Below are 72089 nucleotides of genomic sequence, written 5' to 3'. Positions count from 1 at the left end.
GACCATGGCATGCAACATAAAATAAAATAATCTTTTTGATCACCAAATTGTCAGATAATTTTAAGCTGTGACTTTAGCAGTCAATGCTGGTAAGCCTTTAATGCAAATGGTGATGACATACTCTGCTAAGGGAAGTGTAAGCTAGAGCAAATGTCCTGGAAAGCAATTTGTAATATGTAATCAATACCAAGATGTTAAAATGTCCATGCCAACGTTCTATATCTGGCAAATATACATACCTGTATGTATTCATTGATCTGTACAAGAGTTGTGTGCTTTCCTATAAATAAATTATAACCTCAATTTAAACGAAGGGGGAAAGAATATTTATATTCTGCCTACAATCATTAAAAATTTCATATTCTTTAGCCCAGTAATTCCACTGCCATGGATTATCCTAAAGAAATAATAAATATATAGTTAAAATGTGTGTATAAAGATGTTTACTACAGGGTAACTTACAAGAGTGAAACTTGGAAAAAAATACAAATATACTGCAAAATAGGAACAGATTATTTTTAATATGGTAATTTTCTTAAATGGAATTACAAGAACATTTTGTTAAACTGAGATAATTATCATAATATGATGATCAATAGTAATTCAGAATAAAAAACTTTATAGGATATAACTTGGTCCCATTTTAAAATATATTCCTATGGAAACATATGCCTAGAAATGAAAATGTATAAAAATGTTAAAACAATAATAGTAGTTATCTCTGAGTGATTTTTTATTTTCCTTTTCCTTCTCAGTATTACCCAATTTTAAATAATTAACAACATAATAATTAATAATTGATGTTAGTAAAATAAATAGAAAAATAATTAAGTGTAGTCCCAGGAGGGTCTCCTACTCTCCAAAAATGGCCCTCAGGCTTTTGGAGGAAATTCAGCTTTTGCCAAACTCACAAAATCATTAGTAGCCCAGTTCAGTCCCCAAAACCAAATCCATCATTTAGGCGTTGGTGCAGTGCTGTGCAGAGGAAAGCATGTTGGGTTGTAAGTCACAGGTTAACTTTCGATGTGGTTGTTACCATGACTGCTCACCAAGGAGATTTACAACAAGGAGATCCTGAAACTCAACACACCCTTTGAAACACTATAGGTGAAGAGAGAACAGAAAAGCTGGCTGGATTTTGTTTATCTTACAGGAGAAAATTTGTCACTTTAGTCAGGTAGAACTCACCCGTCATCATGGGCAGTTAACTTGGGAGAATATCTTTTTCTGCCTCTGTCTGTACCACTCCGATGTCCCCTAGGCTTCGTCTGACCAGAGGAGGTAAGAGAAGACCAGGAAGATAAGGATGGTGGACTCCTACACATCTTCGCTTTCTTCTTGACAACACCCTGATTTTGTTTGTGGTACAGCTCTAGGGAATGAAACATGATTATTCTTTACGGCCATCCCATGTCTTCTGGGCAAATATTCTCTTTCACATCCTTCCTTGAAGCTGGATGTGGACCAATAGAAGGATGAGTCTAGCTTTTCAGGGAAAGCTTTTCTTCTAGGATAACAAGACAGAAGCTTATGAGGAAACAGCCTTTTGCCTTTGCCTCACTGTCCCACTGGAAGGCGATCATGATGCCTGGAGCCACTGCAGCCATCTTAGGACCATAAGAAAAAGCTTAGGAGAATTCCATAGAAGCCAACCCAATGCTCCGACATGGTTTAGCTGCAGAACCAGCTCTGGAGAGTCTGTAAGTTTCCTGAGCGATTAAGCTGTTGGTGTCTAGGTTTTGTTATTTGCAGCTAAATGCTTCTTAATTAGATATAATGACACTTTACAGATGGCCTTGATTTGCTCATGATCTTGTTCCTAACTTCCCAAATACGGGATTTGTGGCTATCTGGGACACCTCTAATGGGGTTTTCTAAACATGACTATACTCTGGCAAACTAACTTGGGAAGTGCAGAAGGCCTTGACAACAGTTAAATCAGATGGGGCCCGTCCCAGTTAAACCTTTCAAATTCAAGGATGCTTGAGACCTCCATTATTCCTCCTGCCCTGGTGTTTACCATCTTCAGTTAACTTGCCTGGTGGCCAATGTTCTAATTCTGTTCCCTGGATCCACTCTTTGGGAGATGTGCCATATTTAGAAACATCTACGCCTGTTGCTTACAAATATTTTTTTTTAAATTCCTTGGTTTGTATGGGCATAGCTAGCAGAGTTGACAAACAAACTCATGGAAAATGTATTTTTATCTAAATATGTCTATCAGTATCTTGTCATGAGCTTCTTAGTAAGAGTCTACCTTAACCCATAAGAGTCCGTCTAATAGCAGAACTTCGGGCCAGAGTTTTTAAAATAAGCAAACTCTTTGATATCCATGCAAAGGACTGCCTGTCTGTGTGTAAGTCCAGATTGAATTACACCCACAGAGTTACAGACAGACACACATCCTGACAAACTCCTACATAATCTGAACTCAAGTGCGTAAACAAAAGAACTTTTAAAACAATGACCCATCTAAAGATTTTAGAAAAATACGCAATGTTAGCACTCACCCCAGTTACTAGCGAGAACGACTTAGACTCAATGTCCCCACTCTCTGACAACATGTGACAATACGTATTCCATACCCAAACACTGCCAGGGATGTGAGCAAGGAATATTGCCCTGGATATCAGGGCTTTGAACCTAGTCCTTTTTCTGCCATGAATTCACTCTGATTTTGAGCAAGTCCCTTCCTCTCTCTGGGCCTTAGTTTTTTGCTTTTTGCTTTCTGTGTGTGTGTGTATATGTGCGTGTGTGTGTGTGTGTGTGTGGTATAAAGAGATAAATTGGACCAGATAATCTGAAAGGCTCCAATCTGCTTTCAGATCCTCCTGCCTAGGAATGTAGACAAACAGAAAGTTTGCCCTCCTTCTATTAGAAGATGCCCCGGCGACCTGACAAATGATAATATTTGGAATGCCAGAGTTTACTGAGAACTTACTGTAGGCCAGGCACTAGACTGTGACAGCTTTTTGTATATTACCTCTCTCTTATTCCTTAAGATAACGAACCATTATCATCTCCACTTTGCCAATAAGGAAGAAGGTCTGAAGGGCCTCCATGATTGGATCCCACAAATGAGAGGAAAGAGCTTAGGTTCCAAAATCCATCCTCTTCTCCATCACATCACCCTACATCCAGAAGGAATTTAGCAAGGGTCCAGCAGTATTTACAACAGCACCTGAGCTTAATTGTAGCAAAGAACAAGACGCAAGATTCTCTTCATTTCTGTCTAAAATTAAGCATGCGTACCAGTAAAATGTTGTAGTTCATATTCTTTTGGAGGCTGTGTTTTGGCTCCCATGGGTAGATGGCATCTTCTTGCTAAAGGCTCTGATAGGCAAAGAACAATCTGTTACATTCCATCGTGGAAGTCCCGTCACCAAGGCTTTTTGTGTCCTGTTACGATTTGGGTTTTCGTGCATCGTGCATCGCTGTCGCTGAATCCCATAAACATCCCCGGAGTTCAGGATATCGTAACACTTACTCTAAAGGTATTGTGAATATGCTGAGTAAAAACACACTTGCCCTCTGTAAGCTGTGGTTTTGCTTTGAAATCTCTGTAATTAACACATTCGCATTTCAGGCACTGGGTATTATTGAGTTCAAAGAAACAAAGATGTATTTCATCTTTTTTTTTTTCCCCTCTAGATGATTCATCAATTCCACTCCTCCCGCCCACAGACGTCTAAATTTCAGTTTTCTGCGAAGCGACAAAGCGTGAACTGGCATCTACGCATTGAGTCAGAGGACACCAAGTGTTAAACTGCAATACCGCCAAGAGTTTGGTGTCAACCCTCTTAACCTGTTTTCCGGTGGAGGCGTCATTAACAATGCTCTTTGCCCTTGGGCTCTAAAAGGAAAAGACTCCAGTAACCTTACACCAGCAGTTCCACTTAAGTAACTACCTGATGCATGGTTATCTTTCCAGGCTATCCGGTGAAGGGGGTGGAAACATTTGCTTCTGTGTCCCTGGCAAGCTGGTTAATGCTTGTCAAAGCAACGGCTCTCTGTTCGCTGAGGCTTCATCTCTGATCTGTATTTGAATTTGCACACTTGTGATAACCAGATAATGCTCAGGTTTGTGTGTTTACTGGACTATGAGGCAGCACAAACTTCAGCGTGTCCACTTAAAACACACACACACACAGTTAGACAAGTAAGAGGAAATATTTCACACGGAAACGCCCTAGTTAACTTCCTAGGTGTATCTGCGCTAATTTGAAATATCATCTCTAGCAGTCCCTAGACAATGAGTTTGGAAAATTCCTCTTCGATATATTTTTTTATGTTGCTATTTTATTTTTTTTTTATTTCTTCAAGTAAATATATTCATCAGTATTTTCTTTATTTGCACAAGTAAATATATGAAGTCTCCAAATATTCACTAAGGATTTGGTTCAAAGAGCTCTAAGCACTATTTTTAATGTATTAAGACTGCCCCTGGCTATCTTCTTCAGTCTTGACCAGTAGACGCAGCTAATTAGGTTGAATATTCCAGAGAAATGGAAGTCCCTGCCGAGAGAGATAATTCAAGCCATTCCCTATTTTATAATGAACATTGTAAAAAATGATTTCTTCATTATGAGAGGAAGGGGCCGCTCCGAGGGGGTGGAAATCAGCAGAAAGAACGCCCCTCGGGTTTTGCCAAGGGAACATTTTGCACAGGTACAGATCCTTAGCATTTAAAAATGTTCTTTGACGATCAAGCAGTCCCACTCTTCCAAGCCAATCATTTTTCAACCTAAGATCAAAAGTGACATTTTAAAAGAGGCACATAAAGAAAGAGAAGGAATTGCTGCTGTTGAGTAATTCCAAGGGCTCGTCGCCTTGTATATAAATGAGTTCTGTGTATAATCTCGTGCTCCTGTGTAACTCGGACCTGAGCTCTCTGCCAGGAAATATCTGCGGCCACTGTTCAACAGGATATGGCCCATCTTGCCTGTGGCTCTACTGGCTCTGAGCAGTACACAGTGCATTTTTGTCCCGGGGTGGAGACGGTAAAGGGCACCTTTATTTGCTGGCTGCAAGTTGACTTTGGATGCCCGGTCACACTCGAAGCTCACCACTTTTGGATGTGGGATGTTCCCAGGACTTTTCACTGAACCGGCCACCCTGAGCTTCTCCCCAGAACTGCATGTATTTTGCTGCAGACAGCAACTCTGTTTCCTCGACATGTGTACCCTTCTGGAGACATGGTGAAGTAGAGTGATCTCCCCCGAGCAGCCAGGAACATCCCAAGAGGCTCCAACCAGATTGTCCAAGTTTCAAGCTACTTTCCCATCCTGCTGCATACAAAAGCCTGTTCGCAGTCAGTCCATAGATCTAGAATAACTGATGTCTCAGCCTAAGAAGCCAAGAGGCAGCACCACCACCTTTCCATTTCCCATTTTAAGTCTTTCTTTATGTCCACCCCAAGTCATGCCTCATTAAGTATAGAGACAGGAAAGCTGGTTGCCCACTGGTCATCTTCTGCACACTGGGAACCCCCTCTAAGTCTGAGCACATGCTCAGTATAATCACTTCTGACCTTCACTGCCTACTGCACAAGTCCTGACTCTTTTGCTTGAATTTGAAGGATCTGTATCACCTTGCCTCAAACTATCTAATCCGTGCTGTATCCCCACTGGTCACTTACATTAAACCTGCTGCCTCCAACTCTCTGCTCTTCTTAGGATCCTAAATTTGTCATACTTGTCCCTGCCTCCCTGCCTTTGTTCACATTCTGAGCCTTGACTTCAAATAACTCCATGCTTGTATTGATGGATAATATTTGATGGAGTGCTGGATATGAGTCAAGTCCTGTGCCAGGTCACTTAACATCTGGTATATTATCTTCCCTGCACAACAGCCAAGGAAGGTAAGTATATTTAATCCTGTGACACCAAACAGGAAACGGAGGCTTGGAGATCAAAGCAGATGCTAAGATGCCTCCCCAAGAGCTGCTTCCCTTTTCGAGACCAAGGCAACACATTCTTCTTCCTGCTGAGGGAGTTGCATGCTGACAGCTCACACTGTCGGCCTCCCAGGAATTAGAGGGGAGCTGCTTTTCTCTCCTTGGAGGCAGCCCACATCCTGTGACTTCTTGGTGCAAGAATATAAAGGTCTGGACCCCTTGACTTAATCTGGGACATTTCTAGAGGCCCATCCCTAGTCCAGAGCTCCCTTTGGGGTCAGTGGAGGCCTCTGGTGTTACAGCGTCAAGTCTTAATTTCTTCTCTCCCCAGCCTGCTTCCCCCACCCCTCACCAGCTTTGCTCCTGAGATCACTGCCTGCTAAACCTCCCGCATACAAATCTCAGAATCCCAGAGTCTGTTTCCTGGGGGATCCAACTTGAGGAGGAAGGCGGCTTTATGGGCCCCAAATCAAGACCAAGTAAGTGGTAGATCTGGGATTCAATCATGATTCTGTGTTCTTTTCTTTTGATGCTCCTTCCCCTATTGAAAGACCACCCGTCCTTCCCTTCTCAGATGGACGCAAGCTCTTTTTTGAGCCTCTCCAACTCCAGACACTGCAGCAGAGGAAAGTGTGGGAAAATGTGGCGGGGGTGGGGGCAGGAGGAAGTGTGTGAGCTCATGAGTCCAGGGCCTCGATGTGTTTTATTTGTCCTGTGTTGGCCTTTAAAAGATTAGTCAGCATTTTTTAAATCCACAGATTTCACTCCAATATACAGATTTCCAACTTCTCTTAAAAAATAAGAATAGCCGGGGGTTACTAGGTGGTCCCATGGTTGCTTGAGCACAACACCGGCTGTTGGGTCGTGGTGGCCCCTGTAGACACTGCCACTGGCTGCCATCTGCACCATCCCCAAGCAATCCCTGACACGGGGCCGGGGGACAGCTGTCATTTATCATGTTGCTGGTCAATGTTTACTCTTTTAATAGGGAAATGGGTCTCTATATGTGTGTCCCTACCAAAAAATTAGAAAAATTAAAAATAGGCCAGAAGATTGCATATTTAAAGGGGAAAAAATGGGGGAAAGCTCTGTGGGAGGGGAATGAGAGGGAAGCTTAATTTTATCTGTTTAATGTGTAAACAGAATGGGTGAATTCCAAAAATATATGTCACATTGGCCAATACATGGTCTCCCCAACACCTATGGAAATTAAAATTTGGTCTGCCAACAAGACCAAGGAATGACATGATGAGTCAGGTGTTGGTGGTGGTTTAGCAGAAATAGCCCCAGATTTGGAGCCCAGGGAGAGGATGGTGAGGGAGGAGAGGGGTCTGTTCCTGCTTCTGCTATGATACCGTCCTGTGGACAAACCCCACAACCTGCCCAAATTCAGACCCTACATTAGATAATCTCAAAAGTTCTGCCCGACTGTAAAATCCTAAGATCTGTGATTTTTTTATTACTTTGTATGATGAAGTTTGCCCAAGTCATAGACGTATGAGCACCCAGATTATGCCTGGTATTTCTTCGTATCTCTCACAGCGTGAAGTGGGAGATAAGCACTGTTGTATACATCTTGATTGATTAAATGACTGCTCTCCAGAGCTCAAAGTTAGGATCTTTTTCACAAGGAGAAGGTAATAAAGACAGCAGAATTCCAGCTAAAGAAAAAGAAGAAAGCCAACAAACAGAGATGCGTTATAGATAGTGAGAGCTGCACACAGCATGGAAGAAAAGTAACCACAGTTCACAAATGGAAAATGTCGTAACAATTCTGGGGAAAAAAAAAAAAGAGTCAAAAATGAGTTTCCTCTAGCACTACAATTTCTCATGAACAGAAAGGGCCCTTTGGACGTAGTCTGGAGGGAATTGAAACTCGCTACTCTGGAAAATCGATTCATCAGGATGAGAGAAAGTCACAGCTTTCTATCTGAGATCTCCCTCTCCTGGCACCCCCTTTTGTTTCAGAGGCATGTTTCAGAAAGGGTGGGTGGTGTTGATATGAGATTGATTGAATCACCCAGAGTTTGGCTAAGCCTCTACTCCCTCTTTGATTCTCTGCCATTATTCTAGGCATCATTGTTTTAAGAGGATTTTGCCTCTATTATTTCTTCAATCCAGCTGCCTTCTTCGTTTAGACCGATGCCACACTGCAGCTTCTGTGTCATTTTCCTTAAAAAGCCAATCCCTTGATATGTATTGAAGGTAACTTCCCTAAACCCTGAGGAAGTACAGAGGGGTTCCATGTTGTACCATGATGCCTTCCGCCATCTTGCTGTCCCCTCACTCCTTTCTGGCTTCCATGCCTTCCAAAAGGCCATGTTCCCACCCATTTCTTTCCCCAGCACACATCTGAGAAGAGTAGCCTGGACCCCATCCTTCAGCTGCTTCTCTTTTGAGAAAAAGACCCTACAAGCTGACCTACTTAGAATTCCCAGGTCCCTAGTGTTCTTGTGAACAAAGATGTCTCCATCTTGCTACCTGTAAGTATGTACCCTGGGCATAGCATCTATATATATTTTCTCTGCCTGGCACCTACATTTGATTCTTTGTCTAGAGGACTGAATGCAATTTTTGATGATTATTTAGTTTAACCCCTCATTTCGCAGCTAGGAAAACTGAGGCCCAACAAAATTCAATTCTTCTAGAATTCCTAAATTTAAGTCAACTACTTCAACCAATGACCAACAGAAGAAATAGCTCTTTGCTCCACGTGGAGAACTACCGATCACCTTTGTTCCAAAACCATATATAACTTATGTTATGGGTGATACCAAAAAGAAAAAAAATTCAAAACACTTCTTTAAAAAATACTTAATGTTTGCCTCACACTCTGATATTAGAACTTAATGTTCACATCAGTGGAATGTGTATAACAAGTGCTGTGGGAGAACAGCTTGATGGGGTGACAAACAGACCCAGAACCATCAAGTAGACAGCAAAGAGGTTTGATGCATTGTGGGAAATTCCTAGAGCTAAGGGATTTGGACCTGGAGGAATCATGGGCTAGGGGATCTAGTGGCATGGGAGGTGGGGAGCTTGGGGGCCAGATGGGAGAGGGTACAGCCCTGCATGATAGTTAGGATTTTATTTATTTTGTTTGGTGGGTAGTGGAGTCACTGAGGAGGTCCAAAGAGAGAGGAATTTGGTATATTTCTGCTTTTTGCATCTACAAGAAGGTAGAAGATTGCCCACAGAGGGATAACGCTGAAAGCCAAGAAGACATTTAAGAGGCTCTTGCAATGATCCAGATGAGAAAGGATGCCAGAGAAATGGCCAGAGAGGGAAGATAAGGGAAGATAAGGGAGGGAGACATTTTAGGGAACAGAATCAACAGGGCCTGAGGAGCAGCTGAACATGGCCAGCAATCAACAAAAACTAGACAATTGAAGCATCTTTGTCCAAAAAGCCACTTACTTGGTAATTATCATACTAGCTGGAGTATCATTTTTATATTTAGACTGCAAATCCAACTAATTATCCCATGCTTTCAGCTCCAAATGCTACAAAATACCTTGGCCAAATTTAAACATACATTTAGTAGATGGCATTCCTATTAATTTTCTAGTCCTCAACTTAATCACACATAAAATTTTCCAGTAGTTTCAAAATCCAAAAGTCGTTAAGTTCTGAACCTTTTAGAGTTCATTTTATTGCTGTTTCCTCTTCTTCATAAGGCTAATTTCAAATGTGGCCTCTTGCTAGGTCGTAAGTTGATAATAATGCCACAAAAGACCCTAGACAGATAGCTTGAGGATAAAAGAGACAACAAAGGAACAATATTCTAGTTTCTGATTTGGGTAAAAATCAGTCAGTGCTATTGACAAGCCAAACAGTGGATCAGAGTTGCAAATGCAAATGCCTACACAGTGCAGGCCAGTAGCCAACAAAGTAGAAAGGTTTGGGTGTGTGCACATTGTATGTGTGATGAGGGCTGCAGGAAAATGGAGAACATACATCTAAAGAGGCAGCTCCTACCCCTTTTTAGCCTTTGGTTAGCCTGCAAAAATGCTGGTTCAGTGTTACCAGATGTTCTGGGTTTGTTCACCGATAGGTGAAAATTTGGCTAATATTTTGAAAACTCTGGAGCCAGACAAACCACAGCTGCTGGACACATTCAGCCCATGACCTATGAGTTTGTAGACTTGTTATTCAAAGTATGGCCCGGGGACCAGTAACATCAGCATTCCCTGGGAGCTTGCTAGAAATGCAGAATCTCAAGCTCTATTCTAGGCTTGCTCAAGCAGGATCTGCATTTTTAACAGAGTCGCTGGTGACTGCTTTCCAATTCAGGGGTGAGAAGTGCAGGCTTCCATAACCTCATGCACAGAGCCTATATGGTTAGTTTCTCCCTCCAGATGCAGAGCAGACATGCAGAAGAACACATTTCTGTTACCGAAGAAGAGCATGGGCTGTTTTTTGGAGCCAAGGGAGGCAACATCCCACTCCACCAGGGCCCCCTTTGAGTCGACTCCAGAGGAGTGACACAAGATGTCTTCTGAAGCCCGCATATCCCTGGTTGGGTGGTAGGTGTGTCTTATGCAGGACTGGGACTAGGTTGAGGCCAGAGGCAGTTGCTTCAGGTGTAAAATTTAATGGGGGCCCCAAACCACTCTGCAATTAAGATAATAATGCAATAATCCTTTCATGCAGTATCATGCTAATAATTATTAATAAAACGATCATTTGATGCATCATTGTGTTTATTATCAATTCATATTAATAAAATAATGCTTTAATGCCATTTGAAAATTTGAAATTAATGCCAAATAAACCCCTTTTGAACAAAACATTAAAATTTTCATCTCACCTCCACCTAGTTTCAGCTCTGCTTCTGTATATGCCATTTTTGAATATCTTAATAACTTATTATTTCCTGTTATGCAGACTGGTCTCTTAAAAGCCATTGGACAAGATGTATCATTTGAAACTTATACAAATAAATTTAATAAAAAAAGTTCCAATTAGAAAAACGCTTCATTCTAACCCTGGAGAATCTAAGATGCTTCAGTCCAACAGGCTGTATCGTCTCTGGCTTAGCCTGGAGCCATCCAGCCTTCATCCCTCGCCCGCATCATCTGAGCGCCAAACCAAGAGCTAAAGCCACTGTTAAGGAGGAAAACATTGCTTTGTTCTTCTCCTTTGGAAGTCCAGTAACCTTAGAAGAGGAGATAGGCTGGAAATGGGGCCTTGGAGGGCTGGCAGGGATGAAAATAACCGTGAAGCTGCCTTTGTGTGTCTATTTCACACGTCGACTTCCGCTTCAGGGCCAGAACCTGGAAGTGTCCCACGGTCCAGAAGAGATGAAACTCGAGGTGGGAATGAATGAGTGACCACTAGGCGTGTTTCAGTTCCTGTCTGGGGACTAGCAGCTGTAGATAGCAAGAATATATGAGCTTTTCTTACCGACTAGGCAGGCTGGAACCTGGAAGGAAAAGCTGACCGAGTGCACCCTGAACAGCAGCCCTGGGGAGGCTATTTCTCAGTTTTTCTCGTGGTGTTGGTGTCTGTATCCATTCGGGCACAGTGGGTTCTTCCACGGATAACTGGCTTTGTGAGTAAGCAAGGGAGGTATGGAATGAGCCAGATGGGCTTTGAATGTAGTGTCAGAGCGCAGTCCAACTGTTACTATGCTAGCACGCAGCAGTAGCACTTAGCCTGTGATCTTAACTGAGTGCATCGTCCCAAGCCTCAGTTTCCTCATCCTCACAGGACAGACATGAGTTCATGCCCATGAAATTCTTTAATATGTGACCTAGCATGGAACCTCCTGAGAGGAGGCAACAACCATCCTTGCCAACCAAGTATAAGATTCCAAAGACAGAGGTTCTCTATTTCATCCCTGGCACTTAGCAGTAATTTACATTCGCATAGTCGATTTAAAGTTTCAAAGTACGTTCCCTTAAAACCATTCTATTGTGTCCTCCCAACATTCTAGTAAGTTTGGCAAGGCAAGAATTATTATCATTATTTTTAAATGGAGAAACCAGAACAGTTGGTAGAAGATGTGTCTTCTGGCTTTGAGTCCAATAATATTTCCATTGCTCTGCCCTTTCTGTTTTGCAAATAACAGGGACTCAATACATATTTGTTGAATATACAATTTCAGGGAGCCAAAGGAAAAGTTCAAAATACACATGCTCTCATCCTACACCAGAAAAATGCAGTGTTGGGTTTTTCCCTGATGATACATTAGGAAGTTGCTCAAGGTGAAACAATTCATCTTTAAATAGCTTCGAATCCCCCACAGCATCAAGAATTATGCGAACATAGTAACTGGGATTAATTTTTCTGGCTGATTGATTTATATATGATCATTGATATATGGATATTAGATGTTTGCTTACATTAGATGTTTGCCCATGTTTTCATAAATAGACGAAACAGAGACCGGTGTTGATGTCAATTATAGTAAAGTGTTAACTGACCCTCAGCCATAATCTGCTACGGCCACCACCACCACCGCAGTCCCACCGGGAGGAATTTTGTACTGACTTAGCCAGAGCCACCTTCCTTCTGCCTGGGCAGTCAGAGCTCTTTGGGAGTTCATCTTTCACAAACACATTAGAAATACTGGAGCCATTCTATGGGTCAGTGCTGAATTTAAGGAGCTACATATCAACTTGAATCAGACTGATTACAACTCCTCTGAACCTAATTGGCACACCCTAACTGCATTCATGTTTTATTAAAAGCAACTTTCATTACACAGACGGTGCTGTCAGAAAAATAAATTACATCTGCAAGTACTTAGGTATAAAATTTTGCAGATAACTTCCAGTCGTTGGTAATTTTATATTAGAAACTGCTTTTCCAATACATGCTGAAACTTTGTTCATCAGTATTAAACACACTTTACCTACCACTCTTGGAATATTTATAGGATTTGTAATATAACCATTTTTTTTCTTCTTTAGAGATTTAGTAAACTGTTTTCTGCCAATTTTACTTTTGGCAGCCTCCATAGGCCCTTTGGAAACTATAAATTGGTTTGCATTTTATATTCCACTGTTTACCACCCCCTCCCAAATAGATTCCAATTCATTTTTTAAAAAAAATTAGTGGTAGGTGTTGGCGGCAAAACAAATGGGTTCTGCTTGAAACTACAACAAATGACTCATATAACCTTATAGACGGGAACATAAAAATGACCTATTTCATGCTTTAACTCTGAATACCATATTTGAATTCCCACTGATGGGGAGTTTTTGTTGACTACAGGATTCCCCACAAGTTCCCTCTTCTGAAATGTATCCTTAATTTGCAACAATGTGATTTGCATATATGTGTCACCACCACCGATGTTCCAAGTTAGATCCTTGTATTACTTCAGAATGATTTTTCAAGTGATGAACATTGACTAACAGTAGTTTAAGAAAACAAAACTCTTTATTTTGTGATCATTTTAGACTGAGAGCAGCATTGCAAGGATAGTACAGAGAGTTCCCATACACCCTTCACCCCACATCCTCTAACATCTTACATAACCGTAATACATTTGTCAAATGTAAGAAATTAACATGGGTGCAATACTTAAGTAATCGACAGACTTCTTTTGGGCTTGCCAAGTTTTCCCACTAATGTCTTTTGCTGTTCCAAGATTCAGTGCAGGATCCCACATTGCATTTAGTTTTTATGTCTTCTTAATCTCCTCAAATCTGTGACAGCTACTTAGCTTTTCCTTGTCTTTTATGACCTGGAACGTTTTTGAAGAACACTGGGCAGCTCTTTTCTATAATGGCTCCCAGTTTGGGTTGGTATGATGTTTTTCCATGATTAAGTTAGAGTTGTACTTCGCTGGGAAGAGTACCTTAAAGGTGAGTGTCCTCGACACTGAGGGCACGTGACGATGCTTTATCTTAATGGTGCTGTTAACCTTAATCACGTGGATAAGGCGGTGACCACCAACTTCCTCCACTGCCAAGTTACTATTTTTCCCTTTGCAATTAATGCATATTTATTAGGGGAGAGGGGAGGTAGTTCAAGACTAGGCAAATATCCTATTTCTCCTTAAAATTTGCTAACTAATTTTTAACATCCATCCGTAGATCTTACCCGCAACAATGGTTACTGTGGTGTTCTGATGATGATTGTTTATTTTCTTCTTCCTCATCTATTAACTGGAATTCCTCTGTAGGGAAGAGCTGTCTTTTCTAACCCACATTTTTATTTATTCGTATATCTATTCATCAGTATGCAGTCAAGGATATTTATTTAATCTTTAGGTTACAGTAATCATATTATTCACTTTTGTTGCTTCCATTTTTCCCAATGCCTTGGTCATTGGGAGCTTTTTCAGGTTGGCTCTTGTGACCTTGTAACAGGCACCTCTTCCTTTTTTTCTAAAACCACTTCTTTGGTTTCTGGCACTGCAATATGTTCCAGGCTCATCTCAGATTTTCCCTGCCCCAGCCCAGTCAGCCACTTTTCCAAAGAGTCTTTGTTCCTTTTACTGGAGAATGATATTTAGGTACTAGGAGTCCTTGCTGATACTGAGATGTTACTGTTTTTGTGTCTTCTCAGGAGACAGAGCTAGGAAATGGGTATCTGTGTATGTATCCTAATCCATGCTTACACACTTACCTGTATTTATTCTTGTATCTACCTCTCTGCAGATACATTTTTAAAAGCAAGGAATTTTTATTGATACTGCTGACTCTTCACCAGGCTGCAGGGTTTTCTCTAGCCCTCTTCACTTCCTCATATGTAACTTCTTCCTCTGACAAAGAGAAACCCAGTTTCTCACTCTCTACAATGCATTTACTTATGTCTCCAACCCTGGTGTACATAGAAAGTAGTTTCAGAATTGCTAACCCTGCTCCTGGGAAAAACTAATTTACCAACTGGAGAACAGTGTCTGCCCGCAGTGCTTTTTGCCTTCAGCCTTAAGGTCAGAACACTGTTTTCCAGTTACCTAAGTTAGTTCCTTTCTTCCCCCCTCCCTTCAGTGTGGTTATTACTCATTTGCAACCAAGTTTTCATTCATTTATCATAGGCTGTGTTCCATCTCAGGTTCTCCCTGCATCCTGGTTGTTTTTTTCTTAAATTTACACCAAGGAATGTTCCTCTTTGTGGTGTACAGTGCTATAGGCATTGACAAATGCATGGAATTGTGCATCCAACATTTCAGAACAATTCCATCACCTCTAAGTTTGCTGGAGCTATGTCCTTGTATCCAACCCACCTCCCCAATGCCCACTCCCCACTCCTGCCAATCACTGATCTGTTTTCAGTTTCTATCAAAGCTTTGCTTTTTCCAGACTGTCGTGAAATGGAATCATAGAATATGTAGTCTTTGGGGTCTAGCTTCTTTCTCTTAGCAACATGCATTTAAGACATATCTTTGTTTTTTGTGTCAATCCAGAGTTTGTTCTTTTCTTTATTCCTCAGTAATATTCCATTGAGGGGATCCGTCACATTCTCTTTACTCATTCACTTGTCAAAGCACACTGGGTTAGTTCACTCATTCATCATGTGTTCAGTATCATATCTTAAAAATTCTTTAACCCTGAATGACACAACTTTCTCCTATGTTGTCTTCCAGAAGTTGTATAGTTTTATGTTTTATATTTAAATTATTGTATGATTGTATCCCCCCAAAAATGTCCAGGTGTTGTGTTGTAGTTCTCAGCAGTGAATGAGGAAGGTAATTTGCTGGCCATCTCAGCAGCAGAAGCAGGAGCAGCAGGCCTGGTGCAGAAGCTGGAGATGCTTTGGCTCATCCTCCTCCCTCTGAGAGCTTCCTGGGGGACCTGACAACCACAAGGTAACTCACTGAGTCTTTTTTTTTTTTGTATGTCTTAGTCTTTTTTTTTTTTTTTGTATGTCTTAGTTTTTTTTTTTTTAACATTTTTTATTGATTTATAATCATTTTACAATGTTGTGTAACTCACTGAGTCTTTAAAAGGCCATTTCATCATTGCATCAAACCATCTGCTTCAGGATGGGAAAAAACATAGTAAGACCAGTGAATTCCACGAGCATGGTCCATTGCTACATTTCTCTCACTGTGAACTGAGTTCTCTGATCAGGAATAATGCCATGTGGAATACCATGATGGTGGGTAGGCATTCTATTAGTCCATGGATGGTAGTTTAAGCAGAAGCATTGTGTTCAGGGAAGGCAAATCCATATCCTGTAAGAACACAATGCTGTCCTTTCCATGATGGAAGTGGTCTGTGTAATCAGCCTGTCACCAAGTAGCAGGTAGCTGCTGGTCAACCTGGAGAACAATGCCACATCAGGGACTTTGTGTTGGTCTCTGCGGATGGCAGGTTGGACACTCCGCAGTGGCTGGAGCCAGGTTGGCCTTGGTGAGTAGAAGCCCATGTTGCTGAGCCCAGAAATAACCTCCATATCTGTCACCATGGTCACTTTGTTCATGGGTGATGACATGGGTGGCTTGGAAAAAGGCTGACTGGTATTCACAGAATGAGTCACCCTGGCCACTTGATTATTAAAATCCTCATCTGCTAAGGGCATCCTTTGGTAAGTATGTACATGGGACACAAGCGTCTTCATGTTTTTGCCCATTCAGAGCCCCATCCGCATACCTCCTCCCCAAATGTCCTTGTCACCAATTCTCCAATCATTTTTCTTCCAAATCCTGAGCATCCAGCCGAACGAACCATTGCTCCACAGGCTGTGAATCAGTCTAAAATTGCACCTCTGGCCATTTTTTCTTCCAAGAAAAGTGAGCAGCCAGGCGCACTGCTCACGGTTCTACCCACTGGGAGGGTTTCCTTCCCCACCCTGAGGTGGGTCTGAGAAAGTGGCCGCAGTGCTTTAGCTGTTCACAGTCAGGAGTTGCCTGCATATCATGCAGGACCATGTACTGGCCAAGCCTGAGTCTTCTCTTCCTCTGTCTACCGATCAGTGATTGTAGGGACCTCCCCGCAGGGCCACTGGTGCAGGCTGGGAGAGAGCAGGCGATGCAGCAGGAGCAGAGGCCAGGGGCATCTGGGGCGTCTGGACCACTTCTTCATGTGACTTACTTGTGCCTCAGGGTCTTCTCACGCCGGATCACTATACAGCATTCCCACTCGGTGATGCAGTGTCCTGTGCATACCCAACTGATGGCTTGGTGGGGCGGGTGACACCCAGTTCATAATGGGTGGCTTAGGTCATGTGGCAATCTGGTGGCACATGGTTAAGGATTTAGTCTCTACTAAGGCCCAGTACTAGGCCAAGAGCTGTTTCTCGAAAGGGGGCTCAGCTAGTTAGCCACAAAGGATGGAGGGCTTTGCTCTCCAAACCCTAAGGGCCTGCACTGTGATTCACCTGTAGGGACCAACCACAGGCTCCAGACATCATCCCTACGTGCCACTCCTGCTCCAAGTCCCATCAGATCTGCTAGATCACAGGGTCCAAGTGGCAGAACAGCCGCACTGCAGCCCGGACCTTTGCAGAACCTTCCCTTGTTCCGGGCCCCACTCAAAACTGGCATCCTTCTGGATGATTTGGTAAATGGGCCAGAGTAACACACCCAAAAGAGGAATACATTGCCTCCAAAATCCCAAGAGGCCCAACCCGCCTCTTCCTTGGTCTTGGGGGGAGCCGGGTGCAGCAACTTATCCTTTACCATAGAAGAGATATCTTGATGCCCCCCGCACTGAACCCCCCAGACATCTCACTGAAATAGAAGGCACCTGAATTTTAACCTACCACACAAACGTCTGACCAGTAAGTCTTGAGTAGTTGCTACTTCTTGCTCAGTAGACCCAGTTGGCGTCATGCCATCAGTGTAATGGACCAGGGTGACCTCTCACAGAAGGGACAGGCCATCCCGATCTCTGAGAACTGAGTCACGACATAGGTAGGTCTGAAGAGTTGATAGAATCCCAAGATAAGACGGCTGAAAGCAGAGTGCTTTTGGTGGGTCTTTACATACAGGGGTGGAGAAAAGGGCACTTGCCAGGTTAATCGCTACACGTCAGGTACCAGGTTACATGTTAATTCGCTCAAGTGATTAAACCACATCTGGCACAACCCCTGCAACTGGCACCACCAGCTGGTTCACCTTAAAACCATCCACTTCAAGATCCAGTTGTCTTCTGCGCAGGCCAAATGGACAAGTTGAACGGGGATGTGTTGGGGATCACCACCAATGCCACCACCATCTTTCAGTCTGTGACGGTGGCCCTAATCTCTGCAGTCCCTGCAGAAATGTGTCATGGCTTTTGGTTTACTATCTTCCTAGGTTGAAGCAGGTCTAGTGCCTTCCACTTGGCCTTTTCCACCATAATCGACCTCACTCCACAGGTCAGGGAACAAGGTGGGAACGCCGCCTGCTGCTGCTGGTGAGTTTGTCTGTTCTAATTATGGATTCTGGAACTGGGGAAGCGACCACAGGATGCATCCAGGGACCCAGTGGGCCCACTGTGAGATGGGCCTGAGCTAAAACTTTATTGATCATCTGACCTCCATGAGCTCCTACTCTCGTGAGGGACCACAGTGACGTTTCGGGTCTCCTGGAATCAGTGTCAGTTCAGAGCCAGTGTCCAGCAGTCTCCAAAAGGTCTGATCATTTCCTTTTCCCCACTACACACTTAGCCTGGTAAGGGGCCACGGGTCCTTTTGGAGAAGGATGGGAGAAAGGATAGCAGATAATTTTTGTTAGGATACTGGGGTCCTTCCTCCAGGAGACTCAGCCTCCCCTTCATTTGAGTGGTTCTAGGTCTATAAACTGGCTCAAGCCTAGGGACTGACGGAGGAGCCGTGACTCTGTTATTATAGTTCAGGTTAGACTTTTGTTCCCTTGACCTAGAACTCTTCTGCTTAGACAGCTCAATTAAGAATTTGGTAGGCTTCCTATTTCACATCTTGAAATACCATGATTGACTAGCTAACATCATAGTTCTGCGGGAGTGGGGCTATTCTGACAGCTGCTCTGACTCTGGTGTCCATTATGGTAAGCGTGCCCACCTTGCCTTTGGCAGCTGAGTGTCACCAGTTGGCCCCTCTACTGGAGGAGCCAATTACTCCCACGACATGTAGCTTTTCCAGTTCAGCAACTGTAGTACATACGGTTCAGGTCTGGCCTCCAGAGAAAAATGACCACAGAGCTCTCCATGGATGGTGGGGTCCCCCCGACAAATGCATCTCTCAGAGTCGTGGTGAACAGCAGGTCTGTTGTAGTCTGAGCTCCTCAAGCTGATCCCTTGCCAGGCTCAGTCTCACCCCCAGGCCTTCGCTTGCCATTCCTTCAGGAATCTCTGCCCTCTGCTTCTCTGCTTAGCTAAATCCTCTTCATCCACGGTGCCAGTTTGACCGAGGAACTAACAGGAGACGCTAATGCCTCTGTCTCTCATCCTCTGTTTGTGTCTCCCTAACGCACTTGGGTGCTCTTGTCTGGTCTCCCCTACTCCTTGAAGGTAGCGATCCTGCCTTTGGGTTTACTATATTGCTGCACCTGGAGGTCACAAGATGCCATAACCTGCCATATAGGAAGACTAAAGTTTGAGAGCAGAGGGCAGATCAGCCCCGGCCTCGCTCCTGACCCCCTCCCAGAAGCGGAAACAGGCAGGTCTTGGGGTGCCCCCTCCACTGCGCTCCCCCCAGGGAAGCAGAGCTGACTGTGGGCTCCCTTGGTCTCCTTCCATCCTATGAAACATGCATTTTCTGTTCCTGGCTTAATAGTGCAGCTCTGATACAGCAGGATTACACATGTGCTGCTGTGAAATGTGAAATCAGAGCCAGGCGGGACCTCCCCTGAGAAAGGCTGCCTATAAATCGTAAAAGCCTTAAATGAATAGCTTAGAGGCACAGGTTGCCTTGGGTTAGGGTACAAAGAGTTTTATGTTCATAACTTACTGTCCATCCAGCCTTTTCCTGGTTTTCTGAAAGTTATTTTGCTCGAGGACCAATTTGGGTTTGCTTTGCTGACAATGATCGGTTTGAAGCTGAACTCTTTTCAGCTGCTGGGAACTTGTAACGTGCTCAGTATCTGCTAGGTTTTCTCTCTCTGATGCTGCCATTTCAGATGCATTGAAATGGAGTTTGAGGTTTTCGGGGTTTGTTTAAATCCTTCTTCTCAATGCAGAGTATTGCCTCTAACTTACTGTTTTCGCTCTGCTCTTTATAAGCCTTCAGAACAGCTTTTTTTTTTTTTTTTTTTTTTTTTTTGGTCTTTTCTGACTATCTATTCTCTTGCACATCCTCTGCTAAGACTCCCAGTGTTTGGATGTCAAGGTTAAGCTTGAAGCTGAAGTCCAAGCTCTAAGAGCCCAGACTCCATGTTCACCGAGACTCGAGGGCAAAGGCCAGCTCTGTCACGACTATTTCTGTGGCTTCAGACCAACCATTTCACTGTGCTGAGCCTCAGCTTCCTCTCTGGCTGGATGGTTCTGACAACCAGTCATGGCTTTTGTGAAAATGCAATGAGGTGACACATACAAAGCGCATGTTTATGTGGCTCCGTGTTCGAAAGCATTGGAAGTACCCTGCCAGGGTTCAAATCCCAGCCTCAGCTGGAGCAGAAGTTCTCTGTGCCTTGGTTTCCTGAGTTGTGAAGGGGAACCCATAATCGCCTTTCCATGCTGTATTATCATCAGGATTAAAAGAGCCAATATGTAGGGAATTCTCACAGCCATGCCTGGCACATCACAAGCAATCAAAACAGGGTTAGCGATTAAGATTATAGAAAAGCAGTCAAAGGAGTTCTCCCAGCTGCAAAGCTGTCACTTTCTAAATAACCTGCTCATCATAAAATCCACTTTTCTCTGGAAATAAAACATCCACCTGTTGTTCTAATCTCTCCAGTTTTCCGTCCTGCTTGCCCGGGCATCCAGAAAGAACAGTGGGAGGCAGTGCAGAATGAAACCCTATGAAATGTCAAAATGGAGCTGTAGGTTTACCCCATCCACTGCTTTACATTCAGACAGACCCGCATATAATCACAGCCTGGACTGGATGAAGAAAAAAAAAAAAAAAAAGAAAGAAAGAAAGAAAAGAAAAGAAAGACAGGACCATAGTGCCCTCTCGATACAGCTAAAAAGTCTCTTACTTGCAACTGAGACTACTGGCTGCTATAAAGAGCAAAGAACGAGGAAATGTCGCAAAGAGAAAGAAAAATTAGACATCCCAGCACCCTGGAAGGAAAGACTGAAGCATTTCTTCTCTGACCTGCCAAGCCCTGATACCTGTGCATTTCCTGTTCTCTTCTCTGACCTGCCAAGCCCTGATACCTGTGCATTTCCTGTTCTGGGAGATACCCTGGTTCCTTTCAGTCCTATCTACATTGTGCTTGAGCCGGTCTAAGTAGAGTTCTTGAAAGCAAAGAGTCTTGATGAAACCAGTGTCCAACATAAATGTGTTGGGTAAGATGGAATGGCATCTCTTAAATCCCTATAAGACATTAGAGCTACTCATTCATTGATCAATACTTGGTCAGTGAATGGTGGACACCAGCACCATCACACACGGGTGTATCCACAAAGACAGAATAAGGCCAAACTCACAGGTACGAGGATGTGTCGAGAATTCTCCACACCAAAAATCCTATGGCAAGACAGAGTCTTTTTCTTGCTTACGCTGACAGACTTAATCATTCCCATTAGTTCTAGCTCAGCTACATGTTTAAATGGAGTTGGTGAGTGAGGGGTTAAGCTAGGAGACAACACAAAGTGCCCGAGTCTATAAACATTTAATTTCTTGGAATTCGTCCCTCATTCCTCCAAACTGGAAGTGATATTTGTTGGAGAGAAGCCCTGGGAGGGCAGAGTCCCAGGATTAGCCCCCAGCATGAGTCACACCCTAGAAATGACTCAGGGAGAGGACAGCAGGACACAGGGGAAAGATCACTGCCCCCGGTGGGGGGCCTCCTGGCTTCCGTGAAGCGGTCCTTCAACACTCTCACCGTGGAGCGTGGAGCGCATCACTCGTTCTCTCTGATTTTGCGTCTCCATCTCTCACATGAGGGCTGGCTCTTTTCACGTGTCTGAGCCTCAGACCCCGTCAAAGCCTGGGATGTGCCTGAACTGAACGGGGTCAGATGCAACCAGTTGAGTGTGTAGTAGCTGGGAGAGTCCTCTGATTTCTTAAGGCCTCCTCCAACTTGTTGCCATGTCCTAAAACAAGCGGCTCAGATGAGACTTTGCTCAGGCCCGATGTCTGGGAGACCATCAGCTGGAGCTGAAGTGGGAGAAAGCTCGGCCGGGTGCAGCTTCACAGGCTGACGATAGTCTTACCATCTGCAGAGATTCTGCCACTTTCTGTCTTCTTCCTTAGAGACAGAGGATTGAGACGGCCGTTTTCAGGATTCAAAAGTCCCATTTCTCGGTGTGTAATTGCTCATGATAGCTTTAAATTTAGATGAGCATGGATTCTAATCCTGAACCGTAACTAGCCCTTTGAGCCATCTGACTTTGGACGGTGATTTCTTCTCCCCAAGCCTCAATTTCCTAGTGCCACGGGGATATTGGTGACACTTGCCTCAGAGGGCTGTAAAGGGAGACAATTTATGCAATTTACTCCCCTGACTGGCTCAGCATTAAAGCTCAGTGCATGCCAACCGACACAACACCTCCTTCTGATGCTAACAGGGTCTCCTGCTGAACCCACCGCAGCCTCAGAATAAGACAGCCAGGGGCTGCTTGGCCTGGGACCTTGGCTTTTGCTGGAAAGGGAACACCTTCTCCTGACTCAGAAACAACCAACACACACTCCTAAGACCCGTGATCTGAGTCATGGGAAGAGACACCGAAACTACTGCATTGTTTATCTCCAAGCCCTTATGCAATATTTTTCCCACTATTTTTAAGCCTTCTGTCCCCTTCCCCTCCCACCCTTCCCTTTCCCCTACTTCAACCCTCTACAGCCCAGCTCCTGGTTCAATTCAGCTATTTCAGTTTGGGGTCAAACGGTCTAGACAGGAACCAAAAAATGCATAGTCTGCATGCTGGTCTCACAATTATTCCCAGCAGAGCCGAGGGACACGGGACTGATGGAGAGAGGAACTTAGGTTCAGTGACAACCCAGCACAGTGCTCAATCAATTGTGAGAATGCAGTATTATGATGACATTTAGCTGCTCACACCCTTGGCTTTTCCCCTTCTTGGCTTTTATCCATTCTTAAGAGAGCATTCTGGAAACCACAGCCAATCTCTTGGCTACCCCAGAACAAAATAGGAAAGACAGTCTGGCGGATTCCGGGGGGGGGGTGGGGGGGGGGCTTCTCCAGCCCTTGACATAGTTTTGTCACACACTGGCCCGTCCGTTAGCCTCAGCTGTGTAACCCATGACCACCAGATCTTGGTGGCATAGAGCAAGAAGGTCTTCTTCGGCTCCCGTGCCTGTGGGTTGGCCAATCTCAACCACTTCCTGCCACAAGGGAGGTCATCTGTGCATGACCTTCTTACATGATGGTGGATGTGCAAGGTTACCTACCCGACCATACAAACCCATCCTGTTCCTGCCACATGTCCCGTCTGGTCGGATCTCATGGGCTGAAACAAGTCAGGTGACCATGTCCGAGGTCAAAGGTGAACGAGTATATTCCTCCCATGAAAGCGTGGGAGAGACGGTGGCAAATTCTGAAAAGAAATGATTTAATCCACCAACACACTTCAAATTCCGTCCTAAAAGATGGAACCCTTACACGCATGTCTGAAACGCTCATAGGTGCCACCCTTGTGGGGTAGATACAGAAAGGGGGAAATGGCCCTTATCCCTCCGTCAGCTGGAGGAAGACTCTCTCTACACCTCAGCGCTGACATTTTGTTTTCTGTCTCCCACCAGCTGCTTAATAATCTCCTGCTGTTGCGTAAATGGGCATTTCCCATCTCTTGCTAAACTGAGAATGTTACATGATGGCAACCCAGCCTCCTACGACTTTTGCATTTTGGCGAGAGCTCCTCGTGCCTTTCAAGACATGGCTCATTTTCTCTCTTCTTGGACGGTTCCCCCAACAACTCCATGCTGCCACCGCCCCACTTCCGTGCCTCTGCTCCACCCTTTGCAGATGCTACCGTGGTGTTTGTCATGCAGCTAGGATCCCTGTTGGCTCATCAGCCCAGGAGATTAGTGTTTCTGAAGGCGTAGCTAGTGTGTCTGCTGGGTCAGAAGTTCCGGGGTGCATGTTCCTAGGCTCCACCATCAACAGTCAAATACAAAACCTTTGATGGTGGGAATGGTGCCAATCAGACAGACCACTACCCGCAGCACTAGCGAGGGACGCCAGAACCCCCAGCTCTGCGAGGCAGCGTTCATATGTTTGCTGACTTGGGGGGAGACCCGACGGATCCTGGGTGAGAGGCCAGAGCAGCTAGAATTAGGAGGAAGAGTTCCCAGAAGGATTGGGAAATTTGGTATTTATCCACAAAGTTTTTATTATTCTGACAGTCAGCTCAGCTGTCCTGATGTGTTTCACTTGAGCCGGCCATGATCGCACGAGTCTTATTAATCATGTTTCCCAGGGTTAAGGAAATATGGGGATTCTCAGGAATCCACATTTTCAATAAGCTTCCTGAGTGCTGTAGATGCACATTAAAATTCCAGAGCCACTGAACTTGTGCGTCAGCTCCTTGGAGATGGACGTTACCCTTTTCACATCTGAAGTCCCATCCACAGTTTAACACATAGCTGTTCTATCTAGGACATGAGCTCTCACAGAACAGCCCATCATGGCTGGTTCGTCCTGTCAGGACACTCAATTTTAGGTTCTGTTCAACAATTTAACTGGCTACGTTCCCCATTTTCTCAGTGCTAATTTCCAGTGGAGACTCCAGCTCATCTTTTAGAATTAGGTAACACATGTCAAGATGGTTGACCTATTGAATGAGATTTCTTGGCGGTCAGGCAAATGGAAGGAGGAGGCAGAAAGAATAAAGAAGAAATTCCATTTGTTTTCTGTAAGGATGTTGCTGAAGATTTTTTTTTTTTCATCCCATGGCATCTTCTTTATGAGAAAAAAAAATTAAAATAATACGTTTTCTTCTTTGGCCTTTTACCCCAGGAATTGTACTTATTGTGAGCAGTGGGATTTTGTTTTCAATTTCGACAGACACCAAAAGTCATGCAGGTATCTTAATATACATAAACCTTTTTGCATTCACTGCTGGAAACCTAGGAGTAACAATTATGACCTGCCTTTAGAAAGTGCCCACCTAGTTGTAGTTTGATGGGGACATGATTATTGTTCTAGCTGACGAATTGTGAGGTTTTTGTTTTGTGTTGTTTTGTTTTTAAGTGTTCCATCTTTATCAGAAAAGCAACCCAAAAAAGGACTCTCTGCCACAGGGCCACCTCTGGACCCACCCAGGCAGAGCCCGTCCCACAGAACCTGGTCACGGCCACCTTGTGCTGGGGACCAGCACATTTACAAAGTCAACACTTCAGAATAAAGGATGGGGGCCTGCTGAGCTCACAGGACCCGCCACCTGTGCATGGCCCATGGGCCTGTGGTGGGGATGCCCCGCCGTGTGGGCAGGAGGGCCCCTGGCAGGAGGGCGCTGGGTGGGGTGCATGGGGAGCAGCCCCTCAGATGTCCATGTAGTCATCATCCTTGTCTGTCTGGCTTTCCAGTGAGGACTCCTGGCTCGACATCTCCAGGACCTCCAGGGCCGGCTGGCACAGGCTCTCCTTCCTCATGTTGGTAGCCGACTGGGCAGATAGGAGGGCCGACTTCAGCTTGGTCTCCTCCGAGATAGTGCCTTTGGGTGAGTGACCTCGGGGGAATACTTGGTGGCAGCCAAGGGGATGACCAGCTTAGGCATGTTGGGCCGGAAGTGCAACTTGGCCTGGCCGGGCTCTGCCTTGCCCAGGTGGCACATGGGTGGCTGGGCACTCCCATCTCTGGGTACCTTGGAGCTGGCGCCCTGGCTGCAGGTGGGCTCGGCGCCTGTATGGGGAATGGCTTTTGCTGGCCAGCAGTGTGGCTCTGCCGGCGGGGGGAGCCTCAGGGGCCGTCTTCCCCTGCTCGCTGCACCATGGCTTCTGGGGCTGGAAGCCTGTACCCTCTGCCCGTCCTCCCAGCTCTTCTCCTTCTGGGCCCAGAGAGGCCGTGCTGTGGGTGGCCTCAGGCCTGTGTGGCCATTGGGGCCCTGGGTCCTTGGATGGGTCTGGGGTGGCGGCTGATGCCGAGTGAGGACCGGTGATGACAGCCGAGGCAGGAGCCGGCTCAGGACGAGGCTTGGTGTGGGCGTCACTGGGCCACTGGAGAGCTGCTGGCTGGCACAGGATCAGAGGCCGTGAGGGTCACTGCTGCAGGAAAGAAGTTCTTCCAACTGTCCTTGGGGTGCTTTGGGGTGGTGGGTGTGTCCCCTGCAGCCTGCCTCCTTGTCCACCTGCTTGATGGGCATGTATGTCTGGGACATGATCCTCCCGATGCAGCCCAGGTGGTAGCCATGCCCTTCTGGCCCTGCTGCCGCACCAGGCAGTTCTGAGCTGAAGCAACCAGTTGTCGGTTTGAGACCCTTCAGAGCTCTCTTTCCCTCTGTTAAAACAACATTTGAGAAGGCAGTTGCTCCGTCATTCTGAGTCCTGAAGTGTGAAGAATGAGGAGCAGAGGCTCTGGTCACCCCTCAGTGGACTTAAACCAAAGTGAGAAATAAACTTTTGTTTGGTTAAATCATGAAGATCTTAGTTTTTATTATTATTGTTGTTATTGCAGCAAAACTTAACCTATCCTACCTGATTCCTAGTTAATAAGTACCAAATCAAGGGTTTGGACCAGTGTGGCCTTTCTCCAGAGCCCTTGCCATTACCTAATGTACAACAGAGATCATCAAAACCATCCACTGCACAGATAAATTCGAACATAAGAATATAGATAAAAGTGCTTTGTAATCTGTAAACACTTTATAAACATTTTATGAAAGGAAGTAATATTGTCAAACTTAATGATACTGATACTGATCTGGCCTCCTTAACATGGCTCTGAGGTCTTTGGGGAAAGGAATTCTTGAGCATTTTGAGGTCTTACATACTCCTGGAGTATGTCTGCCTTATTATAGGACATCTTACAAGTTCTTAAAGAATTCTTGTTGAATTGTATTTAATGGGTGATGCAGAGGATCAAGAAAATACTTTTGTGACACAGAAGCCCATTTTTTTACTGGTCCTCATAATAATAGGACTTTGCCTGTTAAAACTTTGGGAGCAAGATTGCTTACCTTTGCAGAGGACAAAAACCAGGAGGTTTCTAGCAGCTAATGTTTAGTTCCTAAGGAAAGTGTCAGAGGGAGGCTGGAGGTCAGGATGGACTGTTCCAGACCCCAGGGAGGAGAGATGGAAGTAAATCATGAATATGATCACCACTGAAGCTGAGAAAGAGCCTATTAATGTCATGTAATCAATTTCAAAAAGATACAGTTGCACTTAGGGTATTTAAACCTTGGAGGTTGAAACTAAATCATACTTGTCACATGCACACAGTATCACTAATGAGCTTATGTAAATATTTAATCTTCTCTATTTGCATTACTCAGCCCAGCCTATCACACCAGCCTTTTCCCTAATACCATAATCCAGCCTCGTAGAACCACTCGGGTTTCTGGAACTCACCATGCTTTTTTATGCCTCCTACTTTCACATGTGCCTTTGCCTCTGAGCTCCCATCTTTCCCCCTCTTCCTACCCAGTAACCACCCACACATCCTTCAGGGCTCAGCTCAGACACATCCTCCCTGCTTCCTACTTTGGGAAACCTTGCCTGAACCTTCTACAACTTCCCATCTTAGTAGAATTTTTAGTTTCCTCGTCTATGCTCCCATTACACCTTGCTAACATTCCATAATCCTGAGTATTACACCTATCTGTTCAAAAAACATTTATGAAATCTTACTATGCACCAGTCAGTCATGGCGCCAGGTGCTGAGTATACAGAAGTGAATAAGAAATTATACTTCTTTGTGAACTTATTAACAGGAAGTGTCTCATTTTTTAACTCGCAAGCATCATGCAATTGTGGGCTTATAAACATAGAAATATTTCTCTGCTGCCGTATCTAATAAAGATGGGAAAAGAGGTGAGATTGAAAGAGAGTTCTAATGTAGTCAGAACTGTGTTTTCTTTCTATTTGTGTCCATATCCTGCATCCATCAGGACTGTTTTGGAAGTGACAGGAGAGCAATTCAAGCTGGATGAGTTGCAAAAGGAAATATATTGGCTTATGGACTCCAGAAAAGATTGACCATCCAAGCTAGGGGAAGGTCAAGGATGGAACCTAATTTTAGGAGCAATAATAATAACAAATAGTGATTTGAGTGCTACTCAGAGTCTCTCTGTGTTTTACATTTCGACTTTCTCTGTCTGCTCTTTTTATTTTCTCTGTTGGGAGCTTGGCTTCTTTGGCCTGGAGGGAAGCATGGTCACCAAGACCTCCTCGGTTTTCTGTCTGACACCTTTCACCACTGGTGGCAGACGGCTAATGCTTCTTGGTTACAGACTGACAAGTCCCAGAGCAGGGTGCTGATTGGCTCAGCCCTGACCCCTCGCCCAATCCTGGGGCTGCTCAGTGTTCCCAGGGGATTAGAGAACCACGATTGGCCTGGTTGACTCAGATGCTCACCTTCAAACAACCATGAAAGGCTAGAGGGGTAAAGTAATGCAGTCTCTCTGGAAACAAATGGTAGGCAGATAGCCACCATTTTCTACGCATTGTTTCTATCATTCATTCAACATTCTTCACATGCTTATTATGTTTCATGCATTCTGCCAAGATGAGCTGGGGAAGAGAAATAAAGGGTAGGCAATTCTTATCTGATCACCTGGTGGGAGAGGCTAGAGAGGCAATGTGGCCTAGGGGTTAGGTACTCGGGGATTAAAAATGCCAGGCTTAGTATCTTAGTTATAAGACTTACTCTTATACCCAGGACTCTGATTTCAGTCTCTTCGTCTATAAAATGGGGGTAACAATCAACTCTCTCATGAAACAGCTGTGAGGTTTAGGGAGCCACGTGTAAAATACCTCATAGTGCCTCCCACGGAGTAAGCACTCAATCAAATTTAGCTATCATTTCATGTATGATCATAAGTCAAGGTGGAGGGAATTATGTTTTGAAATGAAAATACAGGGGGAGGGTATAGCTTAGTGGTAGAGCACGTGCTTACCATACAAAAGTTCCTGGGTTCAATCCCCAGTACCTCCATCAAATCAATAAACCCTATGCAAAGGAACTCAGACAATTAATACTGGCAGTAAGGTCCAAAGAAAGCATCGTAGAAGAATCATTTAATCTTTAACAGTTGAACAGGATTTGAACAGAAGGGATAGAAGATAAATGGCACTTAAGAAAGATGGACAATTCAGGAAGAAGGAGCAGCATGGGTCCAAATAAGAGGACGTGACATGAGCAAAGGAAGTTTTGATTTATACAGGGTTTTTAGAGTCTGAGACACACACACACACACACATAGGATAGAAGATGTTACTATAAAGGAGGTTTGTATTGAGACTGTGAAGAAATTGAAAGCCAAGCAAAGGGATTGGGACTTGATTGAATAGAAAAGGGAGAGTCACTGAAGGTTTTGGAGCCTGGAACTGAGTAACAGGATCTAAACACACATTTGTCACTGAATAAAGGCATTTATTAGAGCCTAAGTTACTAAAAGAATAAATTAGAACTCCCTTTCAGTCTCATCTCTTTCTCTGTCTTTGTTAGATATGGGTGCAGAGAAACATTTCTCCATGATTAGGAAACAGTATCATAAGGACTCTTTTAAATGACAACCAGCACTCAATCTCAGTTTTGGAGGGCAATAAGGAACAGTGTGGACTATGGCAAATTAGGGACCGTGAGTCCCTCAAAAGAGGACAACCACTTCTCAGCTTCATTAGATGTTTAACATGCAGCTGTACAGGCCCAGTGTTAGTAAATATTCTGATGGGTCTAGAAAAGCTTAAAAATCTAGATTTTTTGTGAAATCCTCACTTTGTTTTGTTTTCATGTTGGCTGAATTGTGTGTTTTTCCTTTTTTTTTCTTAATCTATAGGTTAAATGAAGTATCTATGGACTGAATTTGTCTTATGGACTGAATTTGTCTTATGGACCATCAGTTCGAGGGCCCTGGATTCAAGATGACCCAGAATTAAATACTGATCTGGAGATCTGGAAACCTTTACTGTATGACCATTCCACAGTTTTTGCTAAAGGATTCAGCAATGAAAACAAAGAAAGAAAATGTCATGCACTAGAAGTATTCCCAGAAAACCAAAAGACATCTAAAGAGCTGAAGTTATCAAATGTAAAAGAAATTAATTAAAATTTTAAAAACAAAAAAGACACATAGAGAGAGCTCATAACAACCACAGATGGATTTTCACATTTAGAGTCATAACCTAGGAGTCTGATTTTCGATTCTACATGACATTTTCCATGGATGCTGCTTAAAAAAAAAAAAAAAAAAAAAAAAAAAAAAAAAAAAAAGAAGACTAAGGTACAGTGACATGGAGAGAATCCAGGCTTTAGCATTTGAGAAATCTGAGTTAAAATGACTAATTTTTTTATTATTATTATTGAAGAACAGTCAATTACAATGTGTCAATCTCTGGTGTATAGCACAATTTCCCAGTCATGCTTGTACATACATATACTCATTGTCGTATTTGGCTGTCATTTTGACAGGAACATTTATATGGTAAAGTATTACCTGTAGCAGTTTATATCACTTACTTATTGCTGCGCAATGCTGTAGAAGAAGCAACTACAAAATACCAGCATCAACAACAATAAGCATGTGTTGCTTATTGATCTCAGCTGGCCTTGCACGTGCTTCTTCAAGTTTACTCTGTTCCCCATGTCTCTCCGCTTCCTACTTGCATGAGCAGCACACAGCATGCCCAGGACCTTCACATGATGATGACAGAGATGGAGGAGAAGAGATAGCAAGAAATATGCAAGGCCTCCTGAAGCTTCAGTTCACACCTGGCACATGATCTCCCTTTCTATCAGCCAAAGGAAGGCACTTGGTAGAAGGCATGGGTATGGAGAGGCACAAAGAATCTTTGCAGTCTACCACACACACCAAAACTGGGAACAGCTCAGATGCCAACCAACTTACAATGGACAGATAAATCAGGGCCCAGTTCCCAAACAGAAAATATTACAGCAATAAAGATGAATGTGCCGAGGCTTCACTCAGCAACCTGGATAAATCTTACAAACTTGCTATTGAAGGAAAGAAGGAAAACACAAATGAATAAATACAATATGTATCTATCCCTAAAAAGTTCAAAGAGAGGCAAATTCAACTAGATTGTGTATCTACTCATATAGGTGGTAAAACCATAAAAACAAGGGGAGAAAATGATTATCAGAAAAGTTGAAACAGTGGCTCTGTCTGTTCTAAGTGTCCTGATCAGAAAGGGACAGAAGGGGAGATGGGGCTGCTCTGTCCTGACCTGGACTGTAGTTACTCAGCTGCTTTGTCATTGTTTGTCAGACTCTGCATTTACGTTTTAAACAGTTTTCCATATGAATGCTGTACTTCATTAAAATTGTTTTTTTAAGTTCAGTTATAAGTCAAAATACACAGTTTAAAAGTTATGGATGAAAAACATCCAGTTTTGCTATTTAAATCTGATGCGATTGGGAGAGAGCTATGTTAACTCTGTACCTCCATTTTTTCCTTTGGTGACAGGCTTGTCTTTGGTCTCTCAGGCTTGTCCTAAGGAGTAGATGAGAAAGTGCCTAAGAGAAGATTTTTAAAAATGTATATTAAAATAATTTCTATGCCTTTGACATTAAGAAAACGAGAGAGAGACTAATTCTGAAATCATGTTCCCTAGCAGTGCTTTTTGTATTTTCTTATTTCTCTAAAAGGGGAATAAAGCAGTGGAGGAACGTGTACTCAAGTGTATATAATTCCAAAGTAACTAATTCAAGGGGAAGAGGGTCCCGATAACCATAAAACACCCAAATCCCAAAGATGAGCCACAGGGCAGTGTGGGAGCACCCCCAGTACATTTGGGAGCCCCACCAGAATACAAAGCGCTAGGAGAATTTTTTTAAGTTCATCCCTTTATCCTTCTGGTGTGAAGAAAATGAGTCCAGGAAGCTTCTCAGTGTGTAAATCAGATCCATCCCTGTGATCACTGACACCGAGGACTCTCAGGACAGGACGGCTCTGGAGAGGAGCATGGAGTGGCCAGCCCCTCAGTTCAGGGCTCCCTGCTGCCTGCCAGATGGAGCTGGGTCCTCCCGGGAGGTCTGCCCCAACAGCAAACGGTTATCTTTACCCCATCCTTCATGTCCCCTCTTATCAGCAGAGGAATGTGGGGAGGTAGCAGGCATTAGCTGTGAAGGCATTTGGGATTTTGTGAGGGTGAGTGCGTCAGAATGGGGGCCTACACGCCTTCAGCACCTTCTCCAAATAGGTGTGTGTGACCTGTCGCGGTGGAATCCTCTGGTCCAGCTGAAGGTGTGAGCCTCAAAGACTGCACAGATACTATTAAAAGGAGCCAGCATTTCTGAGTCCTTGCTGTTTACAAACACCGTCTTAAGAGCTCACTGAACCCCCAGCCAACACTTTCGGCCAACAACCAGGTTCCATTCTTACCTCTCTTTTTAACTTCAGAAAGTGAGGCAGGGAGAGACGGTATAGGAGCTAGAGGTGACCCAGGTAAAGTGGACTAAGATTCAGGTGAGATGGGTGCCCATGCTGGTGGGACAGCCCTGGTCTGAGGAGTGGTTGGGGGCGTGACGGGGGAAAGCTGGGTACTGGACGGTAACCGTGGCCGACTTTGCAGCCTTTGTTCTATGGCTTTGCTTTTTTCTCAGACATCTCACACACTTGCAAATGTAAGTATAAAACCCGTTCCCAAACCAACTACACAGAAGTGATTCTTTGCTTCTCCCCTGTTTCAGATCATTTGCTATCTTGGGCACAGAAAATAGAGAAATTGACACACTGCATATGATGCCAGCCAGGATTACTGTATCATTTTCCAACGACTTTGGGTCCATGAGTTGGGTTTCGTCTGCTATCAGTTACCCTTTCTCTCTGGAAAGGGAGTTGTTGAAATAATCACAGAGAATAGGTACACTCTCCCCCCACCCCCGGGCCCCTCTCCCCCCAGCTCACGGGGGCGGGGGAACCTTTCCCACCCCTCAGCCTCTCCGGCCCCAGCTGCGGGGGCCTGGTCCTCCCGACTTTATAGAGAAAGGGAATTCCAAGGAGAACCTTGGGCTGGTTTATTTTTAATTGTTGACCTCCAAGGCCTTCTGTTTGCATCTGTTTATTAAATCGCGAGCTCAGCTGTGAAATGCCCTTTATGATGTTGTTTTATTGGTGGGCCATTCAGGGACCCAGCGCCACACAAACAGGATAAATATTTTTCTTTGCAGCGCACACCCCACGTTGGGGGCCACGGAACAAGGGGAGTGAGGATCGTTTGTTTACGAGCTCTGATTCATTCATTACTTGGCCAGGAGCTGTGAAATGTAAATCTCACATTCCGCGGGACAATCACCGCCAGCTTGAGCTCATTTGGAGGTGTGATGTTCCACTCAAAAGGAGGCTGTTAATTTTATTGACCAAATTTGGAAAGTGGGCGCTCCAAAATTAAATAGGGACTTCGGAAAAGAAATGAAACTTTAGGTTTCTCAAAGACCTGGAGAGTGGTCATAGGGTTTTGTTTTTTGATTTTTTTTTTTTGTCTCCCCACCCCCTCATCCACCCCCACCCCACACCCAACCTCCAACAAAGAAACTTCAAATGCCAGTGCTGTTTACCGGAAGCATAAAGTAAAATAGCTGTTTGCCTCATTTTCTAGTTTCAAAAGAGTTGCTCTCTCTGAGATAGGTTTGTCAGTATTAATTACAGCAACCTTTGCTGAGCGCTTGGCTCTCTGCTTTCATTACATTATCTCCTGTAATTCACACAGCCACCTCGGAAGGGCTTGTTGTTATGGCCCCTGTGTTACACGCCGGAAACTGGAGCTCAAAGCAAAGGAGACTCTTGCCTTGGGCCCCAGGGCTGAGGCTCAAAAGCAGCAGGTCCACTCTGACTCCAGGACCTGGGTGCCTCAGCCACCCGGCTCTCCTGCTCTCTCTTTCAAAGTTGACTTGTCTGGTGCTTTAGAGCGACAGTTCCCAGCAGCCACTAAGCAGTTAGGGACTGCAGATTCAACCCGTTCTGTTCACGCTCAGAACAAAAACAGGAATCTGAGCGGCCGAAAGAGCTCAAAAGCTCCAAAGAAGAAATATCTTCAACTTCAAAAGTCATCCTTGGGGTTCCTGGTCCCCGCCCCTCCTTGCGCTCTCTTTACGCCTGGCAGGAAAGGGTCAATTCAAATCAAATGAGGCAGAGACTGAGATGGCACAGGGCATCCGGGGCTCCACTGGGTGTTTACCCACAGAATGAGTGGGCCCAGGTCAATATTTGGACGTGGCGAAGGCCCGGTTTATAATTGTGCAGACTTGTCTCTGAATTGGGCTTTGAAATGTGCGTTTGCCATGTTTCTCTGTGGCCTCATTCTTTTCGGAGGGGAAAGGCTATTTGGGGAGATTTTCTTTAGAAAGGTTGCTGGGGGCAGCGAAGAAAAAGGGACAAGTTCAGAATATCCCAACGTGATATGAAAAAAAAATGTAAACCATGTCACAAAAGCTCTGCCATCAAGAAATGTTATTGTTGGTTGAATGGTAGGAACCATCTGGGTCTCTTTTAATGACCGGGGGCCCCCTCAGTAGATGGTACAGATGCCTCTTTTGTTATTGGTGCGATCTTGTAAATAGTTAAAATATTTACCAAGGCACCTCTGAGCCGGAGCTATCCCATTTTATTATTTATACCTTTTCAGAGGGACAAAAATGGAGGTGTCCACTAAACGTGATGGATTAGGCTTATAAACAGCCATTATGGCCGTCAAACCTCGAATGTCAGCTTCTCCTTTGTGTCTGCGCATTTCTAAGCTAACCAGTGATCCATGCATAAGATAGGAGGTTAAGAATGCGCAGAGAAAAGGAGGGTTGGCTCCCAGCAAGATGTATCTTCTGCTGATTAGAAATACAGCTGTAGAAAGTGAGGGGGGACGCTGGGCAGGAGGCGAGAAAAGGGACGTGCGTGTGCGTGTGCGTGCGTCTGTGTGCATGCGTGAGCGCGTGTGCGCGTGTGTGCCTGTGTGTGTAGGCAGAAGAGAGGGAGCTGGGAGGTGCAGAAGTCTGGACTGCAACCTGACACGCTGCATTTCAGTTCTCAAATTTGAGACTGAAAACCTGCAAGGCCTCTACCTGCCAAGCATCCTTCAGCTGTTTTCTTAACTGATTGCAGCTGGCTTTTGTTTTCCCAAGATAAAAATCAGGAAATGCAAAAATTGAATAGGATTTAAGAAGATAAAGGATGGGCCCTCCCTGGGAAGAGGGAAAAGGGCCAGCCAGCAGGTACCAAAGCTTGTGGACAGAGGGAGAACCTGTCTCGTGCTAATTAAGTAAAACATCTTAAAATGGGACAGAGGCAGCCTGTGTGGCAGGTGATCTGTGTGATGCCTAGAAGCTGAACCAGAGTGACCGACTCCCAAAAGTGAGACTCAAAATACCTGGTAAAGTTAGATGTTAAGGAAAGAGGATATTTTTAAGTCAAACTATTTATAATTTATAATAGGATACATTATCAATCCCATTAGTGCAAGAAAACAAAGTAACTTTTCTTGCAGGTAAAGGGGGTGAATGTAAATTATATTATTGTTGGCCCAGGATTTTGCTGCACATGTGTTGGAAACAGTTTCTGTCAAAAGTGGCTTCCATTATAATTTTACTTTTAAACCCCAGCTCCTTTAATCTCCCAGAGTTTGTTGCTGATTTCCTGCCACAAACTATGCCTGCAACTCAGCCCCTTGCTCTCTTAAAAGGAAGCTGTAGAGTTCACAGGCAAACAGCTCGTGCTTGCTTTAGAAAGGATCAGGCTCCAAGCGCTGAAAAATCATCTACCAACTCTAAACAGAAAGTAGAATTTTAATTTTGGTGAAATATTTCCTAGCTGTGTCCTCTAGGATCTAACTGAGAATGTATGACCTCATTTATTTATTTACTTATTTACTTGTTTATTTTGGGGACTTGGATGAGAACTTATTGATGTAACTAACAGAAAATTGTATTTCCCCATGGCTTTGCACACAGAAGAGAAAAAGAAGACATTTAGAGAATACTAAGAAACTAACAAACTTCCTTCTCAGATTAGTAACCAAGGGGCAGCTCCATCCTGAGGATTCCCCCCTTGGGTTTCCTTTAACCACCTCCTGGAGAAATATCACACCACCCCTCCCTGCCCCAATCAGGCTGGTATCTACCACATTAGTATGCTGGTGCATTAACTAATTTGCCTCTATAAATGCTGAGATCTGAATCACACCACTGTTTTGGCTAGAGACTAAATAATTTCTCTCATCACTTTCTTTGGAGAGAAAAAAAAAAGAAAGAAAAAGAAACACATACACACACACACACACAACACACATTTTCTAAACAGCTTTCTAACTCAGGCTACGCTCCTTGACATTAATAAGTGGGTGATGATTTGGCTCAGAAGCATCGTCTATAAAACGGACGCTCAATGTAAACCTCCTTTAAGACAGTAATTTTACTTTTTACTCAAGATTACAAGTAATACTAATAACTTTGATCTGCCAACCCTCATGTAATAATCACAAATTCCTATCCAGGCTCTCTTGATGGTTCCCTTGGCAAATTTCAAAATACAAACACGCTACTATGCCCATGCTTGGATTACTGCTACATGTAATCTCACCCATTCATGAATGAAAAAGAACTTTCAGTAACTCAGAAAAATTTGACAAAGCAAAAAGAGCTTGGAAAATTTCAGGCAGTTGAACCAAACATTTTTAACATTCTATATGATTATACAAAAATGGAACACTTATATGTTATGCATCACATGGTTCGTAGGGCCCATCCACAGAGCCCAGAGCCACTAGTTGCATCACTTCCGTAGCCCCTGCTTTCCTGATAAACACACACACACACACACACACACACACACACACACACACACACACACCCTAAAATACTACACTGAAGTCTGAAAAAACACCCACAAACTTTCAGAAGGCGTATCCTTCTGTCCTCTTAGATAACCCTGGACAGTTACTTTGAAAATGGCTCTCACCACTTTTATAAGAAACAAAAAGATTTGTGCTCTCATTGATACCTCCTCTCTATCCATCTAGTCAGGAGCTTTTGATTATTCCTGAAAGAAGCCAGTTCCAGAAGCCCAGCTGACCTCTCTCTAATATCAGGATGCAAGGCAGCTGACATTTTGGTCATCAGTGAGGAAAATCTCCAGGTAGGGCTATCAGATTTAGCAAATAAAAATATAGGATATCCAGTTAAACCTGAAGTTCAGATAATCAAGAAACTTTCATTTTTATCATAAGTATGTTCCCATTTGAGATATACTTATCTGGCAGCACTACTACAAGAAAGCCTGACATTGAGTGTATTTCTGCTAGAGATGAGCAATCTAGACCCAGAAAGAAGCCTGGAGCCTAGGGACTCTGGGAGAGTGACTGATCCTGGGCATCTTACTTCTTACTTTATGATTTTAAATAAGAAAGAGGGTACACACGCCCAGGACACGGAAGAACTCTCAGAGTGAAGTGTCTCACTGAGGGATAGGAAGGCAGTGGCAGCCCCTGGGAGGCTGTCACCAGCAACTAACTAGAGCTAACATCTAGTCTAACACAGTAACTCACTCTTCCTCACAATAATCCAATGAGGTAGAACTGTTATGCCCATTTTACAGATGTAGACACTGAGGCACAGTTTCCAGGGCCACACAGCTGTGGAACAGAGATTTCAACCCAGTCTGGCTCCAGCTTAAAATAAAATGATAGCAAATCCTTAAAAGAAACAATTTAACTTTCCCAAGGACCTCAGCTGTACACAGAGGCTAAAATTAAAATGGCTACTCCCTCATTTCCACCACATACCCTGCCACCTCTGCCCTGGCATTGTTGGAGCCCCAGACCATGCCTGGTCTGCCCAGTGAGGAATCAGTGCTGGAAACAGGGTGGGGAGGAAGATGTGTGAGAGAGAACAGGACAGTGGTGAGCCCCTGTGATACCCCACCAGAGTCCCCTCTCCGACCCATCTCTCCCAACCTACAGGGGCAGAGGGCAGTCAAAGGCGTGAGCCTGCAGGCCCAAATGAGGAACTCTGGCAAAAACTTTTTTAAATTTAAAGACCACCCAGGTGCATGCTGGTCTGTCCCCAGTTTAGGGTCTTTGCCTCTCGCTTTCCAGCAAGAAAAGAAACAGATGTGATGCCCATTCATGTCTCATGGAGACAGAAGGGGAGGGAGGAACCAGGGGGCTGGGGGTGGGGGGAGCGCAGCACTGTCTTTGGCCTATGCATTCTGTCTTGAGGGACGGGGACTTAACTTCCACAGGGTCTGAGCTTGTGGCTGTCACCTGTCAACTCAAAGTCCGGCACATGGTAGGCGATCAATACATGGATGTTCAATTGAATTAAAATTAAATAATGCAATCAAAACTCTTGGTGGTGCCCAGGGAGTGGGTTTAGGACTGGCCTGGCTTTGGGATTTGGATCCTGACCAGATGAGTTTCACTTGGTTGGAGTTACCATTTGTTGAGGGGTCGGGGGATGGCTGGCTTCCCTCCTTCCCTCCCTGGACTCGTTCAGTTCAGATTGTCCTAAACAATTATCCCCAAAGGGGGAAAAAAAAAAAAGTCCTGTTGAACAAATCCTCCACTTTTGTCTCCTCTGGGGCTGCAGACCGTGGCCCTTGCTTATTCAGCCCTCCCTCCCCCCCCCATCCTGTGCCTGGGACGGTCTGTGGTTATGAGTCAATGATCAGACAGGAAAGGGCACGCTTACCATAGGGGAGGAGGATTCAGCAGGGCTCTCGGCTTTGATGCTGGCTCTTACATCCTGAATGCATGAAAGGCTATGGGAGGGAAAGGAAGAAATATAAAAGCAGAAAGGAAGAAAATGTTATTAAAAAAAGAAGTTGAAAAAAGGGGTGGGGGGAGTGCTTAGTCTGAAATGTATCATCGACAAATATCTCAGGGAGACAAAAGCTAGTTAAAAGCTAAGCAGAGATAAGCCGTCTCCTTCAGTGACTCATCTTCCCAGGGAATAATGGCAAAGAGGCGGTGTTTGGGAGGGAAGTGATGTGCAAATAGCAGTGTCCATGAAGCTGGGGTTAATTACAGGAAGGACTTCCAGGGTAATTGCCAATAAACAACGGGACAAGCAGAACTGGGCATCCGTGCTTGTGCTTGGATGTCAGCTCTCTGTGATTCGAGCAGGCTCCCCAAACACTGGCCCTGCCTCTGGGCGGTACCCAGAGGGCAGTACTCCTCCTTCAGAAGAGCCTCAGGCTGGGACCCTGTTGCCTTGTGGTCTGACCCAGCACCCCCAACACCCCAGTCCAGGACAGCCCCTTCTCACATTAATGCCTGAAAAATACAGGAATAAACTGCTGGCTATGCTGTTAAGAAATGAACAATCTTGGCTCAAGAAAAGGCAAGAAGCACCCCTAAACCACCAGCTAAGTCCAGCCTGGGTATGGAGAACCAGGATTGGTATCTCTAAGTGTTTTTTTAAAAACGAGTGGGTTTCCCTCGGAGGCACCAAAAGCAGTTTGTCTTCGTCTCATGCCCCCTTTTAAGAGATTAAAACTTATGTTATCACTATGCAATTTAAGTACAACTTGTGCTGGTTAAGTCCAGAAACCCACCACATCCTGGGGACGCAGAGTTAGAAGAAGTAGGAAGCTGGGAAGCACTTAGAAATGTTGGAAAAGAAAACCCCGCCCTCCTGCCAGCTCCCTCCATAGTCACCGTCTTGTATGAACTGATACACTTTCAGGATCCTGAAGGCGCACAGTTACCTCTCAGCTGCCCTGCTAAGGCAGTTCAGTGGAAACTCACATGAAGCAGATTCTCAGTCCAAAAGGACTGACTCTTGGTGATCCTATTGGGAGGACATGTTGGAAACCTGATGCGGGACAGCCACCAGCCTCCTGACCCAGCCTCGGTTTCCCCACCTGTGAAATGGGGAGGTAATCAAGATGGTGTGTCAGTGTGCCAGCAGCCCTCACATCTGATTCCCTGTCACTTGGGGACCCCACGATCAGGTAATCCACCCTTGAGTGCCTGACCCTATTTCCCTGTCTCTTTTCTCGTTTCTACTGCCTTAAAAAAAAAAAAAAAGGATTCAATTCTCTGTTTCCAATGTTGTTTTAATTTCTGATGTACAGCGTAGTGGTTCAGTTATACGTATATATATTCCTTTTCATATTCTTTTCCATTATAGGCTATTGTAAGGTATTGAATATATATTCCCCGTGCTCTACAGTAGGACCTTGCTGTTTATCTATTTTATATATAGTAGTTAGTATCTTTTCTACCACCTTGAATAATGCCTTCACCATAAAAAGAACTCAATAAATAAATATTCTGAATGAATTTATGCATGCATGACTGGGCAAATTTTGTGGCTTTTTGTGAAACATAAATGGTTTGCGGGTGGGTGTGGGCATGGGGAGGGGGAACTTCTTTTTCAATCCTATGGATTTACTTTGAAAGACCAAATAGGATACAAAATAATAATAGCTAACATTTATTGTGATCAAACACATTACAGACTTATTCTAATTATGTCTCAAAGCACCCTTCTATGGAAGCCACTATTACAGTCTTCACTTCATTGATGAGGAAGGGAAGACTCAGAAAGATCAAGGGATGAGTTATTAAGCGGGAAGAGCTGGGTGTCAGGCTCAGCGACTTCTGACTGTAGGGCCCTGTGGTTAAGCATTTCCTTGAATGGAAGGAGGGTCTGGCTGTGTCCCTGCTCCTAACTTGCTGAGTGTCCTTGGGTGAGTCGCTGACCCTATCTGGTCATAAGGGAGCCCTCCTGAGCTAGGGGATGTCTTTAGTTCCTTCTAAGAGAGGCATTTCAGCCCTTAGTTTTCTGATCAAATGGCTCACCCTTAGCAATCCCCCCTACAGCCCCCTCAGTTCGCCTGTGTTGCTTGTTACCCCATCCCCAGCAGTGTATCCACACAACAGTGCCCGGAGTGAACTGAATGCTCAAAAATTATCTATCAAGCTTTGGTGGGGGCCCCCAACGGCTATAAAAATCTGCAGATTGGGTGAGGTCAGCTTCCATGCCGTAAAGAGATTCCTCACCCCGGCCCCTGAAAACAGCAATTAAAGAACCCCTGCAGGCTGAGAAGAGAACTCTGACAGTTAGAAACCAAGGCCAAACCAAACACCATGGGCACCTCCTGCTAAGTAAGGCAGGGATGAGCGCTCTCCCTGCAGTGGGAGTGAGTCAGCCCTTAGAGGTTCCCCAGGGCTGGCGGCAGGCGGCTCCTGGGTCTTGTCCTCTGTCTCACGCACACTGGGGTGCAGGTGGGACTCGGAAGGACCGGGGATCAGAACGCTGGAGGCTTTGGTAACTGAGCAGCCCAGGCTGTCTGGCCAGGAGGGGGCTGCCATTTGGAAGGCACGCAAGCCCCCAGGAACAGATCGTAGCAACCACCCACCCAAGCCTGCCTTGGGGACAGGGTTGGGGGGCCTCTCTGGTTGTACACAAGAGACGATAATAAAAGCACAATGCGGAGGCCTCACTCCCCAGCTGGTTGTGCACGCCCCATTCGGTTGGCGGGGGTGGCCGTCTCCCTTTCAAGTGGGCTCCGGTCCCCCTCAGCCGCCTCCTCCTTGCTTGGTCTTTTAGTCACATACCAGACATGTCTCACAGAGCAGACCCGAAACCCCAGGTGGCAGAATCCCAGTTTCATATAAATTAGGCTGGGTAATGCTGTTCAGACACATTTTTTTGTCTAAATCATGCAAAAATAGGATTTTCTCAGGGGCATAAATCTGGCCCAAATCTAAACTTGAATGTACAATTGACTGGTATAGTTTATAGTGCAAACGTAGAATTATCTGGAAGACTTCTGCTTCCAAAGAGCCCGGCCCATTTTTTATCCGATCTGAAAGAAATGATTTATTTGCCGTCTTAAAAAAAAAAAAAATGCAAAAAGTCAGTGCATGGCAAAGGGGCCAGATGCAGGCCCTGATTCACCAGAGAAACGAGCCGTGCTCCAAGCAGACAGGCGTCGCCCGGCACCACACGGAGGGACCGGTCCAAGTCGAGTCCCTCTGCCATGCCCCCAGTGCACACAGGTTTGAGCATTTCGCCTTGTTTAAGGTCACTGTTGGTTCTGTTTTCCAAAGCAGGAAATTAGGACCAAGAAGTAGGGAAGAAAACTGAGGGCATTCTAAAAAGAGAAAGAAAAATAATAATAATAACTTTGCGACACAGTCAACAGAGAATCATGTGCCCTCTGAATAACCCCTCTAAAAATGGCACTTTGTGCCTTATAATAAAAGCGCTGCTTTGCTGACATCAGTTAGAGACACTTTCTTCAACACTTTGCTTCCTGTATCCAATTCTCTTACTCTCCAAGTCATTAAGTCAACGTGATGACCTTGAAGTTTTGACTCTAGGGTTCGAGATCCCTTGAATTTCATGTGAGAGTTGGGAGTGTGAGAGCCCGCACTGAGGGACAGTCCCGTTAACCAGTATCTGTCCCCTTCACTCCGTGGAATGGCCTTGGGGAATTTAAAATGACAGGGAAAAAAAATCATAGTATCCTCGCTCACAAGTTGTTTAAATTCTCACTGGCAGTTTGCCATCAAACATCAAATTTGTTCAATTCACAGTGACTTCAAAGAGTGCAGAACAACAACCCGAGGGCTGCATTTCTCAAAAAATATGTCAGCTGTAAGAAGGGGGAAAAAATGTTTCCTTAGGTAGATATAAAAGAAAATGACACTCGGTACCTACACCCTCCTGTTTGCCAGAAGGTTTGATTTACGGATAAGCTAGTTTTTAAATGTAGCATGTTCCTAATTCTTATTCAATGACAGTTGAAAATTGGGCATTTAGGTGTAAAAAGAAAATATAAGGGGAAAAGAATTAGAGAGAAAAGTAAATTAGAACCAAAAAGGAACCAGAGTAGGTGAAAGGTGTCAGAGGCTGTGAAAACAGCCAGAAATCTTCCTTTATGTCCTTAGATGGGGCAGGGGACGTTGCGGGAGAGTCATCTTTAATGTCGTGAAATACGGAAGATTATCTTGGCTTGGTGCTGGGTTGGCGCCATCAGGGTGAGAAACAGAACTACATGTGGGATCCCTGCGAAAGTTTCTTAGAAGGTTGCCCAGCGCCCTTCTGGCAGCTTCCAGTCCATGCTCATCTCTGGGCCATGTGTTTTTTAATGTACTCACTGCATCGGTTGCACCCTCGCCTCCACTGCTCTTCCTGGGACCCGAGACCTAGCCCCACCCTGGATCTCAGCCTCATGGCCCTCCCTTCCCCACTACCCTGCAGTCTACACTGCAGAGTCCAGAGCACAGGAAATTGCCCCCTGGCCTTCTTCTCCTAGCAAACGCCTACACACTTTTCTTTTAGAAGCCGCTTGCTGGTGGAAATCTTCCCTAACCTCTGAAATGAATCAGTGCCCAGGTGACAGCAGAGATTACAAATAGCAAGCCCCCAAACTTATCCAGGCAACAGTCATGTTTTAGTTTTGTTCTGAGTCCATATTTTTTAAATGTGAGTATTTCACATCAAAATCCAGATTATCAGCTTTTTTTTTTTTTTTTTTTTTTTAATTAGAAGATCTACTATTGCTGGACTCATATTCCCCGGAAGTTTAGCCAGAACAGAGGGGTGGGGGAAGGTGATGATCTTAGCCGCCATTTCAGGGAATATTCTCCAAAAGTAGCATTTTTTTGGACAATATTTTAATTAAGATATGTTAACGTAACTCTGGTTTAAATGATGCTGGGAGCAAGACTGCAAGATTCTCTGAGTACCTGTGAAGCAGCTGGCTGAGCAGAGGCATTACCCATGCCGGGAAGCAGGGGCTCTTTATTTGCATCACACCCAGTTCTTCAAGCTCCCCCAGCAAAATGTGCATCGTGAAGGGCCAGCTCCAACCCGTCCTGGTCACTGCCAAATCCCTGGTACAACTAAGAAGAGATGTGCTCTCCAGTCCGAAGGCTCACTTTGCAAATTGCTAGTAAATCCAGTGGTGCTTTCCAGGACAAAGCTTGCCACTTACCTGCCCTGTGATCTTGGGCAAGTCACGGAACCCCTCATCATTTTATAAATAGGCCTAACAATGGTGATGATGGCACCAGTGTTAATGACCCTTCTCTCACAGTGTGCTCTGAGCATTAAATGAGAATATCACAGTGGAGGTACTATAGCAACTTAAAATGGTCACACACACAAGTTTTACTTATTCTGATGATTATGATAACGAGTGAACATTTACTACATTCCAGGTAATATGCAATCCACTTTATGGGCAATCTTCCTATGAGAAGCCACTGAAAATTGCCCATTTTATAGATGGGCAATTTTATAGAAACTCAGATTGTGTCATTTACCCAAAATCATCAGCTGCTATAAGACAGACCCAGATCTGAACCCAGCTCTGTTGAATATTTCCAAGCAACATCATAGGGCTTAAAAAATTTTGAAGATCACAAAATCATTGTTGCAGTAGCAATGGAAACTGTTCACATGTATTGAGCCATTTCTTGTGTTAGGAGCCAGCCCTGCTGGCACATCACATGTCTTAGCTCTTTGAACAGTCACGAGGTGGGAAGCTGTTTTATCCTCTACTGTTCTTGGCTGGGTGGGTATGACAAAATATCACAGGTTTTATTGCTCAAGAGACGTGATGACCAGTTGAAACTGACCAAAGTTGTCAAGCTGCTGGAAGCTGATGACTGCCTTACGGGCTTTATCCTCCACCGTGTTTCCAATGGTTAGCCCAATGCCCAGCACACAGTAGCGGCTCAGTTAATATCTCTAGGCCTTAATATCTATGGGATAAGTGAATGAGGGAGCAAAGGCATGAACCTTGCTGACTCCTAAGAGGTGCTGTAAACACGATTTGACTGAAATCACACGTCAACTATTAAACGTTTTACACTATCCATCCTTTGCTCTAGCCTGGCGTGGAGACTCTTCTCAATCTGCCGGTTATTCACTAGACTAAGATAAAAATGGGTTAATTCCCCAGGATCCAATCCCTGTTAGCCTAGGAGTCTTTCTGCAACCAGTATGGGTTTACCATGTACGAGATACATGTGTTTAATTTAACCCCACTAAGTCTATTATTATCATCATCATCTCCAGTTTTCTGACAAAGTAGAAGCTGAAAAAGGTGAAGTAAATTTGCCCAAGATTCCACAGCTATAGTAAGGAAGGAGTTAGGCTCTGAAACCGGGTTTTGCCTGATTTCGGAATCTATGCTGTTGACCCAAAGGCCCTGTGGATTAGCCCTGCTCTCAAATTGGGTCCTAGAAATTTGGAAAATGAAAATTGTACCACCTGACTGGGCATTTTCCCATTCAGGTCTGGGGAACTCTTAAAACAGTTCGGACAATTCCCCCTCTCACTTGTAAAACTTTTGGGAAGAAAACCACACGACGCTTTTAACACTGTTTTTGTATTTGTAAATGTGCTTAAGCTTCAAGGTCTGATATGATAGCAATCTTAATATCAACCAGAATTTTCACAAATGCTCATTTGTGATAAACTGTTCCACAGGCATTTGTGAATAACTTTCTATGGGGAGGGGAATCTGTCTCCTTCATATAGTATCTCTCCAGTTGGTCAAAGTCACTGAAGTCAGAGTTTTTGATGTTTCACACAGAATCTGAGCATAATTTATTTTCTGGAAAAATTGTAATAGGCTAATAAACATATTACTAAGTTCATAAGGGGGAGCATACAAGTCCTTTAAGAGAGCAAACAATTCTCAAGCAATTTAAAGACACCCTGTCATTAGTTTGGTGTGCTAATTACAAATCATTCTAATTGATTCAATAGTCTCCTGAAAGACTTCCATAATGTACTAGGGAAACACTTTATTAGCCAAGCTGAGTTACTGTAGGTTCTTAAAAGAAAAAAAAAAAAAAAGCTTTCTTGAGAACAATATCAAGTCAGAATTTCTTCCTACGAGAGAAGGGCCCTTTCTTTGACTTTATTCTCAATGGGTGTTTGTTTCACTGTTTTGACTTCTTGCTTTTATTTAATGAATGCTAATGTGAGACAGAAAAGAAGAAAATGGACTTGGGTCCTTTCCCTACATCCATCTTGTCTCCTTTTGTAGGAAACATCTGTTGTTCATTCTTGACCAGGATCAATTCCCCTTTCTTCTTTAACAGTCCTGTGTTTTTCTTTCTTTTTTTTTTTTTTTTTTTTTTTCTTTTGGGAGCCACCATATCTCCATTGTCTGTCCAGGCAGATTAGATAGATTGACCTCCACCTTCTTGGAAGCAGGATGCACATAGGACCCAAGGCTGGCCAAAATACACGTTCGTTCTCTACCTGGTTCCTAATGACAAGTTCAGGACGGGCATGTGTCTCAAGGCAGGCCAATGAGAGTAAGCGCTGGTTGCCCTGGAATTGCTGAGCTGGGAGAATGTAGGTTAGGAGCCTGACGGGCACCACAGGAGAGAAGCCAATGAAGAGGTGGAGACAAAGAGAGGTAAGGAGACTCCTGATATTATTTGATACTCTGGATTAGGTCGTGCCTAAAATCATTTGTACTCCTGGGTATTCCATTTAAATGGACCAATACATTCCTTTTTTTAAATTTTCTTTTTGCTCAACCTTCTTTAGGTCATGTTTATATTCACTTGAATGAATATAAAAGATTTTTTTTATCACTAAAGGAATCCTTTAAAATAAAAAAAAAACTTTTCCATGTATATAATTTTATCTCCTTAATATAAGACTAACTTCCTCTGAAATGGTTCAAATTGAAAACACTAATAGTTCCTTTATGTCACAACTGAAGACTGTTCATCTGACTTTTAGGCTCAAAACTTAGATAAGCAAAATATTTCACATGTCTATATTCTCAATCATTTTAATTTTGATTGAAAATTAAATCAATCAAATCCTCCACCTCCTCCTCCTTTAGTCTCCAAGAATGACTTCCTTGACTTGAGGAATCCCTTGATCCTCATTCTATGAGCTCCTCAGTGAGCATGAGATTTTGGAAATAAAAGCTGTGAAGCTCTGCTGTAAATCACCTCAAAGCCAAGGAAGCACAGAAACTTCTTCCTGCCTGATGTGGAAAGAGAATTATTCAACAAAAAACACAAAGTTCAAGAAAAAAATATAATTCAATTAAAAAAAAATACCCAATGCCACCGTCTTGAAAATTAATTTTTGCCCAGTGAAGAAGAGCTTGAAGGAGCAAGTTGGCCATAGAGTCTGCAGAAAAAGATGATGGTAATACTCTTAAGAAAAAAACAAGACATTTGAATCTTATTCTAGTCTTGGACTCAAGACCATAATGGTCATTTCCCATTTTGGGTGTCAATTTGCCATCTGTAACATGGGGATAAGCAGATATACTTCTCCAAAAACATAGCAAAGATACAAGAGCTCCATGCCCACAATAGTTATGTAAGAATATAATCCAATATCCAAATCAAATCAATCTCCTAGACTGGTTCCTAAGGAGCCAAGTTTTATAGAGCTTTCCAGGTGATTCTGCAAAACCAGCAAGTCTAAGAAGGGGAAGCACTAATGCTTTTAGTAAAGCAGTGGCTCTCAAAATAATTTAGATTCACCAGTGAAGTTGCTTATAAAAATAAATGTCCCTGGGCTATACCCTCAGGCCTGCCACCATGAGACTAGAGATCCTGCCCATTCAAGAAGTAACATTGGTGACTCAGAGCCTGGAGTGGGAACCAAAGCCATAGATGACCCTCCAGAAAGCCCTCTCTTCCTGCTGGCTGGCTTGGCCTTTGTTGTTCTAAGAAGCAGACCCCACAGAGCAAAGAGTCTCTGGGCTGCTTTGGGGAGCCCATCACAGCAGCCTGGACTGGTCATGTTGATCATCTGTGGGGACAAATTGGTCTTCAAGAACTGAAATCAGACTCTCTGGTTTCCACAAATATAACATAGCAGACGGTTGCTTTTGTGTTTTGCTTTTTAAAAGTGAAAGGGCATTTTTGGTGGTCAGTGTGGGGAGAGCTATTGACAGTTCATGCCTGTGCAAAATGCCGTCGATGCTTCCATGAAAAATACTGGCCAGGGGCCAGGCCAACTGTTCTCTGGGAATGAAAAGCTCAGAGGACAGTTATAACACAGCCAGTGGAGGAGAATCTTTGTTATCCGAAGACCTTGTGTGGTACTCAGTGAGGTGTGGTGTAGATCCAGCAAAAGGACACCCAAATTTGAAGGAGCTGACACAAATGTGGGGTCTACCCTTGGATTTGAGAATGAGCTCTGTGGTTTCTCCTACATGTCCCAGAGTTATGTCTGACATGAAGGGCAAGAGCAATGGTGGTCAGCATGAGAGACTCCACCTTGCTTTGCTTTAGTCCAGAAGTCACAGACCATAGGTCACATCTAACCCCCATTTTTGAACTCAAGACAAAGAATTTTGAAACTAAACACCCACAGAACTCTAAAAAATTCTTAACACTCACTGCCAGCACTTAGAATTCTTGAGATTTCCCATTGAAATCCCCACCTTGCGCTTATTTTGAAAAAACTTCAAAGACTCGGGGACAGTGGGCTGTGTTTCCATGGCACCATGCTGGAGGTGATGAGCTACTGTTGCCCTAGAGGTGAGCCCTTCATCTTTCTCCTCTGGTGCAAGCATTTCTGGAACCAGCCTGGCCTTGGCAGGTATTTGCATTTGTGAGTTTCATGAAGTCATTTCCTCCTTCTGCAGAACACTTTTTTCTGTAAGTCTTAAATAGAATTGTTGCCAGAAAATGAGTGTGAGGAGCATGGCCATGTACTAGGTATCAGGTGAGTCTCTGGGGTGCACTTCACCAAGTGAGGGTCCTTGGCTTCCCACAGGAAAAAACTCAAGATGAGCCATAGTAGAGTGAAAGTAGATTATTCAGGGAGATACTCACTCCATAGCCAGAGCGCTAGGCCATCTGAAAACACAAGAGAGAGAAGGCAGCAGGCAAGAGGCTGGCCCCAGAGCATGAGGTCATCTAAGAAAATGAGGTCAGCCATGTAGTGTCGGGGTGGTTAGCTTTTATGGGCTCGGTAATTTCATGTAGCAAGTTGGGGAGTTATTCCAGCTACTTTGGGGAAGGGACAGGGATTCCCAGGAGTTGAGCCCTGCCTACTTTTTGGCCTTTATGATCAGCCTCAGACCTGTCACAGGGCCTGTGGGAGGGATTTTTAGCATGCTAATATATTACAATGAGCATATAATGGGGCTCAAGGTCCACTGGGAGTTGAATTTCCGCCGTCTTGATTCTAACCAGTTTTTGTCCTATCCTCAATGGCTGTGTCATTCTTTTTATGGTTGTGCCCTGCCCCCTTCCCTCCTGTCTCAGGATCACCTCAACTACCCAGATGGGCAAAACCAGGTGAATGGGTCCCATTTCACAGATGGAGAGACCAAACCCCAGGGAGGGGGCAGGATTTCCCTGAGATCAAAGAGCATCGTGACATCCATAAATCAGACCACTTCTCCCTTCCCCCCGGCCCCGACCCCCTCCACTTATTTCTAAGTGAGGTTATTACCCCAGCTCGCTTCAGGTGTTCCTGGCTTTGTGTCTCCATAAAAGAATGGGACTGAGCTCTGTTTGGCTTCCCCATCCTCTTCCTGACAGCGCTATTTAATGGACAAACAGTTTGTTTTATTTATCTGACAGGGTTTCTTCACATTGTTTCGGGTTATCAGCCCTCCCCTGCAGCTCATATTACAGCTTGTGCCGGGGTTCGACCCTCAGTAGGGTTCACTCTAAATCAGATCCTTATCGTAACTGCAGTGATAAATAGAGAGGCTCGGGGAGCCCACAGCCGGGTTATTTATTTAGTACCTCTGCGGATCATGTTTTATACAGCCGGGCCTTTTACCCATCCAGCTTCGGTTGCATTCAGGAACTAAAACCCAAAGCCCCTTAAATAATGTTCATTTAATAGCTGACGTTTTTATGAAATAAGTCTGTGTGGAAGGGGCTGGAATGGGATGATGCAGACAGAACACTGGAGCTGGGTTTCAGAGTGTGTGTGTGTGTGTGTGTGTGTGTGTGTGTGTGTGTGTTTGGTGAGGGGAGTTGAGAGAGGAGAGGACCCGGAGGGAGGGCTTTGATTTTCAAGTTTCTTCCAAACCAACAGAGAAGGCTTTGCTTTCAGGAGATGTCTCCCTTGGAGGTCTCTGGTTTTTAAAAAGAGAATTAAAAAAGAGAAGTCGGAATTAAGGTATACATTATGCTTCTCGGGGAGGTGGGCAAATGGGCATGAAGTCTTCCACGGGGGTGCAGGGTTGTTTATGTGGGGCAGGGAGGAGGGGTTCTCTCTGTGAAGTATCTTGGACAGAACCTTCTGGGGGGTGGGGGGTGGGCACGGGAACCGTCTGGCGGGAGCCTCATTTCCATCCTGTTCCTCAAATACAAACTTTTGACATTTTCCACCAGTGAAGTCACACACACAGTCATTGTATTGTGTGTGTGTGCACTGTGCATGTTAAATGTGTTATTTGGCCCAAAGTCATTATTTCATATAGCCAACTTATTATTATTTTTTTTAGAATCATCCAACAGCATTTTTTTATTCTTTTTTTGAAAACACTAGCAGTTGAAAATATGCAAGCAGCATAAACAACTTTCAACTGTCAAGTCCAGTGGGGACATCTGGGAGCACAATGCCACTGCCCTTTCCTTCCAGGGTTCCCTGGGTCACCGTCAGAGCCTCCCCCAGTTAGAACTTGAAGGAAAAGGTAGGGTCTTGTTTAAGTCGTCCCCAACTGAACTGTACCTTCCAAGAGAGGCAGGAAAAATAGCCTTTTGATGTGCCCCACAATGGAAATGCAAATTCTCCCCCATCTCCTAGATACCTGGGCCCGACTCACTCCTCTCTACTGTAATCTGCTTAGCTCGTGCAGTGAATGACAAAAACAAAGAGCCTTTCTGTAAAAGAAAAAGAAGAGGGGAGAAAGTGGATTCCGTACTCTTTTTCTTAGTCCTCGCCAAATCCTCGCTCCGGGGTTTCAGCACGCGGCAGCGAGCACTGGGCATGTAGTCTGTCTTTCTGTTTGCTGTTCACCACTGAAATGATGACACCATCCCTGGAGGGGCCTCCAACCAAGGAGCTGGGGCGTACTTGGCAATGCTTCCTTAGCTTGGGATCTGGGGAAGGCTCTGGGAGCGAGGGCATCCTGATTGATCTTTCTAAGAAATGCCACCTATCAGGCTCAAAAATGTGAGATGATCTCTGGGCAGGGATGGCCTGAGCCCTCTTGCTGAGTCATAGAGCGTGGCTGTGAGGATCCCTGCATCACAGCACGCACAGGCTGCCAGGGTGGTGTAAGATAGGACCCTCTGGATGGAATGGAGCACCAGGGGCTTCATGCCGGTACATGACCGGCTCAGAGGTCTGGAGGTTTTAGGGAACCTGGGAGGTGTCATTCAGTGTCAATGCTCAAAGATTCAAGACAGGCAAAGAGGTCAGGCTCTGAAATGCATGAGAGTTGAGTGCCTGGCCCAGCACCTAGAAGATGCTTCACACTGGCTCGTCAACCAACAGGACACCACAGCGAAGGCACCATTGTTGGGGGAAGACGGGGACGAGACTGTGATCACCATGGTAGGGGAAGGAAGCCACGGTTAGAACCACATGTAGATCATTAGAAAAAGACCGTGGGTTCATTTGGATTTCTAAACTTCTAAAAATGATGGTAGTTATGTATACTGAAAAGAATTAATCAAGAATTATCAAGGGGAGAAGGGTATAGATCAAGTGGTAGAGCACATGCTTAGCATGCATGAGGTCCTGAGTTCAATTCCCAGTACCTCCATCAAAAAAAAAAAAAAAAAATCTAATTACCTCCCCCTGCAAAAAAAGTAAATAAGGAATTATCAAGAAATGCAGTTCCCTCGCTATTACTTTTATTCAGTAACTCATATAAGTACTTATTTTGTGCCAGGCACTGTTCTCAGCACTTTACAAGTATTAATTTATTTAAGCCTCATTACAATACTCTGGCCTAAGCCCTTCTGCATCATTGCTGTTTAACAGATCTGGAAATTGTGGCCTTGGGAGGTTAAGTAACTTACCTGAAGTCACTTTGCCTCCACGTGGGACTCAATCCCAGGCAAGCTGGCCCCAAGTCCGAGGGCTTCTCAGAGACCCCAGAAGCAGATCGCAGATACACCACATTTGGGCTATCTGCCTTCAGAGGGGCCACATTCAAGACTCGCCAAGGCAGGACTTTGCTGTCATTTTCAGGATTTGTCCCTATCACTAATGCCTTAAATCTGTTCTACTCACACCTGACCACCCGCTTCTATGATCTGAAACATCTGCTGAGCATTGATGGCCTGTCTTTCTAGTTCTTGTCTGTCTGTTGGATCAGATTACAGGCATCTCATTGTGCCCTGAACTCTGGTATTTTGGGTCCTCTGTTCCTGTTTGCTCCCCAGGTGTCTCTGCCTTACGTGGATAGATCTAACTGCTCATACTCAGCTCTAGGATTCTCCCATCTCCTGCACCTTCCTGCTCCTGATCCCTGATGGTCTCCCGCATCCATCACTAGCCTGCAGATAGCATCACATCCACTGCCTGCTAGGCAACAGATACTCAGTGAATGTTTGTTGAATGAATGCATGAGCGAATAAATGTCAAGTAAACAAACGAGGCCTCTACCAAGTGCTAAGGCCCTAAACCTGGTCTCGTAAGGTGCCCTCCCACTTGAGACAATTATCCAAACACATTAAGCCCTGAAAGAAGCTGGAACCAGGTCATTACTTTGAGCAGAAAACAGAAGTTAAAAGCAACTCTTTCTTCAAGTCCCCAAATGTGGTTTCAGCACCGAGGGTTCAAACTCATTCCAGCTGGAAGGATTCCATCCTTAACATCTTTCTAAAAAGCACTGGGCAAAAACTTATGGGGAAAAAATGCTGGCAAAATAACGTAAAAGAAATGAACAAAATACAGAAATTTTATCTTATATCTCCAACCCCCAACTACAGCCAGCGTGTCCTACAGATTCTAGAATACATCATGTTCCTTCCCCCACAAGACCCTGGACCACTGTTCCTTCAGCCTGGAACGCTGTCCTGGCCCTTCCTTAGTTATCAAGTTCCCTCACATTTATTCCCTCGAAGTCATCTCAATCATTAATTCCTCACAGAAGATTTCTCTGACCATCCCGCCTAAGTCAAATCTTACTGCAGATTGTAGCATCACATCCCTCTTCTCTACATTTGTCAGAGTTACATTTTCACTTTGGGGTGTCAGTCTGATCAGTGTTGGACTCCTCCAGTCAAACATTCGCTGCATCGGGCCAGAATTTGTGCTTTACGTCATGCTAATATAGTATCTGACATAGTGTAGGTTGTCAATAGTCTGCTGAATGAACAAGTGTATTAGATCCATGTCTCAGCTACTGTGAGTGTGACTTGCTAACAGCTCACAGTTACCCTCCCTTGAGAATTGCCTTCAGCTGATGGGAACTACCTCAGCCAGGAGATTAAACTCTGCCCAGGGCTGCCTGTAGCAAATGACTGGATGATTTGAAGGTGAAAAAGGCTGGTGCCCCACAACAGGGTACCACTTCAAATCCTCTAGGATGGCTATGATGAAAACGATAGATAGTCACAAGTGTTGGCACAGACAGGGAGGAACTGGAACCCTCATACTTTGCGGGTGGGAATATAAAATGGTGCAGCCTGCTGTGGCAAATAGTTTGGCAGTTTCTCAGAAAGTCAGCCATAGCAATTCCAACCAATCCAGGAATTCAATTCCTATGATGTAATCTGAGAGAAAAGAAAACAATTCACGCAAAAATATGTACAGGTACATTCACAGAAGCACTATTCACAAGAGCCAAAAGGTCGGGAAAAACCCAAATGTCCATCAACTGATAAATGGATAAACCAACTGTGGTATAACCTCACAATGGAATAGTATTCAGCCTTAAAAAGGAATGAGATACTGATAAATGCTACAACGTGGATGAACCTTGAAAACAGAATGTTAAACAGGAGAAGCCAGACACAAAATGCTATCTAGTATGTGAGTCCATTTATATGAAACGTCCAGAAGAGGCAAATCTATAGAGACAGAAAGCACATTCATAGCTTCACGGAGCTAAAAAAAAAAAAAAAAAAGATTTGCAGATACTAACTAAAATATAGAAAATAGATAAATAACAAGTTCATACAGGGAGCCATATTCAATATCTTGTAGTAACTTACGGTGAGAAAGAATATGAAAATGAATATATGTATGTTCCTGTATGACTGAAGCATTGTGCTATACACCAGAAATTGACACAGCATTGCAAGCTGACTATAGTTACTATAGTTCAATAAAAATACATTAAAAAACAAACAACCCCAAAACATAGTTTCCAGGGGCTTGGGGAGGGAGGAGTGGAAGTGATTACTAATGGAATTCAAGATTTCCTTTTGAGGTGAAGAAAAAGTTCTGAAATTAGATAGTGGTAAAGGTTGCACAACACTGAATGTGCTTAATGCTACCTAATTGCACACTTTAAAACAGTTACACTGGTAAATGTTATGTTATGAGTATCTTGCTACCATATAAAAAGAAGGCTTGGCACCTCGCCCCAAGGCAAGGAGACCTGGGTGGCCTGACCTACGCTTTGGAGTGTCCCACAGATCAGGCCAACTTTAGACCTTACGTAGGAGCACATCCTTGGCTGGCATCCTCCTCTGCCCTGTCCTGTCCCTCCCAGCCTTACAGTTTTCACCTAAGACCACTCCCTTAGTAAATCAAGGATTTCTAGATGCCTGTCTCAGGATCTGCTTCTGTGGCACTTGACCTAACACAATAAATGAACCAGCAAATAAAATGGATGTGGAAATAAAAATGTTAAATACCCAAGCCCTCACAGCTAGGAGCTGGGATTCAAACCATGTGGGTTTGACCCCAGAGTCTACTCTCCAACCTGTATGCTGCCTCCCTGATGAGTTTACCAAAGGAAACCCTGTCTCGTCAGGTCAGGACTGTGGGGCCAGACCATGTTCCTGTAGGGACCATGGTTCTGCCTTCTTGGAATATGTCTGCACCTCAGTCTCAATAGGAAGCCTATGTAAGTGGTCCTTTCCCTGGGACCTCAACCCTCATATAATGTGAAACAAAACAAAATTTAAAAAATGATGGAAACAGCCCATCTCCCCAATCCTTCCATGTAACAGAGAAGTTATTGTACGTGGAAAGTCAGCTGTCCAAGCTGACAACACCAGAGTCTCAAAACATATAGAAAGACTACATTAACTCACTTACCCTTGTGAAGACCTTAATCCTATTCCATCATTGAACAGCTGAAGCCCCCAAATAAATCTCTATTTAAAGGCAAATTTGTAAATTCCTAAGTGTAGTCATAATAACAGTATTGTCATTTTTACTGAACATGCTCAGAGCAGTGGATTATTTATAACATTATATTCAGTGTTAAACACTTCAGGACACAAATGTAAACTCTTTTTAGAGTTTGGGAGTTTATGAAATATATAATAATAGAAGTAAAATCTAGTATGGGGGAATGATGGTGAGAACTTACGTGACCGAATTAGTAATGTTTTTAAATGTCACTAGTTTAAATGTAAACCAAAAAAAAAAAAAAAAAATTAATTCATTAAGAACAAAGCAAAAAGGAAATTCCAAAAAGAAAATGAAATACATAACTACCGATGTTTCTAGTGTTGAAAAAAATGTTCCATGTAGAGTAAGAAATATGAGTAGATATGATTTACAAAGTCAATAAAAATACTGAGTATTTTTCCATAATCGACTTTCCTGCCTCTCCAATTAATAGAGAACTTATTATGGCTTTCTGCATGATGCTTTGGAATGCCAAGTCCTTTGGTCCTAAAACCTCAGGGCAGATGAACAATTTAGGTGATTAAAAAAAAAAAACGCATTTAGAAAATGATGTTCTTAAAGGCCTGCGGGAAGAAATTCACACCATTCTTTACAATTTCATTAGAGGAGAGAAATAAATGTCTGTCAAATTAACTTTGCTCCATCTCTTAAAGGGCAGAAAACACAACAACAAATGCAAATCCCAAAGTACAACTTGCTTTCTCTCAGTCGTCTTGATGGGAAAGATGGTGGTTTCTGCCATAGGTAATGCAGGCTCCCATCAAACACTTCAGCTTCTGGATCCAGCTAGCATAATATTCATCCCTAATGTGTCCAGATGTGTGTAGCGAAGAGGTGGGAGGAGAAAAAGAAGGGCAGCGATAATGACTCTCTACACTTGTCCCTGGGACGTCCTACTTCCTTCCCCTCATGACTTAACTTGAAAGCCCAGTATCCCCTAATCGCAATTCTAAAGCTAAATGCTTGATCTCTATTCCAGCAACCAAGCTTGTTACCTGGCTGCAGGTGACCCAAGTCAATAGAAGCATGATGACCACGATCGGTTGTCTCATTCATACCTGTACTACTGCTATGTAATAAACTACCCCAAATTCTAGTGGCTTAAAACAATAATCAGGAATCATTTCTCATGCCTGGGAGTCAGCTCATCTAGGCTATTGGGCTGCAGGTGGTTCTGGTCCACAGGTGTCTCATCCTCTCCTGACACCAATGGGCTACCCCAGGTATATCATTCTTGCGGCATCAGCAGGGGTGGGCTGGGGCTTCACACCCTCTCACTTCTGTCTCATTTTATTAACCAAAGAATTCACATGACCAAACTAAGAGCCAAGGGTGGGGAAACATACTCCTCCCTTTTTTTGGGGGGAAACTTCAAAATCACCCAGCAAAGGGCGTGCAGAGTTGAAGAATTGGTGCTACTAGTTCAATCTACCATGTTTATCATTTTTTATATTTATTCATATGTTTATTTTCTTATTCATTTATTCTTTCATTCATTCATTCATGCAATACATACTTAGTACAAATCTTGTATTGGACATGAGGATAAGATCCCCGTTCTCCTGGGACTTGTGTTTTCATGAAAAAGACAAACAACAAATGGATAAAAAATAGGATATTATCATAGGTGTTGTGAAGAAAATAAGTAACACTCTGACCTGAAGAGAGATGGGATGATGGAAGAAGGAGGAAGGCTGATCTAGAAAGAGTTGTCGGGGGAGCACCCCTCCCACTGATCTGCCTGATTTGCACCGGTGGTCAAGTCATGAAACTTTATGCCTCCCATGCACCACGTGACTTGATGCCAGTCCTGAAATACATTGATTAGCTCACTATTGCACCATTTGTGTCTCCTGGCATTTCTCGGCAGTAGGCTGGGTGGGTATCAGATAGCAAAACACGGGTCACATAGGACAGTGCGGTGCAAGAAAGAAAGCGTGGTCCCAGGGAGACTGAAATTAACTCTCCAGGAGAAGAGAAAACTAGTAAGAACAAGGTAAGGGACAAAAGGTAGAGGGGATTTTGCAGGTGGGCAAGAGATCTGAAAACTACTGACCCAAATGCGTGGTTGTATTGAGCTGCCCTTCCCACACAAAGCATTCTGAGAACACAAGGCAGTGTGAGGGAAGGGTCGAGGAAAGACTTGCCAGCTTCATTAGATCAGCTCTTCATAGCAAACTGTGCCTTTTCCTTAAAAATATAACACTGGAAATTGACACACAATATTGTAAACTGACTATAACTCAATAAAATAAAATTAAAAAAAGAAAAAATATAATATAGTAATATAATTTTTGCACACAAGATGTATGCAAAGGAAAGTTGATGACCTAGTACACCAGAGATGAAATTCTTGGGTAGGGTGTATAATGAACAAAGCAATATATCATTTTTTTCCAAATTAGGAAACAGGCTCACAGAAGTGAAATGATAACCTCAGGGTCACCCAGAGCCTGGACCTGGGGCCCAATGCCCCTTCCGTCTGCTTGATAATCTTCCATTCCAACAGGGATCTTGACTAGGGAATCAATGCAGTTTGTTTGGGATTGAATATTCATTTGTTTTAAAATCAGAAGTTTTGTTTGTTTGTTTGTTTTTTCCCTGGGAACTCTGTGTGTGGCTTCTTTATTGTATTTTTAATATATTCAAATTACAGTTCCCTTTTCTTTCTCACCCTCTAAGAAGAGTAGGCAGAATTCAACTGATATTGACTTTTACTAAGACAAATTCTAGATTTATTGACCTGAGAAATAAATATTAATAGAGGTTAAATTGGGGTCAATTTTTACTCCAAGAGATGATAAATCTTGATATTTTTTTTCCCCTGGTTGGTTGGTCAATATCTTCTCTGTGCCATCCATGCGTGCTCCCACCGTCAGGTTCTCCCAAGGGAAAAGACAGCTCCCGAGAGGGATGCAAAAGGAGCAGTGTCTCCCGCGTCACCACTCTGCCTTGTAAGGTGCTTAGGACACACAGATCTCAAGTTAACCCAGCTGGTTATCACAAGACTTTCACTATTCCCTAGGCCAAATCACGTGTCTAAAAACATCAGGAGCTTCCTTGGTATTTCAGCAATCAATTTTAGGGTTTTTGTTTTTTTTTTTCACACACACTCACACAATTCTCATCCTTTGCAGATCATCCACCATAGTAAGAGAAAGATATAAAACATATGTAGGTAATCCTAGGATTTCACTGAAGGGAAGTGTTTCAGCTTCTCCACTAAAACTCTGAAGACAAGATTCTCTCTCCGGTGCTGTCCACCTGTTTCTGCATTACTATTAAAAAGATGGTGATGAATATTTCATTCAACAAATATTGACTGCCTGGTATTTTCTCCTAAGTCATACTTATATATGCCAAGCACTGTTTTAAAAGCTCTATATATTAACTCATTTATTCCTCATAACCACCCCATGAGGTGGGCACGATCATTATGGTGCATCAGATCCATCAGTCAAAGAAACTGAGGCACAAAGAAGTTAACCTGTCCAGGATCACACAGCCAAGATCTAAACCTTGGCAGTCAGGTTGCAAATCTGTACTTGCTCCAACCACTTTCCACAGTGTATCTTACAATGCTGGGTTCTGAGAGTGCAGCAATGAATGAGACATTCAAAGTATGTGTGCTTATATTTTTGCATGTACTTTTAAGCACAGAGAAATGATGGGAAGTTTATATAAAAACTCAATAGAAACAGAGAGATGTAGAGAGAGTGAGCTGTTATCTTTGGGCAATAGAAACTTAGGTATTTTTCTTTTTCCTTGTCCTTGCTTCCTACACTTCCCACAATTTTGTTTGTAAGGTAATATGGGTTATCCAAGAACCATGCAAAGAATTGTAAGTAAGTCAGGAGTGCAAATTCTTCACAATTTAAATTGCCATTAATTCCAAGAATTATAGATGAGCTACAGATGCCCAAGGAGCTGTAAGAAATGATACTTCATTCAGAATAGATCAAAAGTCAGAGCAGAAATTTTCCAGGACACTGTTCCACTATTAATTAGTAATATCTCTCAATAAATTAGGAATGTATTTGGCTGCAAGTAATAGAAAACCTAGCAGTAGATTAGACAGATTGTTTAATCTGTCTATCTACCATCTTTCTATTTATTTATGTTTCCCTATCTAGAGGTCCAGGAGTAGGTAATACTTTGTGTTGGTGTAGAGGGTCAACAATATTGTCCACATTGATCTCAGAAAACCAGCTTTTTAGATCCATTGGAAGTTCTATCTTTCACATTTCAGCTTTGAGTTCTCATGCTTGTCATGTCATAAATCGCAAGTCGGCTGTCTTGGCTCTCAATGTCATGTAGCATTAACAATGTCAACACACATGTTGACAGTTTGTGTGTTATTTAGTATATTTAGTCTTAGCTGTTCTGGTGAATATGTGCTATATTTCATTATGGTTCTAATTTACATTTCTCTGATGTCCAGTATGATTAGTGGTTAGTTTATATACTTACTTGCAAATGTCTATTCAAGTCTTTTGCCCATTTTATGTTTTATTGTGTTGTCTTTGTCTTATTGATATGTGGATGTTTATTTATTTTGGATACAGATCTTCTGTTGAATACAATATTGCCCATCCACACCACACACACAAAAGGTATAAAGAAATGTATTTCTTTATGTATTTATGAATATGTTATTGTATAGTTGCCCAAACACATTACCTCATTTCACTTAGGATCTGGCAAAAAGTTTATGGATGAAATAAACTTCTAACTTTTTTCAATTAGCTTATGCATTAAATTATGTAGGGACCATTTCTCTCATTTTTGCTTTTAATTGTGAATACTTAGACTTCATGATACATTTAAGAGGAATTAAACTAACCTAAGAAGTTCTTAATTTATTATAAAATGATGTTTGTATCTTTTACCATAAAAAGTAATGTGAGATTTGTCCCAGCCTCACATTTGGAATGAAGCCTGATCCAAGCATTGCTCCCTCAGTAAGAGGGAGTCATATTCTACTAACCGAAACTTCCGTTATGTTAATGTCGATGTTTTGCAGATTAAAATCAGGGACAATTCAAATAAGATGCTGAGATTTCTTCTTCCATCTCCAATAATTTGAGGCTTTGAAGTTAAGTGTAGTCGAATAGAAGATCTATGTGTGACTGTTTTAGCACTTAGCCATGTATGGTAAATATTAGTGAAGATACGTCCACACTAATAAGTGTTGGATCTCTTTGTTTATTTCAAACCCATTTGTCTTCTGAATAGGCACACTGGTATATTGCATGTACACTCTGGTGGGCTCTTGTCTTCAGTCTGTGGGTTATAAATGCAATGCATTTAAGGCATTGGGTATCCTGTAAAATAATAATAATGCCACTTTATTTCCCTCCCTTTCTGTCAAACTCACCGACACTATAATAAATTCCTATTTAGCGTGGGCGATCCAAACAACCAGGAATCCAAACAATCACAAATCTTGACTAATCTGAGTTTAGATAGGGATATGGGAGGACTTTATCCAACAATATTGGGAAGAGGGCCTCTAAGCTCATATTTTTTATTGCCTTCTGAATCATCAAAGGAAGCTTACAGTGTGATTCAAGGCAATTTTAGTATGCATGTTTTGTGAATTTCTTTTTCATTTTGAAAATGGATTATTTATAACATATGTAAATGACATATAAAATGTATATAAACCTCTCAGTTTACCAAAATATTAGTCGATAGCTATTTCGTGGGCATTTATCATACACTCAGAATTGTGCTGGACAGAGTGAAGAATATAGGCAAAGTATATTTAAGGGGAGGGATGGCGTTAACATTCTTAGAACAGGGGGAGAGCAAACTTGGTGAGCTTTGCGACATAGGCCCCACGTGTGACAAGAGCTCAACAAAGCATACACCCCAGTGTGACGAAGCAACGGGAGACAGTGGGACTTAATCTGAGTCTTAAATCTGAGGTAGGCTGGAGATGAAAAAGTGGAAAAGTGACATATGCAAAACCTTCAAACTTCAGTGGCTTAAAAAAAGACGGAAATTTATTCTCACAGAAAAGTCATCAGGACAATGACTGACATAGTTCCATTGTCAAGTTGCTTTGCTCACCTCATTTTCCAACTGATTTTTCATTGTACGTAAAGTAAGTAGGATAAGGTTAGACACACACTAAGAGCAAAGCAAAAAGGGGCTATTCTCGTTCCACACCCGCTAAGGGCCAGGCACTCCGCTAGGCCTCTGCCACCTTTTCCCCATAAATCCTAGCAATGATCCTATAATGATTCTACGATCATATCTATCTCACAAGTAATAAAACCAAAGTTCAGAAGTGAAATATCTTGTCCAGTATCACAGTGTAAGAAGCAGGAATAAAACCTAGATCTGTCATGCTCCAAATTGTACGCTTTTCCCATTACATTTCACTTTAGTGTTGTGTTTTGGAATTAATGCCTATAAACTGAGTCATGCAAACGCCCTGGGCCTTTTTCGGCCTTTGGCCATCAACTGAACAAAGCAAGGGAACTCATTCCTCAAGGACATTTCCAAAGGACCTGGGGGTCTGGATTCTGAATTCCAGCCACTTCACTTCAAAGAGAAGTTCCCGGTGATGCCATCTGATTTAAGTCTCCAGGAAGAGCTGACCATTTAAGCCAGTATTTCTCAGGAGACTTCCCACCTCCAAATCCCATAAGCTTCCCAAATTTCACTGGTTTTCCACTTCTCAAAAGGAAGTTCAGAAGAAACTCCCAAGTCACCAAATATGAAGTAAGCTCAGATGTGCACCTAGTGCTAAGCCAAAGCAAACCCATTTATATTCCTGTAGCGTTACACTGATGTCCAAATATTCTTGTAAGTGAAGTGATACCTTTTTAACAAGCATCAGCTTTACACTCAGTGAGACCAGAAAACTCGTACAAACTTGTCCCAGTTGTTGAGCAACTCATGGAAATCTCCATTTTAGCATGTGCTACTTTTATTTTAATCCCAGTGTCCAGTGTATTAGATAACATTTGGTAGTCACAGCTTAATACGGGGTGTTGTTCCCCTTTTACTAGGTGTTAGCAGACATCATATCACTGAAGTTCCCCTTGATGTGATCCTAGCCCAGCCTTCACCTTTGCTTATTTAGGTAACCAACCGTTGTCAGGAAAAAATGCCTAGCTACCTCTAAGTCAAGTGAAGATGGCTGGGACTGGGCAAAGAATCATGGGGTCGGGGGCGGGGAATGTCTTGATTATTTCTCAATGTCCCTCATGTCTAATCTTCTATTTCAAAAGCCCAAAGAATCCCATTCACTCATGTCTAAGGGTTCTGAGAACGAGAAACTGATTCATCCCTACGAAAACGTAAACACAGTTGAGGTACACACCAGAACGCTACGTTGGTCCATGAGAATGATTTGTTGATTTATTTAACACAGATTCGTTGAATAGATGCCTACTAACAGCCAGACACCATGCTGGATCCTGAAGACACAACGGAAAACAAAGCATTGTCATGATCTTTATGAAGATAATATATTTGTAGAGGGACAGGTATTCATCGACTAGTCCCACAGACAGAATTATAACAAAGACATGTGCCACCACAGAAAAGTGTATGATACCAAGAGAGCCTAAAAAAAAAAAAGAGAGACATGTGGCCCAATCTAGCAAGTTATGGAAGGCTTTGTTCAGAAAAAGACCCTGAAAAGAGAGGGAGAGAGAGAGAGAGAACATTCTAGGCAGAAGACTATCATTGTAAACCCTATTTAAAAAAAAAAAAAAATCCCCAAATTTGGAAATTAGGCAAAAAGATGGCTGTGGGTCTTTTCAAGGTCATAATGGAGTATTGTCTAAAAGGTCCACCTGAGGATTATTTAATTCTCTAGGGCACACTTTTTCTGTAAATACCCAGATAGCAAATATTTCAAGCTTTATTTTGAGCCTGGGCTATATATAGTGTCTGTGGCATATTCTTCTTTGTTTTTCAACCCATTAAAAATGTAAAAAACATTCTAAGCTCTCAACTTGTACAAAAAGAGGCCATGAGCTTCAATTGGCCCACAGGCCATGATTTGTCAACCCCTATTCTAGGAGCGTCTACTTTTAGTTGCCGTAGTCTTTACTATTGATTGGGGCTCAGACTCTGGGACGTTACAGTTAACTTGGAGATATTTTTGTCTGGGAGAGATGCAAATGATTTCTTCTTGTAGAAAAATATAACCCAAAGATTACGGTTTCATTGCCTTGGAGTCCACTAACCACTTTTGTATCTAAACTAACAATCTTATTCCAACATTCTTTTCCTAGTACCTAAAAATACTCAGTTTCTCAAATGCTCTTGGAGCCAGCATTACTATCTTGTTGGCTCCTTCATTAAGGAGCTTAATAAATCTTTGCGCCTGCTCACTTTGTATTTGTATGGGAGTCTTGTCTGTCTGTCTCTTTATTTAGCTCTGCTCTGGTTTCAGAGGGCACTGTTACTTTCTTCATTTTCAGATCCTTGGGGCTACCTAACTGTAGCCCCCAAGTCCTGTAGCATTTATTTCTAAGACTGTTCAAACTTACAGTTCCATCAGATTACTCTGTGCAGTCCATGTATAATATCCTTGGCAAATTATGGAATGCCTCTAGTAGATAAAATATATTTTAATGAATGAAGAGGTTAGTATTTCATAAACCCGAGAAAGTGTAAACTGACTTCCACTATCAACAGTTTAAAATCAATTTGGAGGCATTTGGAAAGCATTTTAAAGAGCAGCTAGACATCAATAAAATTTAATTAATTGGTTCTATGGATGCACATGTAAATTGGGTGTTAATTATGCTAGCAATGCTCTTCCATTAAAAATTAAGCTCATGATTAGTAACCAAGAAAAACAAGCCGTCATTCTATAAACAAGTCTCATTCCCTTGTATTTGAACCCAACCTTTCGGTAATTAAATCATAACTCTACATTTACTCAGACGAGTCTGAGCCCTGATGGATGACTGGCGAGTGAGCTTCACTTGGCTGTTCCATAAAAACAATTGATAACTGTGGAGATAAGTTATGTGCGATTGAGCTGCCCTTTAATACAGGACTATTGAATTATTGAAAGTTCCTTCCTATCTAATTGACACCAAACAAAGGAATGGTTGACAATTGCAAGAGATAGAGTGGAGATTAGTGATCATTTCAGAGCTGATGACATTTGAAGATGGAAGGCCTAGAACAAGAGGTTACAAGCTAGAGACTCTGAGTCTTTTCTGTAACCCTTCTCTCTTCCCTCCCCCCACCCCCAAGATGAAGTTCTTGCATTTGGAGATAAAAATTTAATGAGTTTTTTGTTTTGTTTTGTTTTTGATATACTGTAGCTGTATCACCCTTTTGGGTTTCCTCAATTTATTTTTTTCTAGACTTCTTGGGAGTCAAAATCGAATTCAAACTCAGAGCTGAGATCAACTCCGATGGGATTTCCTGATTAACAATGACTTAGAGCTACATTTCAGACCAAGAAAGGGATAAAATTCTTGAAGCATTCTACCCACATCACTTGGTTTTCTTTCACTCAATACATTTTAACAAGAGAAATGGAGTCCATATGCTTCTGATCCACCTTCTCAAGAGCCATCAAGGCACTGTTTTATTAGAGCAATTTGATGGGGCATTTTATCTACTTCTGTGAGCCTTTTGATGTCCCTTTTCTTAGTCATGGAAAATTGGGTTTGCAGAAAACACAAACGTATCCCCTCTCATTCCCCACATCCAACAAGGAAAAAAAAAATGGAAAGGCTTCCAAGACACAGAAAAGTTAGGGAAACTGCTCAGGGGTTTTCCTAACTGACTAAATTATAATGTCTTGATAAAGGAAGAAGACATCAGAAAAGCGTTAGTGGTGGGATTCTGCTCTTGATTGATTTTGAAGAGGATGTCCTCATTTCCACCTGAGGCTGGACTTCTCCAGCTATTTCTCCTTTCCAAAATGCTCTGGTGGAGGCTCCGGGGGTCAGGGAGAGACTCACATGCATAGAAAAGACATTTCAGGAAGGAGAAAAGAGTTCCATCCTGATGATTTGAACTTCTGCTTCTCACTACATGTTATGTCTAGAGGCATTCCATGAGACCCAGCAAACCTTTTCACCTTTTTGGATTGGGAAAGACCCTGGAGACCACGCAAATTTGAATTTTGACCGTCACTTATTTCTGTTACATGTGCAGAGACCTATTTACACTTCTGTGTAGAAACACATGTTTGAGGATGCACATGCGTGTGTTTCCATGGGAACATGCTGCTCTGAAATAGTGACTTTTACTCAAGAGCAAGTCATCACATTTGGAGAGGAAAAAAAAATACCCCAGCTGCCTTTGTTGGGACTTGCAGCCCATCACAGAGTTACCCCATTCATACTTTCTTCATCTGCTCAGGTAAGTTCTGCTGACCCATTGCTTATAGAAATGGGGCAGGAATAAGAATCAGAGCAAGAGGTTTATGAAACTGTTGGTCAATTTGGAGACATAAAGACTCTTTGTTGCCATCTTCTTTTAGTCCAAGTCTATTGTGGGAGCACTTTCTGTGTGGCCGGGCTTTGCTGTGACTGCTGAGATGGGTGAGGAACAGGAGAGAGTGGTTTCACCTTCCAGCAGCAAGAGCAGAGGGGAGAACACAATGAGTGGTTGAGCACATAATAGTCACAAGATTGTCCAAGAATGTGTTTTGCAAAATTGTGAAAATGTATAGAGGTGAAAGATCATCATCACTCAATGTAGAAAAAAAAATGTTTTAAGGAGAAGACCAATAGGTTACTCTGAAAATGTTACTAAAAAGAGGCCATTGTGTGGGTAAGATGAGGGAGACGCGTAGGGCGTGACATTTAAGGAGGAATTCACCCTCCAGCATCCACTCTGCATTTGCAGGACCCTGAAAGTGAGTGTCTCCTTAAATTTTGTACCCTGGATGCCTGGCTCTCTGTACCCTAGTCCCACCACTACATGGGAACTGTGACCCTTTGACCTTCCCAAACTCCTCCTTAAAAGGACAGGATCAGTCTCTCTCTCACTGGAAAATAGGAATTATATTTTCCTTTGTGTGACCAACACTGGCTAGCTATTCACCAAGCTATTTTCTTTGTTGTTGTCAGCTTATTTTCCTACAGATGAGAGAGGTGTGCTTGGAAATGGGGGCTATTCATGGAATCAGGAAAGCCCATTCACTGGAAAAGAAGCTGAAACACTTAGGCTGCCTGAGACTCCCCACATGCATAATCTCATTTCATTCTCCCAAAAATCTTAGGAAGGGAGGGCCACAATCACCTATTTTTACAGTTCAAGGAACTGAGGCTTGGGAGAAGGTTGAATAACGTTCCCAATAAATGCCCAATCCAGGACTTAAACCCTGGATCCAGACCCCGTCTTTACCACCATGGGATGCTGAGTAATGACCTTTAGCTGCTTAAGAAAGGGAGCTAGAGAAAGGAAGTGGAGAGGGTGGGAAAAAGGAAAGTCATCTGGGGAGGAGGGAGGGAAATAATATATCTGAAGGCCAGACAGCACCTAGAGAGGAAAAATCCCCGTGTTGCAAGACTGGAGCAGGAAAAGGGACAGTCTTGTGGTATCTGGTGGTGTACTGGTTTCTGAGCGGCCTCTCTGCTGACCAGAGTCTCTCCCCCTTCCGCATGTCAGCTGCCCAAACCCAGGAGAGTAATCTCATATCCCCTCTTTCCACCTGTTTCCTCTGCAGCTTGAGGAGTCGCCCCCCTGCCCCCCACGGCCTGGGGATGCTTCATCTTCCCCTGCGGTCCCAGCCCACACAGGGCAGACTTAGAGCAGAGGGATGTCAATTGTGCTTGAACTGCTCAATCACTGCTGACATTTCGTTAACCACCCTGTGAACTTCTCCAGCCCGAAGTAGCAGCAACTTGTGCCCTTGAAAACTGAACAGAAAACAACCATATTGATTTTCTACTATCAACAAGAAAAAGACCGTTGCTCTCCAAGGAGCCTGTTCGTAATGCATTTCACACCCCTACTTCTCGCAGACCACCTCCTCCTGACATGGCACTAGGCTTCTGGAACCCCCTGCTATTTTGGACTCTAGAATTAACCCTGAAGTGCCAGCACCATCTCCAGGCTTCCCAGCCCTAAGATGGCAAGGAGTATGAGTGAGGTACCTGAACGGACATCCTGCTTTCTGTGGGATGGGCTCACTTAGAAATCACGAAGGCACTGGGGTCTGGGGTGGGGGAAGTCAGGGGTGATGGGCTACAGGAATCTATCACTGTAATATCATCCTTTAAAAGAGCATACTGTTTTGCTTCATTAAAGGCAGCGGAGTTTGGAATTAACAAATACACATTACTATACATAAAATAGATTAACAACAAGGCCCTACTGTATAACACAGGGAACTATGTTCAATATCTTGTAATAACCTATAATGGAAGAGGCTCTGAAAAAGAATTGATATATATGTACAACTGAATCATTTTGCCATGCACCTGAAATTAACATGACACTGCACATTAAATATACTTCAAATTTTTTATTGTTTTTTTTTGGTGGGGGGGTAATTAGGTTTATTTATTTATTTATTATTTGCTTATTTATTTATTTTAATGGAGGTACTGAGGATTGAACCCAGGACCTCATACATACTAAGCATGCAATCTACCACTGAGTCATTCCCTCTCCCATCAATTTTTTAAAAACAGTTTTAAAAAAGCACTAGTAACGTCCAGATGAATTCTTGAAGATATAGAAACATGACTGTGTACTGACCAAATTTAGTAAATTTTATCATGGATGCAACCATTCTGGTTTAGTCAAGGCCCAAGATCTCACTTGACAGTTATGATTCCAAATTTCCAGACCAAAAAAGAAAAAAAAAATTACCAGGTCTTTATTTTTCTTTCAGCCTGTGTTATATCTCTGGCACGTTCTAATAGCTTTATTTTTTATATTTCCTACACAGCAAAAAGGAAGTGTGAGGGGCCAGAAGAGATACAAAAAGCCTGAACCAGCAAGTCTGACCCTCTGGGACAACTGTAGTGTCAAAATCAGTCAATATTTATGCCTAGCAACCTTGACAATATCCTTTTAATTAAAATCAATGGAGAAATAAAACATGCATTAGAATGCACTTGGGATCACTCCCCTCATGAGACAGAGAAGACTCCAGTGCTGTGCACAGTGTGATTATGACCCACATAGGTCTCTCTGCTTGGGTGTTTGCGTCTGGATCTCTTCTTTCAAGGGCCTTTTTTATTCTGTGCTCCCGTTTTGGGCTTTTTGTTTGGTTGTTTGTTTTTAAATTTCATTTCATTTCTTGAGATATATATGAAAAATAACTCTTAAGAAGTTTGGTAACATGTGCATCAGGTCAAACTGTAACGTAGACTTGATGGGGAAATTGAAAACATGGAGGAGGGACCACAGGGATGGGAAGAATGGTGCGGTCGGGGCAGCTCAGCTTGTAACCAGCCAGATGACCTTGAGAGGGTCATAGGCAGTATCTCTGAGTCTCAGCTATACCTTCTATAAAATAAGATGATTAGATGCTATTCTAAAAGTTCTTTCCAGCTTTCTATGAATATTCTATTAGACTAATGATGTTATATTTAAATTATCGTAGCCACTGCTATTCATTGAACACTTCCCATATAGTCTTTACCACGAACCTGTAATACAGGTTTTGCTATTATTTCCATCTTATGGATGAGGAAGCTGAAGCTGGAGGGACAGAGTCACTCTCCAGTGTCACCCAGCTGGTCGATGGCAGTAGTTGAGGATGTCCAAAGCCAAGCACTTCACGTTGCCCCACGCCACCTCCTTGAATCTACGGAGAGTGAAAGGGGCTTAGGTCTGAGAGATGCCGCCTGTTTTACCTCCACGGACTTTGAAAAGTCTTCTCCCTGCCCTGTCTGGCCAGCAGAGGTTTCTCTAGAGCTCACCCAGCTTGGGGTAGATTCACTGAACCTCAGGCCACTTCCACTGGTTCAGAGTTCACCAATCAGGGGCAAGAAGAACTTCCCTGTTCATCCAGATCTGATTTCAAAGCCTCCCATGCAGGCAGGCTTAGCAATGACAGGTTAAGTTGGCCCAAGAATAGAAGGCAATTTAACACTGTCCTCTCTGGCCCGGCTCGGGCAGATTAAACACCAGATATTTGTGCTTTATAAAATCCAAGCGTCACAGAGGTATTTTTGTTTGTTTGCTTTTCTCATGCAGCTTGGCTCCTCTCGGATTGCAGACAGCCGCCTCTCTGGGGCTCCCAGGAAGACTGTCACGTTGTTAAAGGCTTCCCTTCCTTATCTCACTTCCTAATCTCCACCAGGGGATTTGGGAGGCCTCAGCACTGGTTTTTCCTCTTTAAGGGCCTGCTAGTGCTGGACTAATTAATGAAGAGGGCCTGGAGATAAGTTCCTTCAAAAGTTATGGAATGTTCTAATCAGACAGGCAAGCCAAGGCTTGACCTCTGGGTCAAGGGGTCGCTCTCAAATAATACGACGAATTCAATGATTACTGTCATTTTGGGTTACTCCAAAGGGGCGAGAAGAGAGGTTAAAGCAGGCCCTGAAGGGCAAGAGGACATCCATGTTTCTGCTGCGAGATGATCAGTTAAAGGGCATTCTTCTTTTTTTTTTCCTTTTTACCTTAAAACATGCATTTATGTATGTATGTATGTATGTATGTATGTATGTATGTATGTATGTATGTATTTAAACTATAGTTGATTTACAATTTTGGGTTAGTATCTGGTGTACATTAAAGGACATTCTTCATGTATTTCCAAAGTCTTCAAAATCCATTTGTGCTTTCAATGGTTCTTACCTTGTCAGTTTCTATTCCTGGTAACTCCTCATGAGTTTCCTACTCCAGGTGTTTTCTGTCGCTGGCTCTGTGACTCAGCCTTCTCCTCCACCCTCATCAAGCTCACTGTTTTTCCCCATTCCCCAAGTAGTCCTATTCATCTTTAAGAGCTTATTTTAATTATGAAATATTTATAATGTATGTTTGTAATGGTTGACCATTTTCTCCTTCAGAGAAGATGGCATAGATGTACGAGTCTCTATTTCTCCTGCTGAGTACAACTGAAAAAGCCTCAGATGTTATATATAAAACCAGTACAAGAAGACTGTGACAGGTGGAGAAGGGGAAGCAGACTGGCTAGGGACTTTGAGACCCAGGGAACAACATGGTGGTGGGTTCCCGGGGCTTTTTTGTTGCCTTGTACATCCCAGACTCAAAGCTGAGGAGGCTGGCACACTTGAATTGTCAGTGATACAGATTAAGCAAACTTGCTTTCTCTAGCCAAGGGACCAGGAAAGGGGGAGCCTATAAGACAGAAAACTTTTAGACAGTAAGCACTCAACTCCAGCCAAACACTACAGGAAAAAAAAAAAAAAGTGGTGCCACCCCACCCAGCAAAGGCCAAGGGGGAACTTAGGTGGCTGGAATAAGCCACCCCAGTACTCCTGCAGAGGTGGTGTCAGAGAATACCAAGTACGGAGCCAGGACTTTCATCCTTGCCCGGTGGTAATGAGCAGCTCCCTCCCTACCGCACCACAATGTCAGTGGAGGCCAAATAGAGAGCCTGGACTTGTTCCTTTACTCAGCAGTAATAAGGTGCCTTTCCCAACTCCCCTCTAGGATGGTTTTAAAGGAGGCCTAGTAGAGAGTCAGGAGTTCTGTCACTGCACTGCTGCTGTCAGGAGGTCAACTGCTCCACTGTGATGTCAGTGGAGAGACCCTGTGGGAAGCAGTAACGAGGCACTGTCACCCTCTCAGCCACAGAGGTATTAGTGAAGGTCTGGCAAGGAGCTGGAACTCCAAATCCCACCCCACAATAATTGGGAATCACACACACACATATGCACAATCAGAGGTTAATGGAAATCAAATGGAGAACATGAATTCCTACCCTCACCTAGCAATAACAAACCAGCATTTTCCCTTTCCTTGCCAGAGTACTGTCAGTGGAAACTGGCTAAAACAGAAGGAGTAAGTAAGATCCTAGGTTTTATAACATAACACTTGAAATGTCTAAGTTTCAATAATGAAATCACTCATTATACCAAAGAGCAGGAAGATCTCAAACTGAATGAAATAAATGAAATCAATAGATGAAAATACCAAGATGACAGGAAATTATCTGACAAAAATTTTTAAAACAGGCATGATAAAAATGTTTTAACAAATAAATATGAACATAGTTGAAATAAATTTTAATAATAGAAGGAAAGAAAAAAACAAAATCTCAGCAAAGAAAGAAAATATATAAAAAGAAACCAAATAGAAATTAAAAAATTGAAACATATACTAACCAAAGTAATAAACTTAATGGATGTGCTCAACAGCAGCATGGGAGGAACAAAAGAAAAAGTAAGTGAACTTGAGGATAGAACAATTGAAATTGCCCAATGAACAGAGACTTAAAAAAAAAATGAACAGAGTCTTAGAAAGCAGAGGGATTATAACAAAAGATCTAATATTCATGTCATCAAAGTTGCAGAAGAAGAAGAGAAAGATACTGGGCTTGAAAAAGTACTTGAAGAAATAATGGCTAAAAAAATTCCCAAGTTTAGCAAAAGACATAAACTCTCAGATTCACGTTAAACCTCCACCAAAAAATCCACATCAAGATACATCATAATCAAACTTCTAAATTAGTCTAAAGACAAAAAAAATAAATCTTAAAAGCAGTGAGAGAAATATAATCTTACCTGAAAAGAAAAAAAAAAAAGAACAGTTTGAATGAAGCATATTTCTCATCAAAAACCAGAGAAAGTGATAGAGCAATTTCAACAACTGAAGGAAAAAAAAAAAAAACAAAACACTATCAACCCAGAATTCTATACCCAGTGAAAATATCCTTCAAGATTCAAGGGGAAATCAAGGCATTCTCTGACAAATAAAATC

General features: G+C 43.2%; 1 long non-coding RNA gene across 1 annotated transcript; it reads right to left on the bottom strand.

Moving 5' to 3' along the window:
* Positions 1 to 25074: 25074 nt before the first annotated feature.
* LOC116665746 lies at positions 25075 to 39150 on the bottom strand. Its single transcript, XR_004322403.1, has 2 exons — positions 38685 to 39150; positions 25075 to 26374 (listed from the first exon to the last, which is right to left on the bottom strand). It is a non-coding gene; the product is annotated as an uncharacterized LOC116665746 (long non-coding RNA).
* Positions 39151 to 72089: the final 32939 nt, after the last annotated feature.

The sequence above is a fragment of the Camelus ferus genome, chromosome 9 (assembly GCF_009834535.1).
Source record: "Camelus ferus isolate YT-003-E chromosome 9, BCGSAC_Cfer_1.0, whole genome shotgun sequence".
In the NCBI taxonomy this organism is placed as follows: domain Eukaryota; kingdom Metazoa; phylum Chordata; class Mammalia; order Artiodactyla; family Camelidae; genus Camelus; species Camelus ferus.
The sequence above is the reverse complement of the archived record's forward strand: the minus strand, read 5'-3'. Positions and strand labels throughout refer to the sequence as shown.